The 72,089-nt window shown below is 40.9% G+C and overlaps 3 protein-coding genes and 3 pseudogenes across 3 annotated transcripts; all 6 read left to right on the forward strand.

Annotated features, from left to right (window-relative positions):
* OR9S8P (olfactory receptor family 9 subfamily S member 8, pseudogene) lies at window positions 4,235-5,163 on the forward strand (annotated as a pseudogene).
* OR9S26 (olfactory receptor family 9 subfamily S member 26) lies at window positions 16,450-17,400 on the forward strand. Its single transcript, NM_001389172.1, is given in 1 exon segment — window positions 16,450-17,400. A coding segment is annotated over 1 exon segment (951 nt).
* An 8,504-nt stretch (window positions 17,401-25,904) lies between these two features.
* On the forward strand, window positions 25,905-26,849 carry LOC100687247 (annotated as a pseudogene).
* A 10,779-nt stretch (window positions 26,850-37,628) lies between these two features.
* On the forward strand, window positions 37,629-38,579 carry OR9S11 (olfactory receptor family 9 subfamily S member 11). Its single transcript, NM_001389080.1, has one exon. The coding sequence runs from the start codon at window positions 37,629-37,631 to the stop codon at window positions 38,577-38,579; it is 951 nt and encodes a 316-aa protein (NP_001376009.1).
* OR9S28P (olfactory receptor family 9 subfamily S member 28, pseudogene) lies at window positions 45,972-46,886 on the forward strand (annotated as a pseudogene).
* Window positions 63,012-63,962, forward strand: OR9S20 (olfactory receptor family 9 subfamily S member 20). Its single transcript, NM_001389085.1, is given in 1 exon segment — window positions 63,012-63,962. A coding segment is annotated over 1 exon segment (951 nt).
* Window positions 63,963-72,089: the final 8,127 nt, after the last annotated feature.

The raw sequence follows: 72,089 nt of genomic DNA on the forward strand, positions 1-72,089 counted from the left end.
GATAATTGCTGTGGGCTTCTCATACGTGGCTTTTAAGATTTGAGGCATGTTCCCTCTATCCCTACACTCTGAAGAGTTTTGTTCAGGAATGGATGCTGTATTTTGTCAAATACTTTCTCTGCATCTAATGAGAGGATCATATGGTTCTTGTTTCTTCTTTTGCTGATATGATGAATCACATTGATTGTTGAGGTAATGCTCTTGATGCATTCTTTTTCATGTGGATATTCAGTTTTCCCATCAACATTTGAAAAAGGACTCTTTCTTTACCATTGGATGGGGCCTTTGGGCCCCCTTGTGAAAATCGCAAGTGTGTGAGTTTATTTCTGTTTTCTTGATTCCATTCCTTTGGTCTATGTCTATCCTTGTGCATGCACAACAGTGCTCTGATTCAAAGACTGTTTTGAAACCAGGAAGTGTTAGCCCTCTTACTTTGTTCTTTCAAATGTTGTTTTGGCCATTATATGGTCTCATTCATTTGAGAATTTAAAAAATAGTGAAAGGAAATAAAGGGGAAAGGAGAGAAAATGAGTGGGAAATATCAGTGAGGGAGATGAACATGAGACTCCTAACCCCGGGAAATGAACAAAGGGTAGTGGAAGGGGAGGTGGGTGGGGGCAGTTGGGGTGACTGGGTGACGGGCATTGAGGGAGCACTTGAGAGGATTAGCACTGGGTGTTATGGTATATGTTGGCAAGTCGGACTCCAATAAAAAATATACAAAAAATTAAATATTGTTTTGGCTATTTAGGGTTGATTTCTGCAAAAAAAAAAAAAAGTAACTATAATTTCCATAGGATTACATTGAATCTGTATGTAAATGTAGAGATTACTACATCTTGACATTAGTAGGTCTTCCAGTCCTTGATCATGGGATATCTTTACATTTAGCAGGTCTTCTTTAATTTCTTTCAACATTTTTTTTATATCTAAGGAGAATATTTTTGGTTTATTTTCCCCTAACTTCCATTTGTATGGTATACTAAATTGAATGATTTTACTATATTTTTAAAATTTAATTTATTTATTTATTTATTTATTTATTTATTTATTTATTTATTTATGAGAGACACACAGAGAGAGAGAGAGAGAGGCAGACCACGGGCAGAGGGAGAAGCAGGATCCATGCAGGGAGCCCGACATGGGACTCGATCCTGGGACTCCAGGACCACGCCCTAGGCAGAATGCAGACACTAAACTGCTGAGCCACACAGGGATTCCTGATTTTTCTATATTGATTCAGTATTGCTACCCTGGGATACTCTCACTTGTTTATACTGTATAATCCCCGTGAAGTTCTGCTGGATTTGGCTTGCTTCAATTTTGATAAGGATTTTTGTATCTATATTCATAAGACATATTGATCTTTAGCTTAATTTTCTTGCAATATCTTTGACCCCATTTAGTGTGAAATGTACGCCATATGAAGGCCTTATGAAATGTATTAGGAAGTGGTTTCTCCTATCTACATTTTAGACTCTGAGTTCTGCGTGTGTTAATTCTTGTATTCACTGGTAAAAGTCACCACTGAAACCCTCTGGTCCTGGACTTCTCTTTGTTAGAAAAGCGTTTTGACTATTGACTCCATCTGTTTGTTGTATGTCTGCTCAGATTTCCTATTTCTCCTTGAGTCAGTTCTGTTACACCGTTTCCAGGAATTGGTTCATTTCGTCTAGGTTAGCTCACTTGTTGGAATACGATTGTTCCAATATATTCTTATGATAATTTTTATTTCCGAAGATCAAAAGTCATGTGTCTGCTTTCATTTCTGATTTTAGAAATTTAAGTTTTATGACTTTCTTGGTCAATGTAGCCAAAGTTTGTCTAGTTGGTCAAACTTTTCAGAGAACTAGCTTTTAGTGTCTTTGATTGTAGTGTCTTATTCTACTCTCCTCTAATTCATTGATCTCTTCTCTAATCTTCATTATTCCATTCATTCTATTTCTTTGAACATAGTTTTTTATTCCTTTCTACTCTCTTTCCTAAGATAGAAAGTTAATTATGGAATACAAATCTTTTTAAAATATTGGTGTTTATAGCTATAAATTTCTGAGTCCTTCTTTCATTGCATCTCCTAAGTCTTGGGGTATAGTGTTCCCATTTTCATTAATCTCATAATACTTTGTAATTTCCATTGTGATTTCTTCTTTGACCCACTGGTGATTTAAAAATGTGTTGTTGAGCTTCCACGTGTCTGTAAGTTTTCCAAATGGCCTTATGCTGTTGCTTTGTGATTTCATTCCATTTTGTTTGGTGAGCATACTTCTTATACTTTCAATCTTCTAACATTTATTAGGACTTGCTTTGTGAAATAGCATACGGTCGATCCTGAATAATGTTCCATGTGCACTGGAGGCTAATGTATTCTGCTATTGATGAACACAGTGTGTTCCACATATGCCTGTTAAGTATTTGGTTTATAATGCTGTTCACATCTGTTATTTCCTTACTGATACTTAGTTTTGTTGTACAATTCATTATTGAAAGTGGAGCATTGAAGTCTTAAACTATGATTTCTGCATTTCTTTTGCATTCTGAAGGATACCTATTGGTAGAATTCTAGTTGGTAATTATTTTTTTACTTGGCTTCCATTATTTTTAGTCTGATAAGCCAATTGTCAATCTTACTTCTAAAGTTGATACTTTGAAGTAAATATGTCTTCTTTTTAAGATTGATTTATTTATTTTAGGGGAGGAAGGGCAGTGGCAGAGGGACAGTGTTTCAAGCAGACTGTGCGCTGAATGTGGGCCTAAAATGGAGCCCAATCTCACAACTCTGAGATCACAACCTGAGTCAAAACCAGGAGTCAGAGGCCTATCCGACTGTGCCACTTATCCATCCTTGAAGTGACTATATGTTCTATGTCAGGCTGTTTTTATATTTGTCTTTTTCTCTTGGTTCTAAATATTTTTTCTATCATATGTTCAAGTGTGGTGTTCTTTGTATAAATCCTGCTTTGATTTGGTAGGGTTAATGAATCTTTAGAATAATTTCATTCATTGGCTTGAGATAATAAGTATCCATTCTCTCTTCAAGCACTGATTCAGCCTTTTTCTCTCTTTAAACCTTCTTTAGGAACTCATAGAAGGGATGTCCCTACATCTTTCGTCCCTAACCCTCATTTCTTGTTTTTCTATCCTTTTGCTTCTCAAAACTTGATTCTGAATATTTTCTACTGCTCTGTATTCCAGTTCACAAACTTTCTTTCTAGCTATATCTAATCTGTAAACTACTTTCATTGAGTTCCAAATCTAGCCACTATACTTGTAAAAAGTTAGATATTATTCTCTTGATTGCTTTACATATCTGCAAAGTTTCTTACTCTCATCTTTATCCTCCATACATAATAATTTCCATTTAAAACTTATTTGTGGAGGCAGCCCTGGTGGTCAGTGGTTTGGTGCCACCTTCAGCCCAGTGCATGATCCTGGAGACCTTGGATGGAGTCCCACGGCAGGCTCCCTGCATGGAGCCTGCATCTCCCTCTGCCGATGTCTCTGCCTCTCTCTTTGTGTCTCTCATGAAGAAATAAATAAATAAAATCTTTTTAAAAATAATTAAAAAGTTAATTATATAAAAAAGTAAAGTTGATGTGTGTTAACTCCAAAAACTGAAAGCTCTTTTGTGTTTTCTATTGTTTATGATATTTTAATTTGTTTTGTAGGAACTCCTCAATCTCAAAATTCTGTCTGACATTATTTACACAGAACTTTTATACATAGCAACTTCAGTCCAGCATAATGTGTCTGCCTCTTGAGATATATGTATTTTTGCAAGATGTGAGAGGCACTGGCACTCAGATCACATCGTAATACACTTTCTTGATTGAAATGGCTAGAAGCTTGGCTGCATAGCTACTCCTGATTTATCTCACTCCTATGATGTATCATGATTGGATGCTATGACCAAACAGAGTCAGCATTAGCTCTGCAAGACAGGCAAAACCTCACTGGTTAGCCACCTAGCCTCTAAGATTCCTCTTCAAAATTGGCTTACATCTCAAGGGAAAAGGAAGTTCCCATAATGAAATCCTTATGCCTATTTTTATATCTAATTTTCTTTAATAAATCTTCTGCAATCCAGTAACTCTCTTATACCTTCAATCAGATTTTTTTTCAGAATTTATCTTTTCAAAATAGTCTTCAGCAGGAAGTTTAGCTTGACCCACTTAAACTGCCTATACTGGAGTAGTAATTCCATGGTGAGGGCTGAGGCTCATGCCATCCCACAGTAATGAAACCTCTCCATGGCCACTTTCAAGATTTTGTACTAGAGGGATTTAGGGGTGGTCTGGAGACCCAAGCCATGCTCTTCACTGTGTTCTTGGCCTTGTACATGGTGACTATACTGGGCAACTTCCTCATGATCATCTCTAGCACCCTGGATGCCTGCCTACACTTCCCAATGTATGTCTTCCTCAAGAACCCCTCCTTCGTGGACTTGTGCTACTCATCTGTCATTGCCCCCAATGCACCGGCCAACTACTTCTCCTCATCCAAGGACATCACCTTTACAGAATGTGCCACCCACTTTTTCTTTTTATCCCTGGTGGCTACCACTGAATGCTTCCTCCTGGGTGTTATATCCTACGACCACTTCATGACCATTTGTAGACCCTTGAGCTACCCTAGCACCATGTGCCAGTCTGGCTGCACTCGCCTGGTGCTGTGCACCTACTGTGGAGGCTGCTTCAACTCTGGTGCAGAGAAGCTTCACATTCAACCTCTCATTCTGCAGCTCCAACTGCATCAACCACGTCCTCTGTGATGTGCCCCCTCTGTTCCATATCGCCTGTGGCAAGACGGCCATCAATGAACTTCTCTTGTTTGGCATCTGTGGGCTCATGATTGTGGGTGTGACATATATGGTCCTCATCTCCTATGGTTACATAATAGTGACCATCCTGAGGATGGGCTCAGGAGCGGTAGATGCAAGATCTTCTCCACCTGTGGCTCCCACATGACTGCAATGACCCTCTTTTTGGGACCGTCTTTGTAATATATACCCAGCCAGGAGCAACTGAGTCCATGGAGCAGGGCAAGGTGGTCTCTGTCTTCTACACGCTGGTCATCCCAGAGCTCAATCCCCTCATCTACAGTCTGCAAAACAAGGATGTGAAGGAGGCTGTGTGGAGGCTGGGCCAGAAACACATGGCCACGTGAAGGATGTGGTGAAGGGAGTCTGAGAGTTCTGGAGGCTAGATGTAGGGGATGGTGTTTGCCAGGACTCAGGTGTTTAAATTTTTAAATAACAGGAAGCAATTTCATTCATGCCAGAGAAATAAGCTTTAGAGGGATGCTGTACCTAAAATCAACAATAATATATTGTTTCTTATAAATTTATTAAAATTGTACATCCTAGGATAAGTGACCTTTTCAGAGTACAATTTTAAAAGTGAGTCTATCGAAAGATGAATGGATAAAGAAGATGTGGTCTATGTATACAATGGAATATTACTCAGCCATTAGAAATGACAAATACCCACCATTTGCTTCAACGTGGATGGAACTGGAGGGTATTATGCTGAGTGAAGTAAGTCAATCAGAGAAGGACAAACATGATATCTTCTCATTCATTTGGGGAATATAAATAACAGTGAAAGGGAGTAGAAGGGAAGGGAGAAGAATTGGGTAGGAGATTACAGAAAGGGAGACAGAACATGAAGACTCCTAAATCTGGGAAAAGAACTAGGGGTGGTGGAAGGGGAGGAGGGTGGAGGGTGGGGGTGAATGGGTGACGGGCACTGAGGGGGGCACTTGATGGGATGAGCTCTGGGTGTTATTCTGTATGTTGGCAAATTGATCACATATAGAAAATAAATTTATTATTAAAAAACTAATAAAAATAAAAGTGAGTCTTCAGTTCAGAAACGACCTCAGGGTTACTGGACAGAAGGTCGTTGGGGCATGGGATAACTGGGAGATGGTCATTAAAATATGCGTGTGATGTGATGAGCAGGGGTGGTTATATGCAACTGATGAATTTCTGAACACCACATTTTAAACAAGATATAGTAATAGTAGGCTAATGAATCATGTTTTAAAAAATGTGCATTCCTAAATAGGCATTCACATAGTGAAATGAGGATGTCCTAATCCCCTTCACAACAGAACACTGAAGACACGGAATGAGAATGTCACTACTTACAAATGTGACAATTGCAGAGTATACGGTAAAAAGATTAAAAATGCCAACACGATGTTGGGTGTGATCATATTGATCTAAAAGACAAAAACAAATTGGGACACCTTGGTGGCTCAGTGGTTGAGCATAATGCTCTATCCCTGGTGTCCAGGGATGAAGCTCATGTGGGGGCCCCTGGAGGAGCCTGCTTCTCCATCTGCCTCTATCTCTGCCTCTATCTCTGTATCTCTCATGGATAATAAATACAATTTTAATTTTTTTAAAATTTATTTATGATAGTCACACACACAGAGAGAGAGGCAGAGACACAGGAAGAGGGATAAGCAGGCTCCATGCACCGGGAGCCCGACGTGGGATTCAATCCCGGGTCTCCAGGATCGCGCCCTAAGGCCAAAGCTAAACCACTGCGCCACCCAGGGATCCTCTAAATACAATTTTAAAAAAAGAAAAAACAATTAAGTAAAAGACACATGTGCCCCCAGGCCAACATCTCCCCAACAAGTGACGTGTGGAAACCCCAGAACTCCCACAGGGCTGGGACAGTGATTGACGTAAACAGAGGGGCATCCTCACTGCATGCCAACACATTCTAAGTGCTTGAATTTCTCAAACTTATTTTGGTTCCATGATTTAGAAAAGCAACCTCTTCCTGATCCCTCTGCAGGAACAGAAATGTATTCAGGGTGGTCTTCTTCCACTTCTGAGTCAGACTCTGCTGAGGAGCTGCAGGGAGACCAACGGAGATGATCCCAGAGAGGACTGTTTTTTCCTGACAGATCATTTCAGCTCGTAGATAATGATAGAAGGTGATGGGGAAAGGGGTGATGAAATGGCTTTGGGCTCAGGAGTTCACACCTGCCTCCACTGGGAGGACAGTCAACTCAGGGCCACAGCGAGGCTATTAGAGTTTATGATCTTCTTCTGCTCACCCCCTGGGGAGCACAGAAACGTCTGGATTTTGGTGCCTGGACAGGTAGAGGAGGGCAGGTCAGACAAAGCTTGGTGACAGGAGAAACCAGGAGAACCAGGAGTCCCAGAGCACTCCAGAGACCAGAACACAAAAAGCTCCCCTAATTGGCCATTCAAGGCTCCAAATCCCAGCCTTGCAGGAGGAGAGACCTTCCCAGCACAGTGACCCCAATGTGCAGGTCCTTGCTCTGCTGCCTGGATGATGCAACAAGACGTGGAAACTGAGGTGAGCTGAGACCCTTCCCTCCCACGAGTCAACCAAGATCAAGGAGTCTACTGAAGACTGAACCTCAGGTATCCACCAGACTACCTGAGTCCCTGAGGGTCCTCCCCTGCCACCTCCCCACTCTCTCTTCATTGCATGGGAGACATTAATGAAGGAAGAAGGGTGAGAGTTCTCCTGCTGACGTCGTCATCATCAACACGGATGTTGGCCAGGAGCTTGGGAGACTGTGGGAGAGCAGGTGCTGGCTGTGTGATGTTGAACAGTCATGACCCTCACCTGGAAGAAGTAAGGGTCAAGGCAGCCATCCCTCAGGGCTGCCAGGTATGAAGGACACCATGTGTGTAAGGGAGGCTTTAGAGCTAAGGTAGACAGTGAGCACTCAGGGCTTGCCTCAGCAGCTGAAGGGGTGACCCCACTCCTGCCCTGGCCAGCACTGTCTTGGACTTCAGGGTCATACCAGCTAAAGAGCCCGGTTTTCATTGTAAACAGAGATCACAGCACCAGGCTCCCTCGTGACCTGAAGTGCATTTCTCAGGCTCAAATCAGTAGGTCACCAGAGTACTGAGCACACCCTTCGAAGGGACATGGCCACAGGGTGAGGGATGCAGAAATACTATAGACCAGGGCCAGCCCTGGGAGCTCATGGCTCTGTAAAAAGGCCGACTTTACAACAAACAGTTCAAATTTGATGGGACACAGGCAGTGAGGGGGGCGTGACCAGGCTGCTGATGGCACAAACAGGAAACTGTCACATCAGAGAGTGACAGAGAGCCCATTGGGAGATGAGAGCTGGTCACACACTAAAGTTGGATGGAGATAGACAGACATCATGACAGATGGCGAGAATCAGAGAATCTCCGAGTATGATGTCCCTGTCTGGAGCTGAGGGTTCCAGTCCCTTTTGGGTTCCTCTCCAGGATCCCTCAGCTGGTGGGGAGGCTGTCACTCATTTGCATTAGGGAGCAATATGACATGAGGGAGGATTTGGTGACTCTGCACAAGGAGCTCTGTTTGGGATACAAAGTAGGGAATGGGCAGGCTAGAGCTCATTATGAAACCATTGCGTACATTCACATGAGACATGAGAAGGGTCTTGAGTTGACAGGTGTGGTGGAGGCAGGGGGTCAATGCAGATTGTCAGGACACAACCCAGGATGATCAGGGGAGAGGGAGACGGGTGTGGTGTGGCTCCTGGTGGTGACCTCCTCCACCTGGACCTGAGCAAGCAGTTTTGAACAGGATGACTTGGGTCCTTGAGGACCAACTGCCTTTGGATATCCAGGCTTTGAGAGTGAGTGACCTGAGCCTGACCTGTGATGAGCAGCTGTTCTCAGGCTGCGGTCCATGGTCAGCATCATGCTGCTTCCTGTTTACGGTTGTCTAGTTCTCCACCAGGCAACATACCACAACTCACTAGTGCAGCTATGGTCCTAACGCTGCCGAGAACAGCCTCCCTGCGGTCTCCCTGTGCACCTGTGCGCACTTCCAGAGGGAAAGTGAAGACACAGGTGAGGAACAGGGATCCTCCACATCAGTAGAAAATGACAAATGTGTCCTGATTTACACTCCCTTCCAGTGGCTCCCGTCCGCAACACCGCTGGTTACTGCCCCTCTGCTTAGTTTGAGACATTTGGGCGGGTGGGCAGGAGGACGTTTTTAACATGGGAACTTGCTTTCTCCTGATGATTAGCAGGATTATGCACATTTTCAAACGTGTACAGCACATCTGGCTCCTCTCCTCTGTGTGTCACTTCCTTGACTCTCTTTATTATGGATGTTCTCAAACACTCAGACATGGAACTAGAGCAATAATGGATTACCTATTTGCACCAACCAACTTCAATAATTAGTCTACAGTTAATCATATCTAATCCCTCTCAACAGTGACTTTAAACACAACTTCAATTTAACTATTCTCCACAAAGAAATTAATATTATCCTTAATATTATAAAAGTTCCATTTAGTGCTTTAATTGTCCAGATTGGCTCATGTTTCCTTTATACTTTGTTTTGGAACAGGATTCAATAACATCCATCCACTGTTCTCTGATGCCTCTAAAGTCTCTCATTCACTGGCTGCCTGTCCCTCTATTTTCTTTTTTTTTAAATAATAAATTTATTTTTTATTGGTGTTCAATTTACCAACATACAGAATAACATCCAGTGCTTATCCCGTCAAGTGCCCCCCCTCAGTGTCCATCACCCATTCACACACCCCCCCCGCCCTCCTCCCCTGCCACCACCCCTAGTTCATTTCCCAGTGTTAGGAGTCTTTATGTTCTGTCTCCCTTTCCGATATTTACTACCCATTTCTTCTCCCTTCCTTTCTATTCCCTTTCACTATTATTTATATTCCCCAAATGAAATAGAAGATATAATGTTTGTCCTTCTCCGATTGACTTATTTCACTTTTAATATTATTACATCAACTTTTTTATTGAGAAAACTGGTTTTTTATCCTGCAATGCTTTTCACATACATCACAGGTGTTGCTGATGCTGTCCCTGTAGTGTTGATTAGCATATTGTGTTGCTTCTTACATTCTGGGAAACTGGTAGGTCCTAGAGGCTCAATCTGACTTACAATTGATTTTTGGTAAGAATATTTCATAACTATTGTGTGTACTTCCCCTCTGAGGTCCACCTGGCTGCATCTCTTGATTAATATTAACAGTGGTCATTAATCTTACCTAAACTGGATGTTTCATTAGGGGTTTATAAGATGAGAATACTCATATTCCGTATTTCAATCTTCATTTATTAGTTGCAATATTCTAAGGGAAAAATCCTTAAACAACTCTTTCCAGGCAGCCTGGGTGGCTCAGGAATTTAGCACCACCTTCAGCTCGGGGTGTGATCCTAGAGACCCGTGATCGAGTCCCACGTCGGGGTCTCTGCACGGAGCCTGCTTCTCCTTCTGTCTGTGTCTCTGCCTCTCTCTGTCTATCATGAATAAATAAATAAAATCTTTACAAATAAGAATTGAGAAATGGGTGGGAAATATCAGAAATGGAGACAGAACATGAGAGACACCTAACTCTGAGAAACAAACTAGGGGTGGTGGAAGGGGAGGAGGGCAGGGGGAGGGTGTGACTGGGTGGCGGGCACTGAGGGGGGCACTTGATGGGATGAGCACTGGATGTTATTCTGTATGCTGGCAAATTGAACACCAATAAAAAATATTTTTATTATTAAAAAAATAAGAATTAAAAAAATAAACAATTATTTCCCCACTGTGAGGGTCATTGTGTGGATTTCCTCAGCATCATCCTCCAAAGGAAGACAATGAAGGGGTTTTCTTCTTCAATATTATGAACTCATGTATTTTTAGAATGGTTGATGTGCTTCAATTAAATTCTCTCAGTTTAAAATGCTGGTGAATATTCTAGAGTCTTGTCCATTATGCATTATTTTTAATATTTTTTAATAATAAAATATTATTCGGCCCCTGGTTGAGTATCGCTGATGTGTGAGTTCATTTCTGTATTGTGATTCCATTCCTTTGGTCTATGTCTATCCTTGCACAAGCACAACACTGTTCTGCTTCAAAGTCAGTTTTTAAGTCAGGAAGTGCTAGCCCTCCTACTTTGTCCTTTTCAAATATTGTTTCAGCTATTTAGGGTCAATTCTGAAAACAAAACAAAACAAAACAAAACAGCCCCCCCTGCATAAAAAAACAGGGAATTGGAATTTCCATAGGATTACATTGAATCCGTACATAAATATGGGGAGTACTACATCTTGACATTAGTAAGCCTTCCAGTCCATGATCATGGGATATCTTTACATTTATGTAGGTCTTCTTTCATTTCTTCTAGCAATGTCTTGTACTCTTCCTGTATCTACTAAGATGATCATGTAGTTTTTTCCCCTTAATTCCATTTGTATGGTGTATTACATTGAGTGACTTTTGTGTATTGACCTGTCTTTGCACTCCTGGGATAACTCTCACTTGGTTATGCTGTAGAATCCCTGTGAAGTTCTGCTGCATTTAGTTTACTTGGACTTGGATAAGGATTCTTATATCCATAGTCATTACATTTTGATACGTAGCTTCATTTCCTTGCAACAACTTTGACTCCATTTAGTGTGAAAACAAAACAGGCATTATGGAATGAATTAAGAAGTGTTTTCTCCATTGAAAGATGAATGAAAAAAGTCGATGGTATTTTGATAGGGATTGCATTAAACGTGTAAATTGCTCTGGGTAACATTGACATTTTCACAGTATTAATTCTGCCAATCCATGAGCATGGAATATTTTTCCATCTCTTTGTGTCTTCCTCAATTTCTTTCAGAAGTGTTCTATAGTTTTTAGGGTATAAATCCTTTACCTCTTTGGTGAGGTTTATTCCTAGGTATCTTATGCTTTTGGGTGCAATTGTAAACGGGATTGACTCCTTAATTTCTCTTTCTTCAGTCACATTGTTAGTGTATAGAAATGCCACTGACTTCTGGGCATTGATTTTGTATCCTTCCAAGCTGCCAAATTGCTGTATGAGTTCTAGCAATCTTGGCATGGAGTCTTTTGGGTTTTCTATGTACAGTATCATGTCATCTGCGAAGAGGGAGAGTTTGACTCCTTCTTTGCCAATTTGAATGCCTTTAATGTCTTTTTGTTGTCTGACTGCTGAGGCTAGGACTTCCAGTACTATGTTGAATAGCAGTGGTGAGAGTGGACATCCCTGTCTTGTTCCTGATCTTAGGGGAAAGGCTCCCAGTGCTTCCCCATTGAGAATGATATTTGCTGTGGGCTTTTCGTAGATGGCTTTTAAGATGTTGAGGAATGTTCCCTCTATCCCTACACTCTGAAGATTTTTGATCAGGAATGGATGCTGTATTTTGTCAAATGCTTTCTTTGCATCTATTGAGAGGATCACATGGTTCTTGGTTTTTCTTTTGCTGATATGATGAATCACATTGATTGTTCTACGAGTGTTGAAGCAGCCTTGTGTCCCAGGGATAAATCCTACTTGGTCATGGTGAATAATTTTCTTAATGTATTGTTGGAGCCTATTGGCTAGTATCTTGTTGAGAATTTTTGCATCCATGTTCATCAAGGATATTGGTCTCCAATTCTCCTTTTTGGTGGGGTCTTTGTCTAGTTTTGGAATTAAGGTGTTGCTGGCCTCATAGAACGAATTTGGAAGTACTGAATCTCTTTCTATATTTCCAAACAGCTTTACTAGAATAGGTATGGTTTCTTCTTTATTTATTTATTTATTTATTTATTTATTTTTGGTTTCTTCTTTATTTTTTTTTAGAAGTATGCTATCTTCAGTTCTAGAGCATGAGCTTTTTATTTTATTTTATTTTTTTAAGATCTTTATTTATTTATGATAGTCAGAGAGAGAGAGAGAGAGAGAGAGAGAGAGATTGAGAGACAGACATAGGCAGAGGGAGAAGTAGGCTCCATGCACCGGGAGCCCAACGTGGGATTCGATCCCGGGTCTCTAGGATCGCGCCCTGGGCCAAAGGCAGGCGCCAAACCGCTGCGCCACCCAGGGATCCCTTGATTTCTTCTTTAAACGTTTGATAGAATTTCCCAGGGAAGCCATCTGGCCCTGGACTTTTGTGTCTTGGGAGGTTTTTGATAACTGCTTCAATTTCCTCCCTGGTTATTGGTCTGTTCAGGTTTTCTATTTCTTCCTGTTCCAGTTTTGGTAGTTTGTGGCTTTCCAGGAATGCGTCCATTTCTTCTAGATTGCCTAATTTATTGGCGTATAGCTGTTCATAATATGTGGGAAATATCAGAAAGGGAGACAGAACGTAAAGACTGCTAACTCTGGGAACGAACTAGGGGTGGTAGAAGGGGAGGAGGGCGGGGGGTGGGAGTGAATGGGTGACGGGCACTAGGTGTTATTCTGTATGTTAGTAAATTGAACACCAATAAAAAAAAAAAGAAAAAAAAATAAAATAAAATCATTTGTATTTCCTTGGTGTTGGTAGTGATCTCTCCTTTCTCATTCATGATTTTATTAATTTGAGTCTTCTCTCTCTTCTTTTTAATAAGGCTGGCTAATGGTTTATCTATCTGATTAATTCTTTCAAAGAACCAACTCCTGGTTCGGTTGATCTGTTCCACAGTTCTTCTGGTCTCGATTTAGTTGAGTTCTGCTTGAATCTTTATTAACTCTCTTCTTCTGCTGGGTGTAGGATCTATTTGCTGTTTTTTCTCTAGCTCCTTTATGTGTAAGGTTAGCTTTTGTATTTGAGTTCTTTCCAGTTTTTGAATGGATGCTTGTAGGACTGCTTTTGCTGCATCCCAAAGATTTTGAATGGTTGTATCTTCATTCTCATTAGTTTCCACGAATCTTTTTAATTCTTCCTTAATTTCCTGATTGACCCTTTCACCTTTTAGCAGGATGGTCCTTAACCTCCACGTGTTTGAGGTCTTTCCAAACTTCTTGTTGTGATTTAGTTCTAATTTCAAGGCATTATGGTCTGAGAATATGCAGGGGACGATCCCAATCTTTTGGTATCGGTTCAGGCCTGATTTGTTACCCAGTATGTGGTCTATTCTGGAGAAAGTTCCATGTGCACTTGAGAAGAATGTGTATTCAGTTGAGTTTGGATGTAAAGTTCTGTAGATATCTGTGAAATCCATCTGGTCCAGTGTATCATTTAAAGCTCTCGTTTCTTTGAAGATGTTGTGCTTAGAAGACCTATCGAGTATAGAAAGAGCTAGATTGAAGTCACCAAGTATAAGTGTATTATTATCTAAGTATTTCTTCACTTTGGTTATTAATTGATTGATATATTTGGCAGCTCCCACATTCGGGGCATATATATTGAGGATTGTTACGTCCTCTTGTTGGATAGATCCTTTAAGTATGATATAGTGTCCCTCTTCATCTCTCACTACAGTCTTCGGGGTAAATTTTAGTTTATCTGATATAACGATGGCTACCCCTGCTTTCTTTAGAGGACCATTTAAATGGTAAATGGTTCTCCAACCTTTTATTTTCAGGCTGTAGGTGTCCTTCTGTCTAAAATGAGTCTCTTGTAGACAGCAAATAGATGGTTTCTGCTTTTCTATCCAGTCTGAAACCCTGCGCCTTTTGATGGGGTCATTAAGCCCGTTCACATTCAGAGTTACTATTGAAAGGTATGAGTTTAGTGAAAAAAAAAAGAAAGATGAATGGATAAAGAAGCTGTGGTCTATGTATACAATGGAATATTCCTCAGCCATTAGAAATGACAAAACCCACTATTTGCTTCGACATGGATGGAACTGGAGGGTATTATGTTGAGTGAAATAAGTCAATCAGAGAAGGACAAACATTATATGGTTTCTTTCATTCAGGGAATATAAAAATAGTAAAAGGGTGAAAGGGAATAAAGGCGAAAGGAAAGAAAATGAGTGAAAATATCAGTGAGGGTGACAAAACTTGAGAGACTCCTCACTGGGAAACAAACAAGGGGTATTGGAAAGGAGGTGGGCAGGGGGTTGGGGTGACTGGGTGATGAGCACTGAGGGGGGCATTTGGTGGGATGAGGACTGGGTGTTATGCTATATGTTGGCAAATTGAACTTCAATAAAAAAATAAAAAGGAAAAGAAAAAAGAAAAAAAAGAAGTGTTTCCTCCTATCTACTTTTTAGACTTTGAGCATCCTTGTGTTAATTCTGTATTCGCTGATAAAAGTCACCGCTGAAACCATCTAGTCCTGATCTTTTTTTTGTTAGAAATGTTTTTTGACTTGTGATTCATTCTGTTATATGTCTGCTCAGATTATATAGTTCTCCAGTCAGTTATGTTTTATTTTACAAAAGAAAATTTTCTTATAAATTTATTTTTTATGGATATGGATGTCCCTATATATTTTAACTCAAACCCTCATTCCTGAATTTTCTATACTTTTGTCTCTCAATATCTCACTCTAAATACTTTCTACTGATCTGTATTCTAGTTCACAAATTTTCTCCTTAGCTATTTCTACTCTGCGAAGTACATTCATTGAGTTCCTAATTTTAGCCACTGTACTTCCAAAAAGTTACATATTAGTCTCATCATTGTTTGTTCATTTGGCTATAATTCTTAGTCTGAACGTTTCCTTTACACATAATAACTTTAGAGTTGGTGTGTCAACTCCATAATCAAGAACCTCTTTGAGTTTTTCTATTGTTTCAGAATTTTTAATCCATATTGCAGGAACTCTTCAATTTTAAAATTATGTCTGGCAGTATTGACACAAAACATTTATAGATATACAATGGAATATTACTCAGTCATTAGAAATGACAAATACCCACCATTTGCTTCAACGTGGATGGAACTAGAGGGTATTATGCTGAGTGAAGTAAGTCAATCAGAGAAGGACAAACATGATATATTCTCATTCATTTGGGGAATATAAATAATAGTGAAAGGGAATATAAGGGAAGGGAGAAGAAGTGTGTGGGAAATATCAGAAAGGGAGATAGAACATAAAGACTCCTAACTCGGGAAAACAAACTAGGGGTGGTGGAAGGGGAAGAGGGAGGGGCGTGGGAGTGAATGGGTGATAGGTACGGAGGGGGGCACTTGAGGAGATGAGCACTGGGTGTTATTCTGTATGTTGGCAAATTGAACACCAATAAAAAATAAATTTATCATAAAAAACTTTTATAGATAACACCTGTGGTCTAGGATGATGTGTCTTCCTCTTGAGATATGCTTATTTTTGCAAAGTGTCAGAGGTGCTAGCACTCAGTTCACATATTAATACAGTTTCAGGGATTGAAATGGTCAGGAGCTGAGCTGCATACCTACTCCTGATTTATCTCACTCCTATGGTGCATCTAGCATCGTCCCTGCTAACCAACCACTGTAGCAGGAGTTCCACACAACAGTCAAACCCTCACTGATAACCACCTGCCCTCACAGATTCTTCTGCAAAATGGGCTTATGTAACAAGGAGAAATAAGCTCTCAGTAATGAAATCTGAGGGCCTATGTGTTTATCTTGAAATTTTTAAAATAATTCTTCACTAACCCATTAACTCTCTTTTACCTTCGATCAGATTTTGGTTTTGTTATCTTTTCTAAATTATCTTCAGCAGAAGTTTAGCTTGACCTACTTAATCTGCTAATACTGGAGGTGTAATTCCCGTGGTGAGGACTGAGGTTCATGCCATCCCACAGTAATGGAAACCTCTCCATGGCCTACTTTCAAGATTTTGTGCTGGAAGGATTTGGAGGTGGCCTTGAGACCCAGGCCCTGCTCTTTGCTGTGTTCCTGGCCCTGTATATGGTGACTGTACTGGGCAACATTCTCATGATCATTGTTATCACCCTGGATGCCCGCCTGCACTCCCCAATGTACTTCTTCCTCAAGAACCTCTCCTTTGTGGACTTGTGCTACTCATCTGTGATCGCCCCAAATGCACTGGCCAACTTCTTCTCCTCGTCCAAGGTCATCACCTTTGCAGGATGTGCCACCCAGTTTTTCTTTTTATGTCTGCTGGCCACAACAGAAGGCTTCCTCCTGGGTGTTATGGCCTACGACCGCTTCATGGCCATCTGTAGACCCTTGCGCTACCCCAGCACCATGTGCCAGTCTGCCTGCACTCGCCTGGTGCTGGGCGCCTACTGTGGAGGCTGCTTCAACTCTGTTGTGCAGACCAGCTTCACATTCCACCTCTCATTCTGCAGCTCCAACCGCATCAACCACTTCTTCTGTGATGTGCCCCCTCTGCTCCAGATCGCCTGTGGCAATACGGCCATCAATGAACTTCTCTTGTTTGGCATTTGTGGGTTCATGATTGTGGGTTTGGCAATTGTGATCCTCATCTCCTATGGCTACATCATAGCGACCATCCTGAGGATGCGGTCAGGAGCTGGGAGACGCAAGATCTTCTCCACCTGTGGCTCCCACATGACTGTAGTAACTCTCTTTTTTGGGACTCTCTTTGTCATGTATGCCCAGCCAGGAGCAATTGAGTCCATGGAGCAGGGCAAGGTGGTCTCTGTCTTCTACACGCTGGTCATCCCAATGCTCAATCCCCTCATCTACAGTCTGCGAAACAAGGATGTGAAGGAGGCTGTGCAGAGGCTGGGCCAGAAACACATGACCATGTGATGAAGTGTGTCCCGAATACTTGATGGAGTATATGGAGGTTTCCCCAGTGGGGTGGAGGAGTTATTATTTAGCAGACATAAACTTCTGTCAATAAGAGGAAACACTTTAGCAATGTGCTGTACATGTACCTACAATCAATAATGATATACTGTGCCCTTAAAAATATTAAGCAGTAGATCTCAGGTTTAGTGCCCTTTTCAAAATAAAGTTTTAAAATGACTCTTCTATATAGGAAACAAACTGATTCTGGAGGGGAAGGTGTGGGTAACTGGATAATGGGCAACAAGGTGTGCTTATGACATGATGAGCACCTAGTGTCACACGCAACTGATGATTTATTGAAAACTACATCTGAAATTAATGCTATAGTGTATGTTAGCTTTCAAATTAATTTTACAAATGTACAATCCTAAACAGCCATTCACAGATTGAAATGAGAAAGTCTTGGTCCCGCACACAATGGAACACTGAGACACTGAAAGAGAACGTCACTGTTGTAGAACGTGAGGATTGCACAGTATTTGATAAAAGATTAAAAATTCAGAATTGATGTGGGTGTGGTCATATATCTATAAAGGAAACACAAGTTAAATGAAAGATACATGCACCCTCAGGCCTCCTTATCCCCAAAGATGCAGAAGTAGAAACCCCAAATATCCAGAGTTGGGACAGTGATTGGTGTAAACAGAGGGGCATCCTCACTGCAGGCCACACACTTTCTATGTGCTTGAATTTTTCAGGCACATTTCAGTTTCATACTTTTTAAAAACAACCTCCAACTAATCCTCCCTCAGGAACAGAAATGTATTCAGAGTTGTCTTCTCCCCACATGGATTAGCGTCGGCTGCACAGAGACCAGCAGCAAGCAGAGAAGAACCCAGAGAGGATTGTCTTTCCAGACAGATCTTTTGAGCTCACAGAAGAATGGTATACCTAATGACGGAGGGAAGCGTTGATGAAATGGCTTTGGGCTCAGGAGTTCGAAACCTGCTGCCCCAGGGACAATAGTCCACTCAAGGTCACAGCATCTGCTCTTAGTCTATGCTCTTCTCCTGATACCTGGGGCCCCAAGAGACTTCTGGGCTTTGGAGCCTGGCCATGTAGGGGAGGGGGTGTCAGACAAAGCTTGCTGACAGGGGAACCCAGGAGAACTGTCCCAGTTGGAACAGGATTCAATAACATCCTTACACTGTGTTCTCTTGATGACTCTTGAATCTCTAACTCATTGGCTGCCTGTCCCTCTATTTTCATGTCAAAATTATTACTGCACTTTATTTATTGTACAAACAGGTTCTTTATCCTGCAAACCACCTTATGTCCTTTTGCTCCTTATATTTCCAGTACTTGGTAGGTCCTAAAGTCTCACTCTAATTCATGATTGATATTTGGCAAGAATATTTCATAAGAGTTGTTTCTATTACCACTGAGAAGTCCACCTGGCTGCATCTCTTCCTTTTTTAATATTAGTGGATATCAGTAATCTTACCTAAACTCATTATTTCATTAGGGGTTTATAAGATGATAATATTCAAATTCTGTTTTTTAATCTTCATTTATTAGTAGCAATATTCTGTAAAGCAAATTTGCTCGAGACAAATATTTCCTCCCTGTGAGGGTCACTGCTTGAATTCCCTCAGCATCAGCTTCCAAAGGTAACCAATGAGGGGGTTTTTATTTTTGGTATTATGAACTCAGGGGATTTTTTTAGCATAATCGATGTGCTTCAAGTAAATTCTATCAGTGAAAATGCTAGTGAATGTTCTTATTTCACCATTATTATTTTTTAGTTTTAACATTTTAAACTGAGGAACAATTCTCATTGACACAAAAGTGACAATTTTACCACTTCAAAGTGTTAATCAAGTGTGATGTTTCATTTCTAATTATATCCACAGTGAGCAACTCTCTGGTTCCAGAATAGTTTCATCGCACACAAAAAAACCCTATTCCGGTCAGCACGCTCCCTTCCCTCTCCCCCAACCATATTTTGGTAAATACAAACACACTGCTGTCCCTATTCTGCACATTTTATATAAATGGACTTACAGGATATTTAGCCTTTGGTGTCAAGCTTCATTTACTCAGCATAATGTTTTCAAGTCTCATCCATGTTCTGTCTTGTAGTAGATCATTATTGCCTTTGGGGCTCCAGGTGGATCACCTAGCTCAGCATCCGACTCTTGCTTTGGGCTCAGGTCATGATCTCAGGGTTGTGAGCAAGCCCCATATGGGCCTCCATTCTGGGCATGGATCCTACTTAAGATTCCCCCTCTCCCCTTCTCTCCTTCTGCCCCTCCCCCTGCTCACTTGTGTGCTCTCTCCCTACCCCCCACCCAAAAGAACCTTACTTCTTAAATGGCTGAATATTGATTTTTCCACTGTATGAATATTTCACATTTTTTAATCTCTTCACCATTTGATGCACATTTGGGTTGCATTAGCTTTTTACCTTATGAATATTGCTATTATGCACATTTGTGAACAGGCTTTTATGTGAACATATATTGTCATTTCTCCTGGGCACATCCCTACATGTGGATTAGGGTGGGTCGTAGGGAAGCTCTACATCTAACTTTCTGAGGGATGGCAGGACTACTTTCTACAGAGGCTGTACCACCATTATGAGGTTATGATTTTTTCCATATTCTCACCAACATTTGTTCTTCTCTATCATAAAAAAATTGTAGGCATTCTAATAAATGAACGAAATCTCATAGTAGTTTGTTCCACATTTCCGTAATGACTAATGACATTCAGCATCTTCTCTTATTGGCCAGGTATACATTTTTTTTTTGGAGAAATGCCCATGCAAGCCCTTTGCCCATTTAAATTTGTGTTTTTGTGACTGAGTTGGAAGGGTTCTCTATATTCCATGGATACTAGATCCTTATTAGATATATGTAATTTGTCAAAAGTAACTCCCTTAATATAGGTTTTGTCTTCATCTTCTTGAAAGTGTTCTTTGATGCACAATATTTTAATTTTGAGGAGGTTCAATTTGTCTGTTTTATCTTATTTATTTATTTATTTATCTATTTATTTATTTTTGTTTGTACTCTGATGTCATGTTTAAGAATTTGCTGACTAATCCCATGTCAGAATAATTGCCACTGATGTCTCTTTCACCTCTAATAATTTTATAATTTCAGCACGTCCACTTCTGGATTCTCTAATCTGTTCCATTGATCTATGTGTCTGTTTTTGTGCCAGTACCACACTGCCTTGATGACCACACCTTTGTAGTACAACCTGAAATCCGGCATTGTCATGCCCCCAGATATGGTTTTTTTTTAATATTCCCCTGGCTCTTCAGGGTTTTTCTGATTCCACACAAATCTTAAGATAACTTGTTCCAACTCTCTGAAGAAAGTCCATGGTATTTTGATAGGGATTGCATTAAACGTGTAAATTGCCCTGGGAAACATTGACATTTTCACAATACTAATTCTTCCAATCCATGAGCATGGAATATTTTTCCATCTCTTTCTGTCTTCCTCAATTTCTTTCAGAAGTGTTCTATAGTTTTTAGGGTATAGATCCTTTACCTCTTTGGTTAGGTTTATTCCTAGGTATCTTATGCTTTTGGGTGCACTGGTAAATGAAATTGACTCCTTAATTTCTCTTTCTTGGTGGGTATTTGTCATTTCTAATGGCTGAGTAATATTCCATTGTATATATAAACATTATATGGTCTCATTTATTTGGGGAATATGGGAAATGGTGAAAGAGAATAAGGGGGAGAGGAGAAAAATGAGTGGGAAATATCAGAAAGGGAGACTGAACATGAGAGACTCCTAACTCTGGGAAACAAACTAGGAGTGGTGGAAGGGGAGGTGGGTGCAGAGTGGGGGTGAATGGATAATGGGCACTGAGGGGTGCACTTGATGGGATGAGCTCTGGGTGTTATTCTGTATGTTGGCAAATTGAAAACCAATAAAAAATAAGTTTATAAAAATATTTATCTTTCTTCAGTCTCATTGTTAGTGTATAGAAATGCCACTAATTTCTGGGCATTGATTTTGTATCCTGCCACGCTGCCAAATGCTGTATGAATTCTAGCAATCTTGGGGTGGAGGCTTTTGGGTTTTTTATGTAGAGTATCAAGTCATCTGCGAAGAGGGAGAGTTTGACTTCTTCTTTGCCAATTCGAATGCCTTTAATGTCTTTTTGTTGTCTGATTGCTGAGGCTAGGACTTCTAGTACTATGTTGAATAGCAGTGGTGAGAGTGGACATCCCTGTCTTGTTCCTGATCTTAGGGGAAGGGCTCCCAGTGCTTCCCCATTGAGAAGGATAATTGCTGTGGGCTTCTCATACGTGGCTTTTAAGATTTGAGGCATGTTCCCTCTATCCCTACACTCTGAAGAGTTTTGTTCAGGAATGGATGCTGTATTTTGTCAAATACTTTCTCTGCATCTAATGAGAGGATCATATGGTTCTTGTTTCTTCTTTTGCTGATATGATGAATCACATTGATTGTTGAGGTAATGCTCTTGATGCATTCTTTTTCATGTGGATATTCAGTTTTCCCATCAACATTTGAAAAAGGACTCTTTCTTTACCATTGGATGGGGCCTTTGGGCCCCCTTGTGAAAATCGCAAGTGTGTGAGTTTATTTCTGTTTTCTTGATTCCATTCCTTTGGTCTATGTCTATCCTTGTGCATGCACAACAGTGCTCTGATTCAAAGACTGTTTTGAAACCAGGAAGTGTTAGCCCTCTTACTTTGTTCTTTCAAATGTTGTTTTGGCCATTATATGGTCTCATTCATTTGAGAATTTAAAAAATAGTGAAAGGAAATAAAGGGGAAAGGAGAGAAAATGAGTGGGAAATATCAGTGAGGGAGATGAACATGAGACTCCTAACCCCGGGAAATGAACAAAGGGTAGTGGAAGGGGAGGTGGGTGGGGGCAGTTGGGGTGACTGGGTGACGGGCATTGAGGGAGCACTTGAGAGGATTAGCACTGGGTGTTATGGTATATGTTGGCAAGTCGGACTCCAATAAAAAATATACAAAAAATTAAATATTGTTTTGGCTATTTAGGGTTGATTTCTGCAAAAAAAAAAAAAAGTAACTATAATTTCCATAGGATTACATTGAATCTGTATGTAAATGTAGAGATTACTACATCTTGACATTAGTAGGTCTTCCAGTCCTTGATCATGGGATATCTTTACATTTAGCAGGTCTTCTTTAATTTCTTTCAACATTTTTTTTATATCTAAGGAGAATATTTTTGGTTTATTTTCCCCTAACTTCCATTTGTATGGTATACTAAATTGAATGATTTTACTATATTTTTAAAATTTAATTTATTTATTTATTTATTTATTTATTTATTTATTTATTTATGAGAGACACACAGAGAGAGGGAGAGAGAGGCAGACCACGGGCAGAGGGAGAAGCAGGATCCATGCAGGGAGCCCGACATGGGACTCGATCCTGGGACTCCAGGACCACGCCCTAGGCAGAATGCAGACACTAAACTGCTGAGCCACACAGGGATTCCTGATTTTTCTATATTGATTCAGTATTGCTACCCTGGGATACTCTCACTTGTTTATACTGTATAATCCCCGTGAAGTTCTGCTGGATTTGGCTTGCTTCAATTTTGATAAGGATTTTTGTATCTATATTCATAAGACATATTGATCTTTAGCTTAATTTTCTTGCAATATCTTTGACCCCATTTAGTGTGAAATGTACGCCATATGAAGGCCTTATGAAATGTATTAGGAAGTGGTTTCTCCTATCTACATTTTAGACTCTGAGTTCTGCGTGTGTTAATTCTTGTATTCACTGGTAAAAGTCACCACTGAAACCCTCTGGTCCTGGACTTCTCTTTGTTAGAAAAGCGTTTTGACTATTGACTCCATCTGTTTGTTGTATGTCTGCTCAGATTTCCTATTTCTCCTTGAGTCAGTTCTGTTACACCGTTTCCAGGAATTGGTTCATTTCGTCTAGGTTAGCTCACTTGTTGGAATACGATTGTTCCAATATATTCTTATGATAATTTTTATTTCCGAAGATCAAAAGTCATGTGTCTGCTTTCATTTCTGATTTTAGAAATTTAAGTTTTATGACTTTCTTGGTCAATGTAGCCAAAGTTTGTCTAGTTGGTCAAACTTTTCAGAGAACTAGCTTTTAGTGTCTTTGATTGTAGTGTCTTATTCTACTCTCCTCTAATTCATTGATCTCTTCTCTAATCTTCATTATTCCATTCATTCTATTTCTTTGAGCATAGTTTTTTATTCCTTTCTACTCTCTTTCCTAAGATAGAAAGTTAATTATGGAATACAAATCTTTTTAAAATATTGGTGTTTATAGCTATAAATTTCTGAGTCCTTCTTTCATTGCATCTCCTAAGTCTTGGGGTATAGTGTTCCCATTTTCATTAATCTCATAATACTTTGTAATTTCCATTGTGATTTCTTCTTTGACCCACTGGTGATTTAAAAATGTGTTGTTGAGCTTCCACGTGTCTGTAAGTTTTCCAAATGGCCTTATGCTGTTGCTTTGTGATTTCATTCCATTTTGTTTGGAGAGCATACTTCTTATACTTTCAATCTTCTAACATTTATTAGGACTTGCTTTGTGAAATAGCATACGGTCGATCCTGAATAATGTTCCATGTGCACTGGAGGCTAATGTATTCTGCTATTGATGAACACAGTGTGTTCCACATATGCCTGTTAAGTATTTGGTTTATAATGCTGTTCACATCTGTTATTTCCTTACTGATACTTAGTTTTGTTGTACAATTCATTATTGAAAGTGGAGCATTGAAGTCTTAAACTATGATTTCTGCATTTCTTTTGCATTCTGAAGGATACCTATTGGTAGAATTCTAGTTGGTAATTATTTTTTTACTTGGCTTCCATTATTTTTAGTCTGATAAGCCAATTGTCAATCTTACTTCTAAAGTTGATACTTTGAAGTAAATATGTCTTCTTTTTAAGATTGATTTATTTATTTTAGGGGAGGAAGGGCAGTGGCAGAGGGACAGTGTTTCAAGCAGACTGTGCGCTGAATGTGGGCCTAAAATGGAGCCCAATCTCACAACTCTGAGATCACAACCTGAGTCAAAACCAGGAGTCAGAGGCCTATCCGACTGTGCCACTTATCCATCCTTGAAGTGACTATATGTTCTATGTCAGGCTGTTTTTATATTTGTCTTTTTCTCTTGGTTCTAAATATTTTTTCTATCATATGTTCAAGTGTGGTGTTCTTTGTATAAATCCTGCTTTGATTTGGTAGGGTTAATGAATCTTTAGAATAATTTCATTCATTGGCTTGAGATAATAAGTATCCATTCTCTCTTCAAGCACTGATTCAGCCTTTTTCTCTCTTTAAACCTTCTTTAGGAACTCATAGAAGGGATGTCCCTACATCTTTCGTCCCTAACCCTCATTTCTTGTTTTTCTATCCTTTTGCTTCTCAAAACTTGATTCTGAATATTTTCTACTGCTCTGTATTCCAGTTCACAAACTTTCTTTCTAGCTATATCTAATCTGTAAACTACTTTCATTGAGTTCCAAATCTAGCCACTATATTTGTAAAAAGTTAGATATTATTCTCTTGATTGCTTTACATATCTGCAAAGTTTCTTACTCTCATCTTTATCCTCCATACATAATAATTTCCATTTAAAACTTATTTGTGGAGGCAGCCCTGGTGGTCAGTGGTTTGGTGCCACCTTCAGCCCAGTGCATGATCCTGGAGACCTTGGATGGAGTCCCACGGCAGGCTCCCTGCATGGAGCCTGCATCTCCCTCTGCCGATGTCTCTGCCTCTCTCTTTGTGTCTCTCATGAAGAAATAAATAAATAAAATCTTTTTAAAAATAATTAAAAAGTTAATTATATAAAAAAGTAAAGTTGATGTGTGTTAACTCCAAAAACTGAAAGCTCTTTTGTGTTTTCTATTGTTTATGATATTTTAATTTGTTTTGTAGGAACTCCTCAATCTCAAAATTCTGTCTGACATTATTTACACAGAACTTTTATACATAGCAACTTCAGTCCAGCATAATGTGTCTGCCTCTTGAGATATATGTATTTTTGCAAGATGTGAGAGGCACTGGCACTCAGATCATATCGTAATACACTTTCTTGATTGAAATGGCTAGAAGCTTGGCTGCATAGCTACTCCTGATTTATCTCACTCCTATGATGTATCATGATTGGATGCTATGACCAAACAGAGTCAGCATTAGCTCTGCAAGACAGGCAAAACCTCACTGGTTAGCCACCTAGCCTCTAAGATTCATCTTCAAAATTGGCTTACATCTCAATGGAAAAGGAAGTTCCCATAATGAAATCCTTATGCCTATTTTTATATCTAATTTTCTTTAATAAATCTTCTGCAATCCAGTAACTCTCTTATACCTTCAATCAGATTTTTTTTCAGAATTTATCTTTTCAAAATAGTCTTCAGCAGGAAGTTTAGCTTGACCCACTTAAACTGCCTATACTGGAGTAGTAATTCCATGGTGAGGGCTGAGGCTCATGCCATCCCACAGTAATGAAACCTCTCCATGGCCACTTTCAAGATTTTGTACTAGAGGGATTTAGGGGTGGTCTGGAGACCCAAGCCATGCTCTTCACTGTGTTCTTGGCCTTGTACATGGTGACTATACTGGGCAACTTCCTCATGATCATCTCTAGCACCCTGGATGCCTGCCTACACTTCCCAATGTATGTCTTCCTCAAGAACCCCTCCTTCGTGGACTTGTGCTACTCATCTGTCATTGCCCCCAATGCACCGGCCAACTACTTCTCCTCATCCAAGGTCATCACCTTTACAGAATGTGCCACCCACTTTTTCTTTTTATCCCTGGTGGCTACCACTGAATGTTTCCTCCTGGGTGTTATATCCTACGACCACTTCATGACCATTTGTAGACCCTTGAGCTACCCTAGCACCATGTGCCAGTCTGGCTGCACTCGCCTGGTGCTGTGCACCTACTGTGGAGGCTGCTTCAACTCTGGTGCAGAGAAGCTTCACATTCAACCTCTCATTCTGCAGCTCCAACTGCATCAACCACGTCCTCTGTGATGTGCCCTCTGTTCCAGATCGCCTGTGGCAACACGGCCATCAATGAACTTCTCTTGTTTGGCATCTGTGGGCTCATGATTGTGGGTGTGACATATATGGTCCTCATCTCCTATGGTTACATAATAGTGTCCATCCTGAGGATGGGCTCAGGAGCTGGGAGATGCAAGGTCTTCTCCACCTGTGGCTCCCACATGACTGCAATGACCCTCTTTTTTGGGACCGTCTTTGTAATATATACCCAGCCAGGAGCAACTGAGTCCATGGAGCAGGGCAAGGTGGTCTCTGTCTTCTACACGCTGGTCATCCCAGAGCTCAATCCCCTCATCTACAGTCTGCAAAACAAGGATGTGAAGGAGGCTGTGTGGAGGCTGGGCCAGAAACACATGGCCACGTGAAGGATGTGGTGAAGGGAGTCTGAGAGTTCTGGAGGCTAGATGTAGGGGATGGTGTTTGCCAGGACTCAGGTGTTTAAATTTTTAAATAACAGGAAGCAATTTCATTCATGCCAGAGAAATAAGCTTTAGAGGGATGCTGTACCTAAAATCAACAATAATATATTGTTTCTTATAAATTTATTAAAATTGTACATCCTAGGATAAGTGACCTTTTCAGAGTACAATTTTAAAAGTGAGTCTATCGAAAGATGAATGGATAAAGAAGATGTGGTCTATGTATACAATGGAATATTACTCAGCCATTAGAAATGACAAATACCCACCATTTGCTTCAACGTGGATGGAACTGGAGGGTATTATGCTGAGTGAAGTAAGTCAATCAGAGAAGGACAAACATGATATCTTCTCATTTATTTGGGGAATATAAATAACAGTGAAAGGGAGTAGAAGGGAAGGGAGAAGAATTGGGTAGGAGATTACAGAAAGGGAGACAGAACATGAAGACTCCTAAATCTGGGAAAAGAACTAGGGGTGGTGGAAGGGGAGGAGGGTGGAGGGTGGGGGTGAATGGGTGACGGGAACTGAGGGGGGCACTTGATGGGATGAGCTCTGGGTGTTATTCTGTATGTTGGCAAATTGATCACATATAGAAAATAAATTTATTATTAAAAAACTAATAAAAATAAAAGTGAGTCTTCAGTTCAGAAACGACCTGAGGGTTACTGGACAGAAGGTCGTTGGGGCATGGGATAACTGGGAGATGGTCATTAAAATATGCGTGTGATGTGATGAGCAGGGGTGGTTATATGCAACTGATGAATTTCTGAACACCACATTTTAAACAAGATATAGTAATAGTAGGCTAATGAATCATGTTTTAAAAAATGTGCATTCCTAAATAGGCATTCACATAGTGAAATGAGGATGTCCTAATCCCCTTCACAACAGAACACTGAAGACACGGAATGAGAATGTCACTACTTACAAATGTGACAATTGCAGAGTATACGGTAAAAAGATTAAAAATGCCAACACGATGTTGGGTGTGATCATATTGATCTAAAAGACAAAAACAAATTGGGACACCTTGGTGGCTCCGTGGTTGAGCATAATGCTCTATCCCTGGTGTCCAGGGATGAAGCTCATGTGGGGGCCCCTGGAGGAGCCTGCTTCTCCATCTGCCTCTATCTCTGCCTCTATCTCTGTATCTCTCATGGATAATAAATACAATTTTAATTTTTTTAAAATTTATTTATGATAGTCACACACACAGAGAGAGAGGCAGAGACACAGGAAGAGGGATAAGCAGGCTCCATGCACCGGGAGCCCGACGTGGGATTCAATCCCGGGTCTCCAGGATCGCGCCCTAAGGCCAAAGCTAAACCACTGTGCCACCCAGGGATCCTCTAAATACAATTTTAAAAAAAGAAAAAACAATTAAGTAAAAGACACATGTGCCCCCAGGCCAACATCTCCCCAACAAGTGACGTGTGGAAACCCCAGAACTCCCACAGGGCTGGGACAGTGATTGACGTAAACAGAGGGGCATCCTCACTGCATGCCAACACATTCTAAGTGCTTGAATTTCTCAAACTTATTTTGGTTCCATGATTTAGAAAAGCAACCTCTTCCTGATCCCTCTGCAGGAACAGAAATGTATTCAGGGTGGTCTTCTTCCACTTCTGAGTCAGACTCTGCTGAGGAGCTGCAGGGAGACCAACGGAGATGATCCCAGAGAGGACTGTTTTTTCCTGACAGATCATTTCAGCTCGTAGATAATGATACAAGGTGATGGGGAAAGGGGTGATGAAATGGCTTTGGGCTCAGGAGTTCACACCTGCCTCCACTGGGAGGACAGTCAACTCAGGGCCACAGCGAGGCTATTAGAGTTTATGATCTTCTTCTGCTCACCCCCTGGGGAGCACAGAAACGTCTGGATTTTGGTGCCTGGACAGGTAGAGGAGGGCAGGTCAGACAAAGCTTGGTGACAGGAGAACCCAGGAGAACCAGGAGTCCCAGAGCACTCCAGAGACCAGAACACAAAAAGCTCCCCTAATTGGCCATTCAAGGCTCCAAATCCCAGCCTTGCAGGAGGAGAGACCTTCCCAGCACAGTGACCCCAATGTGCAGGTCCTTGCTCTGCTGCCTGGATGATGCAACAAGACGTGGAAACTGAGGTGAGCTGAGACCCTTCCCTCCCACGAGGTAACCAAGATCAAGGAGTCTACTGAAGACTGAACCTCAGGTATCCACCAGACTACCTGAGTCCCTGAGGGTCCTCCCCTGCCACCTCCCCACTCTCTCTTCATTGCATGGGAGACATTAATGAAGGAAGAAGGGTGAGAGTTCTCCTGCTGACGTCGTCATCATCAGCACGGATGTGGGCCAGGAGCTTGGGAGACCCTGGGAGAGCAGGTGCTGGCTGTGTGATCTTGAACAGTCATGACCCTCACCTGGAAGAAGTAAGGGTCAAGGCAGCCATCCCTCAGGGCTGCCAGGTATGAAGGACACCATGTGTGTAAGGGAGGCTTTAGAGCTAAGGTAGACAGTAAGCACTCAGGGCTTGCCTCAGCAGCTGAAGGGGTGACCCCACTCCTGCCCTGGCCAGCACTGTCTTGGACTTCAGGGTCATTCCAGCTAAAGAGCCCGGTTTTCATTGTAAACAGAGATCACAGCACCAGGCTCCCTCGTGACCTGAAGTGCATTTCTCAGGCTCAAATCAGTAGGTCACCAGAGTACTGAGCACAGCCTTCGAAGGGACATGGCCACAGGGATGCAGAAATACTGTAGACCAGGGCCAGCCCTGGGAGCTCATGGCTCTGTAAAAAGGCCGACTTTACAACAAACAGTTCAAATTTGATGGGACACAGGCAGTGAGGGGGGCGTGACCAGGCTGCTAATGGCACAAACAGGAAACTGTCACATCAGAGAGTGACAGAGAGCCCATTGGGAGATGAGAGCTGGTCACACACTAAAGTTGGATGGAGGTAGACAGACATCATGACAGATGGCGAGAATCAGAGAATCTCCGAGTATGATGTCCCTGTCTGGAGCTGAGGGTTCCAGTCCCTTTTGGGTTCCTCTCCAGGATCCCTCAGCTGGTGGGGAGGCTGTCACTCATTTGCATTAGGGAGCAATATGACATGAGGGAGGATTTGGTGACTCTGCACAAGGAGCTCTGTTTGGGATACAAAGTAGGGAATGGGCAGGCTAGAGCTCATTATGAAACCATTGCGTACATTCACATGAGACATGAGAAGGGTCTTGAGTTGACAGGTGTGGTGGAGGCAGGGGGTCAATGCAGATTGTCAGGACACAACCCAGGATGATCAGGGGAGAGGGAGACGGGTGTGGTGTGGCTCCTGGTGGTGACCTCCTCCACCTGGACCTGAGCAAGCAGTTTTGAACAGGATGACTTGGGTCCTTGAGGACCAACTGCCTTTGGATATCCAGGCTTTGAGAGTGAGTGACCTGAGCCTGACCTGTGATGAGCAGCTGTTCTCAGGCTGCGGTCCATGGTCAGCATCATGCTGCTTCCTGTTTACGGTTGTCTAGTTCTCCGCCAGGCAACATACCACAACTCACTAGTGCAGCTATGGTCCTAACGCTGCCGAGAACAGCCTCCCTGTGGTCTCCCTGTGCACCTGTGCGCACTTCCAGAGGGAAAGTGAAGACACAGGTAAGGAACAGGGATCCTCCACATCAGTAGAAAATGACAAATGTGTCCTGATTTACACTCCCTTCCAGTGGCTCCCGTCCGCAACACCGCTGGTTACTGCCCCTCTGCTTAGTTTGAGACATTTGGGCGGGTGGGCAGGAGGACGTTTTTAACATGGGAACTTGCTTTCTCCTGATGATTAGCAGGATTATGCACATTTTCAAACGTGTACAGCACATCTGGCTCCTCTCCTCTGTGTGTCACTTCCTTGACTCTCTTTATTATGGATGTTCTCAAACACTCAGACATGGAACTAGAGCAATAATGGATTACCTATTTGCACCAACCAACTTCAATAATTATCAGTCTACAGTTAATCATATCTAATCCCTCTCAACAGTGACTTTAAACACAACTTCAATTTAACTATTCTCCACAAAGAAATTAATATTATCCTTAATATTATAAAAGTTCCATTTAGTGCTTTAATTGTCCAGATTGGCTCATGTTTCCTTTATACTTTGTTTTGCAACAGGATTCAATAACATCCATCCACTGTTCTCTGATGCCTCTAAAGTCTCTCATTCACTGGCTGCCTGTCCCTCTATTTTCTTTTTTTTTTAAATAAATTTATTCTCTTATTGGTGTTCAATTTACCAACATACAGAATAACATCCAGTGCTTATCCCGTCACGTGCCCCCACTCAGTGTCCATCACCCATTCCCCCCCCCGCCCTCCTCCCCTGCCACCACCCGTAGTCCATTTCCCAGTTTTAGGAGTCTTTATGTTCTGTCTCCCTTTCTGATATTTACTACCCATTTCTTCTCCCTTCCCTTCTATTCCCTTTCACTCTTATTTATATTCCCCAAATGAAATAGAAGATATAATGTTTGTCCTTCTCCGATTGACTTATTTCACTTTCAATATTATTACTTCAACCTTTTTATTGAAGAAAACCGGTTTTTTATCCTGCAATGCTTTTCACACGCATCACAGGTGTTGCTGATGCTGTCCCTGTAGTGTTGATTAGCATATTGTGTTGCTTCTTACATTCTGGGAAACTGGTAGGTCCAAAGGCTCAATCTGACTTACAATTGATTTTTGGTAAGAATATTTCATAACTATTGTGTGTATTTCCCCTCTGAGGTCCACCTGGCTGCATCTCTTGATTAATATTAACAGTGGTCATTAATCTTACCTAAACTGGATGTTTCATTAGGGGTTTATAAGATGAGAATACTCATATTCCGTATTTCAATCTTCATTTATTAGTTGCAATATTCTAAGGGAAAAATCCTTAAACAACTCTTCCCAGGCAGCCTGGGTGGCTCAGCAATTTAGCACCACCTTCAGCTCAGGGTGTGATCCTAGAGACCCGTGATCGAGTCCCACGTCGGGGGCTCTGCACGGAGCCTGCTTCTCCTTCTGTCTGTGTCTCTGCCTCTCTCTGTCTATCATGAATAAATAAATAAAATGTTTACAAATAAGAATTGAGAAATGGGTGGGAAATATCAGAAATGGAGACAGAACATGAGAGACACCTAACTCTGAGAAACGAACTAGGGGTGGTGGAAGGGGAGGAGGGCAGGGGGAGGGTGTGACTGGGTGGCGGGCACTGAGGGGGGCACTTGACGGGATGAGCACTGGGTGTTATTCTGTATGCTGGCAAATTGAACACCAATAAAAAATATTTTTATTATTAAAAAAATAAGAATTAAAAAATAAACAATTATTTCCACACTGTGAGGGTCATTGTGTGGATTCCCTCAGCATCATCCTCCAAAGGAAGACAATGAAGGGGTTTTCTTCTTCAATATTATGAACTCATGTATTTTTAGAATGGTTGATGTGCTTCAATTAAATTCTCTCAGTTTAAAATGCTGGTGAATATTCTAGAGTCTTGTCCATTATGCATTATTTTTAATATTTTTTAATAATAAAATATTATTCGGCCCCTGGTTGAGTATCGCTGATGTGTGAGTTCATTTCTGTATTGTGATTCCATTCCTTTGGTCTATGTCTATCCTTGCGCAAGCACAACACTGTTCTGCTTCATAGTCAGTTTTTAAGTCAGGAAGTGCTAGCCCTCCTACTTTGTCCTTTTCAAATATTGTTTCAGCTATTTAGGGTCAATTCTGAAAACAAAACAAAACAAAACAAAACAAACCCCCCTGCATAAAAAAACAGGGAATTGGAATTTCCATAGGATTACATTGAATCCGTACATAAATATGGGGAGTACTACATCTTGACATTAGTAACCCTTCCAGTCCATGATCATGGGATATCTTTACATTTATGTAGGTCTTCTTTCATTTCTTCTAGCAATGTCTTGTACTCTTCCTGTATCTACTAAGATGATCATGTAGTTTTTTCCCCTTAATTCCATTTGTATGGTGTATTACATTGAGTGACTTTTGTGTATTGACCTGTCTTTGCACTCCTGGGATAACTCTCACTTGGTTATGCTGTAGAATCCCTGTGAAGTTCTGCTGGATTTAGTTTACTTGGACTTGGATAAGGATTCTTATATCCATAGTCATTACATTTTGATACGTAGCTTCATTTCCTTGCAACAACTTTGACTCCGTTTAGTGTGAAAACAATACAGGCATTATGGAATGAATTAAGAAGTGTTTTCTCCATTGAAAGATGAATGAAGAAAGTCCATGGTATTTTTATAGGGATTGCATTAAACGTGTAAATTGCTCTGGGTAACATTGACATTTTCACAGTATTAATTCTGCCAATCCATGAGCATGGAATATTTTTCCATCTCTTTGTGTCTTCCTCAATTTCTTTCAGAAGTGTTCTATAGTTTTTAGGGTATAAATCCTTTACCTCTTTGGTGAGGTTTATTCCTAGGTATCTTATGCTTTTGGGTGCAATTGTAAACGGGATTGACTCCTTAATTTCTCTTTCTTCAGTCTCATTGTTAGTGTATAGAAATGCCACTGACTTCTGGGCACTGATTTTGTATCCTGCCACGCTGCCAAATTGCTGTATAAGTTCTAGCAATCTTGGCGTGGAGTCTTTTGGGTTTTCTATGTACAGTATCATGTCATCTGCGAAGAGGGAGAGTTTGACTCCTTCTTTGCCAATTTGAATGCCTTTAATGTCTTTTTGTTGTCTGACTGCTGAGGCTAGGACTTCCAGTACTATGTTGAACAGCAGTGGTGAGAGTGGACATCCCTGTCTTGTTCCTGATCTTAGGGGAAAGGCTCCCAGTGCTTCCCCATTGAGAATGATATTTGCTGTGGGCTTTTCATAGATGGCTTTTAAGATGTCGAGGAATGTTCCCTCTATCCCTACACTCTGAAGAGTTTTGATCAGGAATGGATGCTGTATTTTCTCAAATGCTTTCTCTGCATCTATTGAGAGGATCATATGGTTCTTGGTTTTTCTTTTGCTGATATGATGAATCACATTGATTGTTCTACGAGTGTTGAAGCAGCCTTGTGTCCAGGGATAAATCCTACTTGGTCATGGTGAATAATTTTCTTAATATACCGTTGGATCCTATTGGCTAGTATCTTGTTGAGAATTTTTGCATCCATGTTCATCAGGATATTGGTCTACAATTCGACTTTTTGGTGGGGTCTTTGTCTGATTTTGGAATTAAGGTGATGCTGGCCTCATAGAATGAATTTGGAAGTACTCAATCTCTTTCTATATTTCCAAACAGCTTTAGTAGAATAGGTATGGTTTCTTCTTTAAACGTTTGATAGAATTCTCCTGGGAAGCCGTCTGGCCCTGGACATTTGTGTCTTGGGAGGTTTTTGATAACTGCTTCAATTTCCTCCCTGGTTATTGGCCTGTTCAGGTTTTCTATTTCTTCCTGTTCCAGTTTTGGTAGTTTGTGGCTTTCCAGGAATGCGTCCATTTCTTCTAGATTGCCTAATTTATTGGCGTATAGCTGTTCATAATATGTTTTTAAAACCGTTTGTATTTCCTTGGTGTTGGTAGTGATCTCTCCTTTCTCATTCATGATTTTATTAATTTGAGTCTTCTCTCTCTTCTTTTTAATAAGGCTGGTTTATCTATCTGATTAATTCTTTCAAAGAACCAACTCCTGGTTCGGTTGATCTGTTCCACAGTTCTTCTGGTCTCGATTTAGTTGAGTTCTGCTTGAATCTTTATTAACTCTCTTCTTCTGCTGGGTGTAGGATCTATTTGCTGTTTTTTCTCTAGCTCCTTTATGTGTAAGGTTAGCTTTTGTATTTGAGTTCTTTCCAGTTTTTGAATGGATGCTTGTAGGACTGCTTTTGCTGCATCCCAAAGATTTTGAATGGTTGTATCTTCATTCTCATTAGTTTCCACGAATCTTTTTAATTCTTCCTTAATTTCCTGATTGACCCTTTCACCTTTTAGCAGGATGGTCCTTAACCTCTACGTGTTTGAGGTCTTTCCAAACTTCTTGTTGTGATTTAGTTCTAAGTTCAAGGCATTATGGTCTGAGAATATGCAGGGGACGATCCCAATCTTTTGGTATCGGTTCAGGCCTGATTTGTTACCCAGTATGTGGTCTATTCTGGAGAAAGTTCCATGTGCACTTGAGAAGAATGTGTATTCAGTTGAGTTTGGATGTAAAGTTCTGTAGATATCTGTGAAATCCATCTGGTCCAGTGTATCATTTAAAGCTCTCGTTTCTTTGAAGATGTTGTGCTTAGAAGACCTATCGAGTATAGAAAGAGCTAGATTGAAGTCACCAAGTATAAGTGTATTATTATCTAAGTATTTCTTCACTTTGGTTATTAATTGATTGATATATTTGGCAGCTCCCACATTCGGGGCATATATATTGAGGATTGTTACGTCCTCTTGTTGGATAGATCCTTTAAGTATGATATAGTGTCCCTCTTCATCTCTCACTACAGTCTTCGGGGTAAATTTTAGTTTATCTGATATAACGATGGCTACCCCTGCTTTCTTTAGAGGACAATTTAAATGGTAAATGGTTCTCCAACCTTTTATTTTCAGGCTGTAGGTGTCCTTCTGTCTAAAATGAGTCTCTTGTAGACAGCAAATAGATGGTTTCTGCTTTTTTATCCAGTCTGAAACCCTGCGCCTTTTGACGGGGTCATTAAGCCCGTTCACGTTCAGAGTTACTATTGAAAGGTATGAGTTTAGTGAAAAAAAAAAGAAAGATGAATGGATAAAGAAGCTGTGGTCTATGTATACAATGGAATATTCCTCAGCCATTAGAAATGACAAATACCCACTATTTGCTTCGACATGGATGGAACTGGAGGGTATTATGCTGAGTGAAATAAGTCAATCAGAGTAGGACAAACATTATATGGTCTCATTCATTCAGGGAATATAAAAAATAGTAAAAGGGTGAAAGGGAATAAAGGTGAAAGGAAAGAAAATGAGTGAAAATATCAGTGAGGGTGACAAAACTTGAGAGACTCCTCACTGGGAACAAACAAGGGGTAGTGGAAAGGATGGTGGGAAGGGGGTTGGGGTGACTGGGTGATGAGCACTGAGGGGGGCATTTGGTGGGATGAGGACTGGGTGTTATGCTATATGTTGGCAAATTGAACTTCAATAAAAAAATAAAAAGGAAAAGAAAAAAGAAAAAAAAGAAGTGTTTCCTCCTATCTACTTTTTAGACTTTGAGCATACTTGTGTTAATTCTGTATTCGCTGATAAAAGTCACCACTGAAACCATCTAGTCCTGTCTTTTTTTGTTAGAAATGTTTTTTGACTTGTGATTCATTCTGTTATATGTCTGCTCAGATTATATATTTCTCCAGTCAGTTATGTTTTATTTTACAAAAGAAAATTTTCTTATAAATTTATTTTTTATGGATATGGATGTCCCTATATATTTTAACTCAAACCCTCATTCCTTACTTTTCTATCCTTTTGTCTCTCAATATCTCACTCTAAATACTTTCTACTGATCTGTATTCTAGTTCACAAATTTTCTCCTTAGCTATTTCTACTCTGTGAAGTTCATTCATTGAGTTCCTAATTTTAGCCACTGTACTTCCAAAAAGTTACATATTAGTCTCTTCATTGTTTGTTCATTTGGCTATAATTCTTAGTCTGAACATTTCCTTTACACATAATAACTTTAGAGTTGGTGTGTCAACTCCAAAATCAAGAACCTCTTTGACTTTTTCTATTGTTTCTGATTTTTTAATCCATATTGCAGGAACTCTTCAATTTTAAAATTCTGTCTGGCAGTATTGACACAAAACATTTATAGATATACAATGGAATAACACAGTCATTAGAAATGACAAATACCCACCATTTGCTTCAACGTGGATGGAACTGGAGGGTATTATGCTGAGTGAAGTAAGTCAATCAGAGAAGGACAAACATTATATATTCTCATTCATTTGGGGAATATAAATAATAGTGAAAGGGAATATAAGGGAAGGGAGAAGAAGTGTGTGGGAAATATCAGAAAGGGAGATAGAACATAAAGACTCCTAACTCGGGAAAACAAACTAAGGGTGGTGGAAGGGGAGGAGGGAGGGGCGTGGGAGTGAATGGGTGATGGGTACAGAGGAGGGCACTTGACGGGATGAGCACTGGGTGTTATTCTGTATGTTGGCAAATTGAACACCAATAAAAAATAAATTTATCATAAAAAAACCATTTATAGATAACACCTGTGGTCTAGGATGATGTGTCTTCCTCTTGAGATATGCTTATTTTTGCAAAGTGTCAGAGGCGCTAGTACTCAGTTCACAACTTAATACAGTTTCAGAGATCTAATTGGTCAGGAGCTGAGCTGCATACCTACTCCTGATTTATTTCACTCCTATGGTGCATCTAGCATTGTCCCTGGTAACCAACCACTGTAGCAGGAGTTCCACACAACAGTCAAATCCTCACTGATAATCACCTGCCCTCACAGATTCTTCTGCAAAATGGGCTTATGTAACAAGGAAATATAAGCTCTCAGTAATGAAATCCTAGGGCCTATGTGTTTAACTTGAATTTTGTTTAAAAATTCTTCACTAACCCATTAACTCCCTTTTACCTTCAATCAGATTTTGGTTTTGTTATCTTTTCTAAATTATCTTCAGCAGAAGTTTAACTTGACCTACTTAATCTGCTAATACTGGAGGTGTTATTCCCGTGGAGAGGACTGAGGTTCATGCCACCTCACAGTAATGGAAACCTCTCCATGGCCTACTTTCAAGATTTTGTGCTGGAAGGATTTGGAGTTGGCCTTGAGACCCAGGCCCTGCTCTTTGCTGTGTTCCTGGCCCTGTATATGGTGACTGTACTGGGCAACATCCTCATGATCATTGTTATCACCCTGGATGCCCGCCTGCACTCCCCAATGTACTTCTTCCTCAAGAACCTCTCCTTTGTGGACTTGTGCTACTCATCTGTCATTGCCCCCAATGCACTGGCCAACTTCTTCTCCTCGTCCAAGGTCATCACCTTTGCAGGATGTGCCATGCAGTTTTCCTTTTTGTCCTTGCTGGGCACAACTGAAGCTTTCCTCCTGGGTGTCATGGCCTATGACCGCTTCATGGCCATCTGTAACCCCTTGCGTTACCCCATCACCATGTGCCAGTCTGCCTGCACTCGCCTGGTGCTGGGCGCCTACTGTGGAGGCTGCTTCAACTCTGTTGTGCAGACCAGCTTCACATTCCACCTCTCATTCTGCAGCTCCAACCGCATCAACCACTTCTTCTGTGATGTGCCCCCTCTGCTCCAGATAGCCTGTGGCAACACAGCCATCAATAAACTTCTCATGTTTGGCATCTGTGGGTTCATGATTGTGGGTTTGGCATTTGTGATCCTCATCTCCTATGGCTACATCATAGCGACCATCCTGAGGATGCAGTCAGGAGCTGGGAGACGCAAGATCTTCTCCACCTGTGGCTCCCACATGACTGTAGTAACTCTCTTTTTTGGGACTCTCTTTGTCATGTATGCCCAGCCAGGAGCAATTGAGTCCATGGAGCAGGGCAAGGTGGTCTCTGTCTTCTACACGCTGGTCATCCCAATGCTCAATCCTCTCATCTACAGTCTGCGAAACAAGGATGTGAAGGAGGCTGTGCAGAGGCTGGGCCAGAAACACATGACCATGTAATGATGTGCTGTAGGGAGTCATTGTGTCCTGCATACTTGATGGAGTATATAGAGGTGCCCCAGGTGGGGTGGAGGAGTTATTATTTAGCAGACATAAACTTCTGTCAACAAGAGCGAACACTTTAGTAATGAGCTGTACATGTACCTACAATCAATAATGATATACTGTGCCCTTAAAAATATTAAGCAGTAGATCTCAGATTAAGTGCCCTCTTCAGAATAAAATTTTTAAAAATGACTCTTCTATATAGGAAACAAACTGAGGGTTTCTGGAGGGGAGGGTGTGGGTAACTGGATAATGGGCAACAAGGTGGACTTATGACGCGATGAGCACCTAGTGTTACACTCAACTGATGATTTATTGAAAACTACATCTGAAATTACTGCTATAGTGTATGTTAGCTTACCAAATTAATTTTACAAATGTACAATCTTAAACAGCCATTCACAGATTGAAATGAGAAAGTCTTGGTCCCGCACACAATGGAACACTGAGACCCTGAAAGAGAATGTCACTGTTGTAGAACGTGAGGATTACACAGTATTTGATAAAAGATTAAAAATTCAGACCTGATGTGGGTGTGTCATATATCTGTAATGGAAAAACAAGTTAAATGAAATACAATGCACCCTCAGGCCTCCTTCTCCCCAAAGATGCAGAAGTAGAAACCCCAAATCTCCAGAGTTGGGACAGTGATTGGTGTAAACAGAGGGGCATCCTCACTGCAGGCCACACACTTTCTATGTGCTTGAATTTTTCAGGCACATTTCAGTTTCATACTTTTTAAAAACAACCTCCAACTAATCCTCCCTCATGAACAGAAATGTATTCAGAGTTGTCTTCTCCCAACATGGATTAGCGTCTGCTGCACAGAGACTAGCAGCAAGCAGAGAAGAACCCAAAGAGGTCTGTCTTTCCAGACAGATCTTTTGAGCTCACAGAAGAATGGTATGCCTAAGGTGATGGAGGGAAGGGTTGATGAAATGGCTTTGGGCTCAGGAGTTCACACCTGCTGCCCCAGGGAAAATAGTCCACTCAAGGTCACAGCGTCTGCTCTTAGTCTATGCTTCTCTTTTCCTGATACCTGGGGCCCCAAGAGACTTCTGGGCTTTGGAGCCTGGCCATGTAGGGGAGGGGTTGTCAGACAAAGCTTGCTGACAGGGGAACCCAGGAGAACTGGGAATCCCAGTGCTCTGTAGAGGCCAGAACACAAACAAGCTCACCTATTTCACCATTCAAGTGAATGGCATCCAAGTCCTAGCCATGCAGGTGGAGAGACCTTCCCAGCACAGTGACCCAAAGGTGCAGGTCTTTGCTCTGCTGCCTGGATGATACAACAACATGTAGAAGCTAAGGGGATCTGAACATTCTGTCCCCTGCAATCACCATGATGATCTAGGAGCTTCCTGAAGCTCAAATGTGGGCACCCAGTCTGAATCTCCCAGGGGCCTTGAGGGCCCCCTTTACTCTCTCCTCACAATCTCTTTATTGCATATGTATCCAGAGCTGAAGGAGGAGGGGTGAGAGTACTTGGGCCAACCTCAGAAGCACGGATGTGGATCAGGAGTTCAGGAGATCCTGGGAGAGCAAGTGCTGGCTGTGTGATATTGAGCAGTCATGACCCTCACCTGGAAGAGTTAAGGGTCAAGGCAGCCATCCCTCGGGGTCTCAGGGTATGAAGGACACCATGTGTGTACGGGAGGCATCAGCGCTATGGTAGACAGTAAGCACTCAGGGCTTGCCTCAGGGGCTGAAGGGGTAACCCCACCTCTGCCCTGACTAGCCATAAGAACCCATGAAGTCTTGCCATTTACAACCACAGGGATGAATATGGAGGGTATTATGCTAAATAAAGTCAGAGAGGGATCCCTGGGTGGCGCAGTGGTTTGGCGCCTGCCTTTGGCCCAGGGCGTGATCCTGGAGACCTGGGATCGAATCCCGTGTCGGGCTCCTGGTGCATGGAGCCTGCTTCTCCCTTTGCCTGTGTCTCTGCCTGTCTCTCTCTCTCTCTGTGAGTGACGATCATAAATAAATAAATAAATAAATAAATAAATAAATAAATAAATAAATAAAGTCAGAGAACGACAATTATCATATGATCTCATTCACGTGTGGAATTTCAGAAACAAAACAAATGAACATAGGGGAAGAAAGGAGCGAGGCAAACCAGAAAACAGACCTGAACTACCAAGAGCACACTGAGGGTAAGAGAGGGGAGGTGGGGGTGGCACGGGGGAACGAGGTGATGGGGATGAAGGAGCGCACCTGTTGTGATGAGCACCAGGTGTTGTTACGGAAGTGCTGAATCACTATATTTACACCTGAAACTGATATTATACTCTATTAACTATACTGGACTTTAATTAAAAACTTATTAAAAACGGAAAACAAAGATATACATCCTGCTGTTGGATGCCTTGCTCCATTAGGTTATGGTCACTATGTTACAGCCTAAACGTTCCGTATCCAGTTTGGAATCTTGTGGGATTGTCCTATCAGTTCCAAGGGAGGGGGTTAAGATCTCTCACATAGTTGTGGATTTGTACTTTTCTCCTGAAAGTGCCCAGTTTTGCTTTGTACATCCTGAGGCTCTTCTGGCAGGTGCTCACACATTTAGCACGGTTGCCCATCTCAGGGGAACCAAATGTTTCTGGTCACTGTGAAGTGTCCTCTTCTCAGCTGGTGCTTCCATCGTGAAGTCGGCTTTGGGGTTAGTATAGCAACTGTGGTGTCGTGTGGTTGTTTGGTGGAATGTTAGTTTGCTGCGTATGTTTCCATCACTTTGTTTTCAACACTTTGTTTGCTTTTTTATCTCTTATATAGCGTATGGTTAAGTTTTGTTTCTTCAACCTGCCTACTGGCACATCTTTTCATGGAAACTTACTCCATTTATATTGTTCAAAACAATTTAGTCTTTCACCTAATACAGACGTATTTAGGCCTCATGTCAGTTTCTTGCTACCTAACGATCACGTCTGCTTTTCTCCTGTGTGAGGACAAATTCTCTCCACTTAGTTTTATTTTATTTATTTTTTGATGCATGCCTCTCTTTATTATGGCTGTTCTCAAACACACCGACATGAAACGAGAGCAGTAATGGATTACCTATGGCACCCACCAACTTCAATATTATCATCCTAGAGCCGATCATATCTAATCCTTCTAAACGGTGAGGACTTTAAAGAAAGACAACTCTTATGTTACTATTTTCATAAAACAATAAATAATTACTTCTTAATATGATTAAATTTCCTTTTACTTTTTTCATTTTTCTGATGGAGTCATTTTTCTTTTATCATTTGTTTTGGAACAGGATTCAATAATATCCTTACACTGTGTTCTCTTGATGACTCTTTAATCTCTAACTCATTGGCTGCCTGTCCCTCTATTTTCATGTCAAAATTATTACCGCACTTAATTTATTGTACAAACAGGTTCTTTATCCTGCAAACCACCTTATATCCTTTTGCTCCTTATATTTCCAGTACTTGGTAGGTCCTAAAGTCTCACTCTAATTCATGATTGATATTTGGCAAGAATATTTCATAAGAGTTGTTTCTATTTCCACTGAGAGGTCCTCCTGGCTGCATCTCTTCTTTTTTTTAATATTAGTGGATATCAGTAATCTTACCTAAACTCATTATTTCATTAGGGGTTTATAAGATGATAATATTCAAATTCTGTATTTCAGTCTTCATTTATTAGTAGCAATATTCTGTAAAGCAAATTTGCTCGAGACAAATATTTCCTCACTGTGAGGGTCACTGCTTGAATTCCCTCAGCATCAGCTCCAAAGGTAACCAATGAGGGGGTTTTTATTTTTGGTATTATGAACTCAGGGGATTTTTTTAGCATAATCGATGTGCTTCAAGTAAATTCTATCAGTGAAAATGCTAGTGAATGTTCTTATTTCACCATTATTATTTTTTAGTTTTAACATTTTAAACTGATGAACATTTCTCATGACACAAAAGTGACAATTTTACCACTTCAAAGTGTTAATCAAGAGGGAGAGTTTGACTTCTTCTTTGCCAATTTGAAAGCCTTTTATTTCTCTTTGTTGTCTGATTGCTGAGGCTAGGACTTCTAGTACTATGTTGAATAGCAGTGGTGAGAGTGGACATCTTGTCTTGTTCCTGTTCTTAGAGGAAAGGCTCCCACTGCTTCCCCATTGAGAATGATATTTGCTGTGGGCTTCTCGTAGGTGGCTTTTAAGATGTTGAGGAATGTTCTCTCTATCCCTACACTCTGAAGAGTTTTGATCAGGAATGGATGCTGTATTTTGTCAAATGCTTTCTCGGCATCTATTGAAAGGATCATATGGTTATTGTTTTTTCTCTTGCTGATATGATGAATCACATTGATTGTTTATATTGATTCAGTATTGCTACCCTGGGATACTCTCACTTGTTTATACTGTATAATCCCTGTGAAGTTCTGCTGGATTTAGCTTGCTTCAATTTTGATAAGGATTTTTGTATCTATACTCATAAGACATATTGATCTTTAGCTTAATTTTCTTGCAATATCTTTGACCCCATTTAGTGTGAAATGTAGGCCTTATGAAGGCCTTATGAAATGTATTAGGAAGTGGTTTCTCCTATCTACATTTTAGACTTTGAGTTGTGCGTGTGTTAATTCTTGTATTCACTGGTAAAAGTCACCACTGAAACCCTCTGGTCCTGGACTTCTCTTTGTTAGAAAAGCGTTTTGACTACTGACTCCAACTGTTTGTTGTATGTCTGCTCAGATTTCCTATTTCTCCTTGAGTCAGTTCTGTTACACCGTTTCCAGGAATTGGTTCATTTCATCTAGGTTAGCTCACTTGTTGGAATATGATTGTTCCAATATATTCTTATGATAATTTTTATTTCTGAGGATCAAAAGTCATGTGTCTGCTTTCATTTCTGATTTTAGAAATTTAAGTTTTATGACTTTCTCCGCCACCTAGCCAAAGTTTGTCTAGTTGGTCAAACTTTTCAGAGAACTAGCTTTTAGTGTCTTTGATTGTAGTGTCTTATTCTACTCTCCTCTAAATCATTGATCTCTTCTCTAATCTTCATTATTCCATTCATTCTATTTCCTTTGAGCGTAGTTTTTTATTCCTTTCTACTCTCTTTCCTAAGATAGAAAGTTAATTATGGAATACAAATCTTTTTAAAATATTGGTGTTTATAGCTATAAATTTCTGAGTCCTTCTTTCATTGCATCTCCTAAATCTTGGGGTATAGTGTTCCCATTTTCATTAATCTCATAATACTTTGTAATTTCCATTGTGATTTCTTCTTTGACCCACTGGTGATTTAAAAATGTGTTGTTGAGCTTCCACGTGTCTGTAAGTTTTCCAAATGGCCTTATGCTGTTGCTTTGTGATTTCATTCCATTTTGTTTGGAGAGCATACTTCTTATACTTTCAATCTTCTAACATTTATTGAGACTTGCTTTGTGAAATAGCATACGGTCGATCCTGAATAATGTTCCATGTGCACTGGAGACTAATGTATTCTGCTATTGATGAACACAGTGTGTTTCCACATATGCCTGTTAACTATTTGGTTTATAATGCTGTTCACATCTGTTATTTCCTTACTGATACTTAGTTTTGTTGTACAATTCATTATTGAAAGTGGAGCATTGAAGTCTTAAACTATTATTTCTACATTCCTTTTCCATTCTGAAAGATACCTTTTGGAAGAATTCTAGTTAGTAATTATTTTCTTTGAAGAAAGGAAAATATATTTCCTTTTAATCTGGCTTCCATTATTTTTAGTCTGATAAGCCAATTGTCAATCTTACTTCTAAAGTTGATGCTTTGAAGTGAGTATGTCTTCTTTTTAAGATTGATTTATTTATTTTAGGGGAGGAAGGGCAGTGGCAGAGGGACAGTGTTTCAAGCAGACTGTGCGCTGAATGTGGGCCTAAAATGGAGCCCAATCTCACAACTCTGAGATCACAACCTGAGTCAAAACCAGGAGTCAGAGGCCTACCCGACTGTGCCACTTATCCATCCTTGAAGTGACTACATGTTCTCTGTCAGGCTCTTTTTATATTTGTCTTTTTCTCTTGGTTCTAAATATTTTTACTATCATATGTTCAAGTGTGGTGTTCTTTGTATAAATCCTGCTTTGATTTGGTAGGGTTATTGAATCTTTAGAATAATTTCATTCATTGGCTTGAGATAATAAGTATCCATTCTCTCTTCAAGCACTGATTCAGCCTTTTTCTCTCTTTAAACCTTCTTTAGGAACTCATAGCAGGGATGTCCCTACATCTTTTGTCCCTAACCCTCATTTCTTATTTTTCTATCCTTTTGCTTCTCAAAACTTGATTCTGAATATTTCTACTGCTCTGTATTCCAGTTCACAAACTTTCTTTCTAGCTATATCTAATCTGTAAACTTCTTTCATTGAGTTCCTAATCTAGCCAGTATACTTGTAAAAAGTTAGATATTATTCTCTTGATTGCTTTACATTTCTGCTAAGTTTCTTACTCTCATCTTTATCCTCTATACATAATAACTTCCATTTAAAGTTTATTTGTGGAGGAAGCCCTGGTGGCTCTGTGGTTTGGTGCCACCTTCGGCCCAGTGTGAGATCTGGAGACCTTGGATGGAGTCCTATGGCAGGTTCCCTGCATGGAGTCTGCTTCTCCCTCTGCCTATGTCTCTGCCTCTCTCTTTGTGTCTCTCATGAATAAAAAAATTAAATATTTTAAAAAATATTTTAAAAGATAATAAAATTTTAAAATAAAGTTTATGTGTGTTAACTCCAAAAACTGAAAGCTATTTGTGTTTTCTATTGTTTATGATATTTTAATTCGTTTTGCAGGAACTCCTCAATCATAAAATTCTGTCTGGCATTATTTACACAGAACTTTTATAGATAACAACTGCAGTCCAGGATATATGCCTTCCTATTGAGATATATTTAGTTTTGCAAGGTGTGAGGGGCACTGGCACTCAGATCAAATCATAATACGCTTGCTTGATTGAAAAGGTTAGAAGCTTGGCTGCATACCTACTCCTGATTTATCTCACTCCTATGAAATATGACCAAACAGAGTCAGCATTAGCTCTGCAAGACAGGCAAAACCTCACTGGTTAGCCACCTAGCCTCTAAGATTCGTCTTCAAAATTGGCTAACATCTCAAGGGAAAAAGAAATTCCAATAATGAAAACCTTATGCCTGTTTTTTATATCTAATTTTGTTTAGTAAATCTTCTGCAATCCAGTAACTCTCTTATACCTTCAATCAGATTTTTTTCAGTATTTATCTTTTCAAAATAGTCTTCAGCAGGAAGTTTAGCTTGACCCACTTAAACTGCCTATACTGGAGTAGTAATTCCCTGGTGAGGACTGAGGCTCAAGCCATCTCACAGTATAGAAACAGCTCCATGATCCACTTTCAAGATTTTGTACTAGAGGGATTTAGGGGTGGTCTGGAGACTCAAGCCATGCTCTTCACTGTGCTCTTGGCCCTGTATATGGTGCCTATACTGGGAAACTTCCTCAATATCATCTTTAGCATCCTGGATGCCTGCCTACACTTCCCAATGTACTACTTCCTCAAGAACCTCTCCTTTGTGGACTTGTGCTACTCATCTGTCATTGCCCCAATGCACTGGCCAACTACTTCTCCTCATCCAAGGTCATCACCTTTGCAGGATGTGCCACCCAGTTTTTCTTTTTATCCCTTTGGCCACCACTGAATGCTTCCTCCTGGGTGTTATGTTCTACGACCGCTTCATAGCCATCTGTAGCCCCTTGCGCTACCCCAGCACCATGTGCCAGTCTGCCTGCACTCGCCTGGTGCTGGGCGCCTACTGTGGAGGCTGCTCCAACTCTGTTGTGCAGACCAGCTTCACATTCCACCTCCCATTCTGCAGCTCCAACCGCATCAACCACTTCTTCTGTGATGTGCCCCTCTACTCCAGATCGCCTGTGGCAACACGGCCATCAATGAACTTCTCTTATTTGGCATCTGTGGGCTCATGATTGTGGGTGTGACATTTGTTGTCCTCATCTCCTATGGTTACATAATAGTGACCATCCTGAGCATGGGCTCAGGAGCTGGGAGACGCAAGATCTTCTCCACCTGTGGCTCCCATATGACTGCAGTGTCTCTTTTTGGGGACTGTCTTTGTCATGTATGCCCAGACAGGAGCAATTGAGTCCATGGAGCAGGGCTAGGTGGTCTCCGTCTTCTACACATTGGTCATCCCAATGCTCAATCCCTCACCTACAGACTGCAAAACAAGGATGTGAAGGAGGCTGTGTGGAGGCTAGGCCAGGAACACTTGGCCACGTGAAGGATGTGGTGAAGGAAGTCTGAGAGTTCTGCAGGCTAGATGGAGGGGATGGTGTTTGCCAGGACTCGGGTGTTTAAATTATTAATTAACAGGAAGGAATTTCATTCATGCAAGAGAAATAAGCTTTAGAGGGATGCTGTACCTACAATCAACAATAATATATTGTGCCTTATGAATTTATTAAAATTGTACATCTTAGGATAAGTGACCTTTTTAGAGTACAATTTTAAAAGTGAGTTTTCAGTTAGGAAACGACCTGAGGGTTACTGGATAGAAGGTCATTGGGGTATGGGATAACTGGGAGATGGTCATTAAAATATGCATGTGCTGTGATGAGCAGGGCTGGTTATATGCAACAGATGAATTACTGAACACCTCATCTGAAACAAGATATAGTAATAGTTGGCTAATGAATCATGTTTAAAAAAATGTGCATTCCTAAATAGGCATTCACATAGTGAAATGAGGAAGTCCTAATCCCCTTCACAACAGAACACTGAATACATGGAATGAGAATGTCACTACTTACAGATGTGACAATTGCACAGTATATGGTAAAAAGATTAAAAATGCCAACACGATGTTGGGTGTGATCATATTTATGTAATAGACAAAAGCAAATTGGGACACCTGGGTGGCTCAGTGGTTGAGCATCAAGCTCTATCCCTGGTGTCCAGGGAGAGAAGCCCATGTGGGGGCCCCTGGAGGAGCCTGCTTCTCCCTCTGTCTCTATCTCTGCCTTTAACTCTGTGTCTCTCATGAATAATAAATACACTTTAAGAAAAGAAAAAACAATTAAGTAAAAGACACAAGTGCCCCCAGGCCAACATCTCCCCAACAAGTGACGTATGGAAACCCCAGAACTCCCACAGGGCTGGGACAGAGATTGAGGTAAACAGAGGGGCATCCTCACTGCATGCCAACACATTCTAAGTGCTTGAATTTCTCAAACTTATTTTGGTTCTATAATTTAGAAAAGCAACCTCTTCCTGACCCCTCTGCAGGAACATAAATGTATTCAGGGTGGTCTTCTTCCACTTCTCAGTCAGGGTCTGCTGAGGAGCTGCAGGGAGACCAACAGAGATGATCCCAGAGAGGATTGCTTTTCCTGACAGATCATTTCAGCTTGCAGATAACGGTACAAGGAAGGTGATGGGGAAAGGGGTGATGAAATGGCTTTAGGCTCAGGAGTTCACACCTGCCACCCCTGGGAGGACAGTCAACTCAGGGCCACAGCGAGGCTATTAGAGTTTATGCTCCTCTCCTGCTCACCCCCTGTGGCCCAGAGAGACTTTCGGATTTTGGTGCCTGGACGTGTAGGGGAGGGCAGGTCAGACAAAGCTTGGTGACAGGAGAACCCAGGAGAACCAGGAGTCCCAGAGCACTCCAGAGGCCAGAACATAAACAAGTTCACCTAATTGGCCATTTAAGGCTCCAAATCCAAGCCTTGCAGGAGGAGAGACATTCCCAGAGCAGTGACCACAATGTGCAGGTCCTTGCTCTGCTGCCTGGCTGATGCAACCAGATGTGGAAACTGAGGTGAGCTGAGACCCTTCCCTCCCATGAGTCTATCAAGATCTAGGAGCCTCCTGAAGCCTGAACTTCGGGTACCCTCCAGACTCTCCCTGGATCCCTGAGTGTCCTCCCCTGCCACCTCCCCACTCTTATTCATTGCATGGGAGACCTTAATGAAGGATGAAGGGTGAGAGTCCTCCTGCTAACCTCATCATCATCAGCACGGATGTGGGCCAGGAGCTTGGGAGACCCTGAGAGAGCAGGTGCTGGCTGTGTGATCTTGAACAGTCATGACCCTCCCTTGGAAGAGGTAAGAGTCAAGACAGCCATCTCTCAGGGTCCCAAGGTATGAAGGATACCGTGTGTGTAAGGGAGGCATCAGAGCTATGGTAGGCAATAAGCACTCAGGGCTTGCCTCAGCAGCTGAAGGGGTGACCCCACTCCTGCCCTGGCCAGCACTGTCTTGGGCTGAAGGGTCATTCCATCTAAAGGGACAGGTTTTTATTGTAATCAGAGGATCACAACACCAGGCTCCCTCGTGACCTGAAGTGCATTTCTCAGGCTCAAATCAGTAGCTCACCAGAGTACTGAGCACACCCTTCTAAGGGACATGGCCACGGGGTGGGGAATGCAGAAATAGTGCAGACTAAGGCCAGCCCTGGGAGCTCATGGCTCTGCAGGAAGGCAGTCATGACAACAAACACCTGCAATTTGATGGGACACGGGCAGTGAGATGGGTTGCTGATGGCACAAAGAGGAAACAGTCACATCAGAGAGGTGATGGAGAGCCCATGGGGAGACAGGAGAGCTGGCCACGCCCACAAGGTGAATGGAGGTAGACAGACATTGAAGCAGAAGGAGAGAATCAGAGAATCCCCAAACATGATGTCCCCTCATGGAGCCACGGTTGCCCACCAAGAGAATTTTGGGGCTCCTCTCCAGGATCCCTTAGCTGGTAGGGAAGCTGTCACTCATTTCCATTAGGGAGCAACATGACCTGAGAGAGGGATTGATGACTCCACACAGGGAGCTCTGTGTGGGACACAAGGCAGGGAATGGACAGGCTGGAGCTCATTATGAAACCATGGCGACCATTCACTTGAGATAAGAGTCTGGAGTTAACAGATGTGGTAGAGGCAGGGAGTGTCAATGCAGATTGTCAGGTCACAGCCCAGGATGGTCAGGGGAGGGGGGTATTGGTCTGGGGTGGCTCCTGGTGGTAACCTTCTCCACCTGGACCTGAGCAAGCAGTTTTGAACAGGTTGACTTGGGTCTTTGGGGACGAACTCCCCTTGGAAATCCAGGCTCTGAGAGTGAGTGACCTGAGTCTGACCTATGATGAGCAGCTGTTCTCAGGCTGTGGTCCATGGTCAGCATCATGCTGCTTCCTGTTTACTGTTGTCTAGTTCTCCACCAGACAACACACCACAACTCACTAGTGCAGCTATGGTACTAACGCTGCCGAGAACAGCCTCCCTGCGGTCTCCCTGTGCACCTGTGCGCACTTCCAGAGGGAAAGTGAAGTGTGTGTAAGGGATGCACAGGTGAGGACGGGGATCGTCCACATCAGTAGAAAATGACAAACATGTCCTGATTTACACTCCCTTCCAGTGTCTCCCGTCCTGACACCACTGGTTACTGCCCCTCTGCTTAATTTGAGACTTTGGGGCGGGTGTGCAGGAGGACGTCCTAATGCGGGAACTTGCTTCTCCTGATGATTAGCAGGATTGTGCATATTTTCAAACACATACAGCACATTTGGCTCCTCTTCTCTGTGCGTCACTTCTATGAGTCTCTTGCCTGTATTTCTACAGGGTTGTCTCTTTCTTGCATGTCAAGGATTTTTTATATATTGTGCAGACAAGTCGGTTTCCCTTCTTGTGTTGCAGTGTGCCTTCCCAAGCTGTGCTCTGCCTTTACACACTCTGCAGACTGTCTCGATTTTCATGTAGTTCTATCCACAAGGTATTTCCTTTGTGCTTTAGTCCTTTTTGCTCCCTGCACAGGACATTTCAGAGGTGCTTTCCTGTTCGAGGACCTGGAGGGTCTTCTCCATTGTCTTCACTACTACACTTTCAAAGTACATCTGCATTCATCCTGGACTGTTTTGTGTGTGTAGTATGAGGAAAGAGCCAAATCTCAGTGTTTAGACTGTGACTATCAACTGTCCCAGGTGTTCTGACTTTTCCATAGACTACCCACCTGTTTGGTAAATGGGGTGTCTAGACTAGCACAGGTTGACGTCCAGGCTCTCTGTTCTGCTCCCTCCACAGATGGTCAAACCTCTGCCACCATCATTGTTTTATTACACCTACTATGAGTCCATGTCTGGTGGTGCAATCTCCCTCATTGTGTCTCTTTTCCAGATTGTCTTGGAAACACTTGTTTTTGCCAATTTCAGCGTGCATTTTAGGGGCACTGATGGGGGCACTTGACAGGATGAGCACTGGGTGTTATTCTGTATGTTGGCAAATTGAACAGCAATAAAAAATAAATTTATTATTAAAAAAGAATGATCAGATTTTCAGATTCCACAATAAAAAAATCACTTGGGACACACCTCAGTTCAGTGTGGCGAGAACTGGCATTTATGCAATAGTGAGTGTGCTGTTTTGGGAACCTGGGATCTCATCTTGTTACCTAGATCTATTTTGGTTTCTCTCAAGAATTTTATGCATTCCTGGAATACAGACAACTTGGTGTTGGACATAGTATAATTTTTATATGTTAATTAGATTTTGGGGATCCCTGGGTGGCGCAGTGGTTTGGCGCCTGCCTTTGGCCCAGGGCGCGATCCTGGAGACCCGGGATTGAATCCCACGTCGGGCTGCCGGTGCATGGAGCCTGCTTCTCCCTCTGCCTATGTCTCTGCCTCTCTCTCTCTCTCTCTCTCTGTGACTATCATAAATAAATAAAAATTAAAAAAAATTAGATTTTGTTTGGCAAATTTACTTATATACTTGTGATTGAGACAGTGTAATTTTTAATATTTTTATAATGTCCTTTTCAGATTTTGGTATTAAGATTACATGGGTCTCATGTAATAACATGGAAAGTTGTCCCTCTTCTACTGTTTTGGCGATTTTGTTTAAGAATTTTGGTAGATTAGTTCATATTTAGTAGTATTTACTTTCTACTGTAAAACCAACTATTCCTGGAACCTTTTGCATGGAAAGATTTTAAAGTACATATTACATTTCTCAATAACTGTGGACTGTATCTTGTGTTTTGTTGTTGGTCAGTTGATTCGGGCACTAACTTTTTAGTAGTTTGCCATGTTTATCAACATTTCAAATTTATGAAAACATTTTGTCATGATCCACTCAAGTTCTACGATCCCAGTGATATCCTCCTTTCATTCCCGACATCAGGAGTTTTTGTCTTTTGTCCTTCAGCCTCCGGAATTTCTGTTATTTGATCAGTCTTCTCATACCTTTTGGTATAATGTATTCTGAGGTATATGTTTTCTTTTTTTTTCCTATGGGTCACTGAGGCCTTTTTATTCTGCACATAAAACCATTGGGGATCCTGCCTGTGGACACCTTGAGATTATTACATAGACCAGACGCTTGGTGGAAGTGAGGTGAGAAAGCAATGATTTGGACCAGTCACATGTTTACAGAGCTAGGGTTCCCAGCAGGGTTCCAGATGGTCAAGTCTGGCTTCTGTAGCAATTCTAAGGAAGCTTTGAGAACATCACAGGGAGGGGAGAGGGCAGCTAACTAGCACAGGGCCCTGCCACTTTGGCCTGGGGGCCTCGAGCTGCCCGGGGGAACAGAGGTCTAACGAGCCGACTCAGGACCACAGGGTGCACCACCTGGACCTTACTTGGCGAGGGGGTTTCTGAAGCTTCTGCCGGCGAACTTGGCCTTGCTACCCAGTTCCTCTCAATTCTGAGGATCTGGCTGTACTTGGCCAAGCACTCAGATCTGCATGGTGCACCCGTCTTGATCTGCCCAGTTCAGAGTCCCACCACCAGGTCAGCGATGACAAATTTTCTTCTTTACTCTCGCCCCTCCTGTTTCCTTGGGATACCATTCACTAATGTTTTATAATATTTTTATTATTTTATTTTTTTAGTTTTAGTTTTTTTTCTTCTTGACTTTTATTCTATACGTTTCTTGAAAATAGTCTATCATACAGATTTTTTGTGTACAACTAAGTGGAATAACAAATACTTTGAAAGTATCTCCAGATAATAGCATAGTGCCAAGCACATAGTACATATGAATGAAATATTTGTTAAAACGAGTAAATTTTTAGTTTTTCATTGGAGTTCAATTTGCCAACATATAACATAATACCCAGTGCTCATCCTGTCAAGTGCCCCTCTCAGTGCCCGTCACCCAGTCATCCCCACACTCCCTCCCACCTCCCCTTCCACCACCCCTTGTTCATTTCTGACTTAGGAGTCTCTCATGTTCTGTCTCCCTCTCTGATATTTCCCACTCATTTTTTTACTTTCCCCTTTATTACCTTTCACTATTTTTTATATTCCCCAAATGAATGAGACCATATAATGTTTGTCCTTCTCCAATTGACTTATTTTACTCAGCATAATACCCTCCAGTTCCATCCATGTCGAAGCAAATGGTGGGTATTTGTCATTTGTAATGGCTGAGTAATATTCCATAGCATACATAAACCACATCATCTTTATCCATTCATCTTTCGATGGACACCGAGGCTCCTTCCACAGTTTGGCTCTTGTGGACATTGCTGCTAGAAACATCGGGGTGCAGGTGTCCCGGCGTTTTACTGCATCTGTATCTTTGGGGTAAATCCACAGCAGTGAAATTGCTGGGTCGTAGGGCAGGTCTATTTTTAACTCTTTGAGGAACCTCCACACAGTTTTCCAGAGTGGCTGCACCAGTTCACATTCCCACCAACAATGCAGGAGGGTTCCCCTTTCTCCACATCCTCTCCAACATTTGTAGTTTCCTACTTTGTTAATTTTCCCCATTCTCACTGGTGTGAGGTGGGATCTCATGGTGGTTTTGATTTGTATTTGCCTGATGGCAAGTGATGCGGAGCATTTTCTCATGTGTGTGTTGGCCATATCTAAGTCTTCCTTTGTGAGATTTCTGTTCATGTCCTTTGCCCATTTCATGATCAGATTGTTTGTTTTTTTGCTGTTGAGTTTAATAAGTTCTTTATAGATCTTGGAAACTAGCCCTTTATCTGATACGTCATTTGCAAATCTCTTCTCCCATTCTGTAGGTTGTCTTCTAGTTTTGTTGACTGTTTCTTTTGCTGTGCAAAAGCTTCTTATCTTGAAGTCCCAATAGTTCATTTTTGCTTTTGTTTCTCTTGCCTTCATGGATGTATCTTGCAAGAAGTTACTGTGGCCAAGTTCAAAAAGGGTGTTTCCTGTGTTCTCCTCTAGGATTTTGATGGAATCTTGTCTCACATTTAGATCTTTCATCCATTTTGAGTTTATCTTTGTGTCTGGTGCAAGAGAGTGGTCCAGTTTCATTCTTCTGCATGTGGATATCCAATGTTCCCAGTACCATTTATTGAAGAGACTCTCTTTTTTCCAGTGGATAGTCTTTCCTCCTTTGTTGAATATTAGTTGACCATAAAGTTGAGGGTCCACTTCTAGATTCTCTATTCTGTTCCATTGATCTATGTTTTTGTGCCAGTACCACACTGTCTTGATGACCACAGCTTTGTAGTACAACCTAAAATCTGACATTGTGATACCCCCAGCTATGAATACTGATTTCCTGTTTTTCTTCTTTCCTAACATATGGATATAAGTCTATTAATTTCCCTATAAGGGATCCCTGGGTGGCGCAGTGGTTTGGCGCCTGCCTTTGGCCCAGGGCGCGATCCTGGAGACTCGGGATCGAATCCCACGTCGGGCTCCCGGTGCATGGAGCCTGCTTCTCCCTCTGCCTGTGTCTCTGCCTCTCTCTCTCTATCTGTATGTGACTATCATAAATAAAAAAAAAATTTATAAAAAAAAAAAAAAAAAAAAAAAAAATTTCCCTATAAACACAGACTTAAATGCATCGCAGGCACCATTTTTTTTTACTCATTACCCAATTTTAAATATCAAAATTTAAATTTGATATTATTTGGATCTGTGCCTTATTTAAGTAATTTTAATTTAAAAAATACATGAGAATTTGAACACGTTCTATTTCTGATTTACTCTTGGTTTAATTTAAGTTGTGCACAAATATATACACCATCAATCCTTTGAAATGTGTTGAAAGCTGCTCATTCATTTGGGGAATATAAATAATAGTGAAAGGGAATATAAGGGAAGGGAGAAGAAATGTGTGGGAAATATCAGAAAGGGAGACAGAACATAAAGACTCCTAACTCTGGGAAACGAACTAGGGGTGGTGGAAGGGGAGGGGGGCGGGGGGTGGGGGTGAGTGGGTGACGGGCATTGAGGGGGACACTTGACGGGATGAGCACTGGGTGTTATTCTGTATGTTGGTAAATTGAACACCAATAAAAAATTAATTTATTAAAAAAAAAGAAAGCTGCTCTGTGTTCAGAATATAACCGCTGTGTAAATCTGTTCTTTATAAGATTGAAAATCAGGTAATCCTCTGATTGATGGATAAAGAGGAAGTAGTATATACATATAATGGAATGTTACTCAGGCATAAAAAAGCATGAAGTCTTGCCATTTACAACAACATGGATGGATATAGAGGGTATTATACTAAGTGAAAGAAGTCAGAGAAAGACAATTATCATATGATCTCACTCATGTGTGGAATTTCAGAAACAAAACAAAGGAACATAGGGGAAGAAAGGAGAGAGGCAAACCAGAAAAAAGACTCTGAACTACAGAGAACACACTGAGGGTAAGAGAGGGGAGGTGGGTGGAGGGGACGGGGGAACGAGGTGATGGGGATGAAGGATCACACCTGTCGTGATGAGCACCAGGTGCTGTCATGGAAGTGCTAAATCACTATACTGTACACCTGAAACCAATAGTATACTCTGTTAACTATACTGGACTTTAAACAAAACCTTTTTTAAAAAAGAAACAAAGAATATACATCCTGCCGTTGGGTCCCGTGCTCCATTAGGTTATGGTCTCTACGTTACTGCCTAAACGTTCCGAATCCAGGTTGGCACCTTGTGTGATTGTTCTATCAGTTCCAAGGGAGGGGGTTAAAATTTCTCACATAGTTGTGGATTTGTACTTTTCTCCCGTAAGTGCCCAGTTTTGCTTTGTATATCCTGAGGCTCTTCTGGCAGGTGCTCACACGTTTAACACGGTTGCCCGTCTCGGGGGAACTAGATGTTTCTGGTCACTATGAAGTGTCCTCTTCTCAGTTGTGCTTCCATCGTGAAGTCGGCTTTGGGGTTAGTATAGCAACAGTGGCGGCATGTGGTTGTCTGGTGGAATGTTAGTTTGTTGTGTATGTTTCCATCACTTTTATTTTCAACATTTTATGTTTGCTTTTTTATCTCTTATATAGCATATGGTTAAGTTTTGTTTCTTCAACCTGCCTACTGGCACAGCTTTTCATTGGAAACTTTATTCCAATTACACTGTACAAGACACTTGAGTCCTTCACGTAATACGGACATATTTAGGCTTTATGCCTACCGAGTTTTGGTGATGTTTATATTTCTCTCCATTCCATTTCTCACATTTATTTAAAAAGTTATTATTCCACCCCTTCTTTATATTAGCTTGGAAGTTTTACATTTTTTAACTCTTTTTTTTGGTGGTGGCAAACAAATTACAACTTGCGATATGACTTAACACAACCAACATTAGTATTTTTTTGACTCTCTGCGCAATCAGGAAACCCTTTCAACTCTACATATTTTCTCCCAATTACCTGTCTTTGGTGTGGTGTACTTTACTTTCTGCATTTTCAACCTGCTGTGCCCTGCATAAATCAGTATTTATTTAGGTATATCCATATTGGGCCCTTTTTAATTATCTTCATTCTTTCTGCCATCACTGAGCTCCCCTCACTCGCCCCCAGGGTCACTTTCCTGTTAACTGAAGGTGAAGCTCTGCTTTTCCTCCTGTGTGTGGACAAATTCTCCACTTAGTTTTATTTCACTTATTTTTAGATGCATGCCTCTCTTCATTATGGATGTTCTCAAACACATGGACATGAAACTAGGCAGTAATGGATTACCTATTCGTACCAACCAACTTCAATAATTATCAATCTAGAGCTGATCATATCTAATCCCTCTAAACAGTAAGGACTTTAAAGAAAGATAACTCCAATGTTACTATAATCCATAAAACAATTAATAATGACTTATTAATATTATAAAATCTCCATTTAGTGTTTTAATTGTCCTGATTGACTCATTTTTCCTTTATCGTTTGTTTTGGAACAGGATTCAATAACATCCATACACTGCTCTCTGATGCCTCTAAAGTTTCTCAGTCACTGGCTGCCTGTCCCTCTATTTTCATTTCAATATTATTACTTCACCTTATTTATTGAAGAAAACAGTTTGTTTAACCTGCAAAGCTACTCACACACATCACAGGTTTTGCTGATCATGTCCCTGTAGGGTTGATATTGGCCCCTTATATTTCCAGTAAGCTGGTAGGTTCTAGAGGCTCAGTCTGACTCACAATTAATTTTTTTTTATTTATTTATGATAGTCATACAGAGAGAGAGAGAGAGAGGCAGAGACACAGGCAGAGGGAGAAGCAGGTTCCATGCACCGGGAGCCTGACGTGGGATTCGATCCCGGGTCTCCAGGATCGCGCTCTGGGCCAAAGGCAGGCGCCAAACCGCTGCGCCACCCAGGGATCCTCACAATTGATTTTGGTAGGAATATTTCATAAGTGTTGTGTGTACTTCCACTGAGAGGTCTACCTGGCTTCATCTCTTGTTTTGTATTAACAGTGGTCATTAATCTTACCTAAACTCATTGTTTCATTAGGGGTTTATAAGATGATAATATTAAAATTCTGTATTTCAATCTTCACTTATTAGTTGCAATATTCTATAAAAGGAAAACCCCTCTAACCAATTATTTCCTCACTTTGAGCATCACTGTGTGGATTCCCTCAGCATCATCCTCCAAAGGCAGACAATGAAGGGTTTTTTTCTTCAATATTATGAACTCATGTAGTTTTATTCTTTTATTTTTTATTTTTTTATAAATTTATTTTTTATTGGTGTTCAGTTTGCCAACATATAGAATAACACCCAGTGCTCAACCCATCCAGTGCTCCCCTCAGTGCCCGCCACCATGTAGTTTTAGAATAGTTGATGTGCCTCAATTAAATTCTCTGTTTAAAATGCTGGTCAATATTCTAATTTCATGTTCATTATTCATTATTTTTATTATTTTAAATTGAGGAACAATGCTTACATGACATAAAAGTCACAATTTTACCAGTTTAAAGTGTACAAACAAGTGTGGTCTTTCATTTTTTATTATATCCACGGTGTTAAATTCACTGGTTCCAGAAGTTTCTTTTTTAAAAAGATTTTATTTATTTATTCATAAGAGAGACAGAGAGAGGGAGGCAGAGACATAAGCTAAGGGAGAAGCAGGCTCCCTGCAAGGAGCCCAACATGGGACTTGATCCCAGGTCCCAGGATCACACCCTGAGCTGAAGGCAGACGCTCAACCGCTGAGCCACCCAGGCATCCCCAGAAAAGTTTCATCACCCAAAGAAACCCTATCCCACCAGCACTTCCCTTCCCTCTCCCGCAACCGTATTTTGGCAAATGCAAATGAACTTCTGTCCCTATTCTGCATATTTTATAAAATGAATTTACAGAATATTCAGGCTTCATGTATTTAGAATATGTCAAGCTTCATGTACTTACCATAATGTTTCAAGGCTCATCCATGCTCTGTCTTGTACTAGAACTTTATTTCTTTCAGGGATCCTGGGTGGTTTAGTCAGTTCAGCATCCGACTCTTGATTTGGGCTCAGCTCATGATCTCAGGGTTATGAGATCAAGTCCCATAATTGACTCCATACTGGGCATGGATCCTAGTTAAGATTCTCCCTCTCCCCTTCTCTCCCGCTGACTCTCTCTCTGCTCACTGTACACTCCCTCCCAGCTGCCCCCCAAAGAACTTTATTTAATGGCTGAATATTGTTCCACTGTATGAATATTTCACATTTTGTTTATCTCTTCACCATTTTATGGACATTTGGCTTGCATTAGCTTTTTAGCTATTAGAGATATTGCTATTATGAACATTTGTGAACAAGCTTTTATGTGAACATATATTGTCATTTCTCTTGGGCACATCCCTACATGTGGATTAGGGTGGGTCATAAGGAAACTCTGAATCTAACTTTCTGAGGGATGGCAAGATTATTTTCTACAGAGGCTGTGCCACTCTTATATTTGTATCTGCAGTATATGAGGGTTATGATTTTTCCAAAATCTCACCATTTGTTCTACTCTATTATCAAAAAATTGTGCCATTCTAATGAACAAAGTGGAATCTCATCATAGTTTTGACTCACATTTCCCTAATGACTAATGATGTTGAACACCTTTTCTTATACTCACTGGCCAGTTGCATATTTTCTAGGGAGAAATGTCCATGCAAGGCCTTGGCCCATTTTAAAACTTGACTGTGTTTTTGCTGTTGAGTTGGAAGAGTTCTCTATCTTCCAAGAATACTAGATCCTTACTAGATATATAAATTTCAAAATTATCCCCCATAATATACATTTTGTCTTCATCTTCTTGATAGTGTCTTTTGATGCACAAGATTTTAATTTTGATGAAGTTCGATTTGTGTAATTTATTGAATTTTAGTTTTAATTCTCCTATTTTGTAGTCTGTGCTTTGATGTCATATATAAGAAACTGCTGATTAATCCCAAGTCACAATAATTGACACTGAAGTCTCATTCACATCTAATAGTTTTATAGTTTTAGCACGTACATTTAGGTATTTGTCCATTTTGAGTTATTTTTGTATGTGGTATGAGGTAAAGTTCTTAAATCATTCTTTTACATGTGGATATTCAGTGTTTCCATCAAATTTGTGGAAAAGACTATTGTTTTCATAGTTGGATGGTGCCCTTCAGCCCGTTGTTGAATATCGCTGATGTGTGAGTTTATTTCTATATTTTGATTCCATTCCTTCAGTCTATGTCTCTCCTTGCACAAGCGCAACACTGTTCTGCTTCAAAGTCAGTTTTTAAATCAGGAAGTATTAGCCCTCCGACTTTGTCCTTTTCAAATATTGTTTCAGCTATTTAAAGTCTATTCTGAAAAAAAAAACCAGGGAATTGGAATTTCCATAGGATTACATTGAATCCGTACATAAATATGGGGAGTACTACATCTTGACATTAGTAAGCCTTCCAGTCCATGATCATGGGATATCTTTACATTTATGTAGGTCTTCTTTCATTTCTTCTAGCAATGTCTTGTACTCTTCCTGTATCTACTAAGATGATCATGTAGTTTTTCCCCCTTAATTCCATTTGCATGGTGTATTACATTGAGTGACTTTTGTGTATTGACCTGTCTTTGCACTGCTGGGGTAACTCTCACTTGGTTATGCTGTATAATCCCTGTGAAGTTCTGCTGGATTTAGCTTACTCATATTTGGATAAGGATTCTTATATCTATATCCATTACATATGGATATGCAGCTTCATTTCCTTGACTCCAGTTAGTGTAAAAACAATACAGGCCTTATGGAATGTATCAGGAAGTGTTTTATCCTAACTACTTTTTAGACTTTGAGTGTACTAGTGTTAATTCTGTATTCACTGGTAAAAGTTACCACTGACACCATCTGGTTATGAACTTTTCTCTGTTAGAAATGTTTTTTGACTACTGATTCATTCTGTTATATGTCTGCTCAGATCATGTTTTTCTCCTTGAGTCAGTTATGTTAGTTTCTGTGTTTCCAGGAATTTGTTCTCCTGTGTTGGCATACGATTGTTCCAATACATTCTTAAAATACTTTTTATTTCTGTAAGATCAGAAGTCATGTGTCTGCTTTCATTTCTGATTTATAAATTTAAGGCTTCTGACTTTTTTTGGTCAATGTAGTTGAAGGTTTGTGAAGTTGGTTAAACGTTTCAAAGAACTAAATTTTAGTGCCCTTGATTTTCTTTCTTATTTTACTCTCCTCTAATTCATTTATATCTTCTCTAACCTTTACTATGTCATGCTTTCTATTTGCTTTGAGCTTAGTTTTGTATTTGTTTACTACTTTCTTTCCCTAGATGTTAAGTTTAATTGCTGATTTTAAGACTTCTTTTAAAATCTTGGGGTTTATAGCTATTACTTTCTAATTCCGTCTTTCATTGCATCTCCTAAATTTTCGTGTTTGTGTTCCCATTTTCATTAACCTCACAATGCTTTGTAATTTCCATTGTGTTTTCTTCTTTGACCCACTGGAGTTAAAAAAAATGTATTTACCTTTCACATGTTTGTAAGTTTTCCAAAGGCCTTATGCTGTTGTTTTGTGATATCATTCCATTTTGTTTTCAGAACATACTTAGTGTACTTTAAATCTTCTAACATTTATTGAGACTTGCTTCGTGAACTAACATATAGTCTATCCTTAATAATGTTCCACGTGCACTGGAACGAATGTATTCTGCTATTGATGAACGCAGTGTGTTCTAAATCTGCCTAAGTATTTGGTTTATAATTCTGATCACATCTGTTATTTCCTTACTGATACTTAGTTTTGTTGCACTATTCATTATTGAAAGTGGCATATTGAAGTCTTAAACTATTATTTCTACATTCTTTTTGTGTTCTGAAGGATAACTTTGGGTAGAATTCTAGTTGGTAATTATTTTCTTTGAAGAAAGGAAAATATATTTCCTTTTAATTTAACTTCCATTATTTTTAAACTGGTAAGTCAATTGTGAGTCTTTCTTCTAACATTGATAATTCATAGCGACTTCTTTTTTAAAGATTTATTTATTGTAGGGGGGGCAGTGGCAGAGAGAGAGAGGGTCTCAAGCAGATTCTGTGCTGAATGGGCGCCTACCATGAGGCCTGAAATCTCAACCCTGTGATCACAACCTGAGCAAAAGCCAGAAGTCAGAGGACGAACAGACTGTGCCACTTAGGTGCCTTTGAAGTGATTGTGTCTTCTTTTTCAGGAGGCTTTTAATACATCTCACTTTATTTTAATTCTAATTATTATTATTACTTGATATGTCCAAGTGTGGTGTTCTTTGTATAAATGCTGTTTTGATTTTGTAGTGTTAATGAACCTGTAGAATAATATCCTTCATTAGTTTAAATTATACATGACCATTCTCTCTTCAATCCGTGATTCAGCCTGTTTATCTTTAACCCTCCTTTGGGAGCTAATAAGATGGATGTCCCTATATCTTTTGCCTCTAACCCTCATTTCTGATTTTTCTATCTTTTACTCTCTAAATGTTTCACTCTGAATATTTTCTACTGATCTATATTCTAGTTCACAAATTTTCTCCTTAGCTATTTCTACTCTATAAAGTACATTCATTGAGTTCCTAATTTTAGCCACTGTACTTCTAAAAAGTTACATATTATTCTTTTCATTGCTTCTTTTTTTAATACTAAATTTATTTTTTATTGGTGTTCAATTTGCCAACATACAGATAACACCCAGTGCTCATACCGTCAAGTGCCCCCTTCAGTGCCCGTCACCCATTCACCCCCACCCCGCCTCCCCTTCCACCACCCCTAGTTCATTTCCCAGAGTTAGGAGTCTTTATGTTCTGTCTCCCTTTCTGATATTTCCTACCCATTTCTTCTCCCTTCCATTCTATTCCCTTTCACTATTATTTATATTCCCCAAATGAATGAGAACATATAATGGTTGTCCTTCTCCGACTGAGTTATTTCACTCAGCATAGTACCCTCCAGTTCCATCCACATTGAAGCAAATGGTGGGTATTTGTCATTTCTTTTTTTTTTTTTTTTGGTATTTGTCATTTCTAATGGCTGAGTAATCATTGCTTCTTCATTTGGCTACAATTCTTAGACTCAACTTTTCCCTTTAAATATAATTAATTTAAAGATGGTGTGTTAACTCCAAAATCTAGAACCTCTTTGAGTTTTTCTATTGTTTCTGAATTTTTAATTCATATTGCAGGAAGTCCTCAATTTTTAAATTCTGTCTGGCAGTATTGACACAAAACATTTATAGATAACACCTGTGGTCTAGGATGATGTGTCTTCCTCTTGAGATATGTTTATTTTTGCAAAGTGTCAGAGGCACTGGCATGCAGTTCACATCTTAATACAGTTTCAGGGATTGAAATGGTCAGGAGCTGAGCTGTATACCTACTTCTGATTTATCTCACTCCTGTGGTGCATCTAGCATCGTCCCTGGTAACCAACCACTGTAGCAGGAGTTCCACACAACAGTTAAACCCTCACCGCATAACCACCTGCCCTCACAGATTCTTTTGCAAAATGGGCTTATGTAACAAGGAAAAAAAGGTCCTCAGTATTGAAATATCTGGTACAATGTGTTTGTCTTGAATTTTGTTTAGTAATTCTTCATTAACCCATTAACTCCCTTATACCTTCATTTTGATTTTGTTTTTGTTTTTGTCTTCCAAACACTCTTCAGCAGAATTTTAGCTTGACATACTTAATCTGCCCAAGCTGGAGGTATAATTCCCCTGGAGAAGCTGAGGCTCATGCCATCCCACAGTTATGGAAACCTCTCCAAGGTCTACTTTCAAGATTTTGTGCTGGAGGGATTTTCAGGTGGTCTGGAAACCCAGGCGCTGCTCTTTGCTGTGTTCCTGGCCCTGTACATGGTGACTGTGCTGGGCAACCTCCTCATGATCATTGTTATCACCCTGGATGCCCGCCTGCACTCCCCAATGTACTTCTTCCTCAAGAACCTCTCCTTCGTGGACTTGTGGTACTCATCTTTCATTGCCCCCAATGCACTGGCCAACTTCTTCTCCTCGTCCAAGGTCATCACCTTCACAGGATGTGCCATGCAGTTTTTCTTTTTGTCCATTCTGGCCACCACTGAATGCTTCCTCCTGGGTGTCATGGCCTATGACCGCTTCATGGCCATCTGTAACCCCTTGCGCTACCCCATCACCATGTGCCAGTCTGCCTGCACTCGCCTGGTGCTGGGCGCCTACTGTGGAGGCTGCTTCAACTCTATTGTGCAGACCAGCTTCACATTCCACCTCCCATTCTGCAGCTCCAACCGCATCAACCACTTCTTCTGTGATGTGCCCCCTCTACTCCAGATCGCCTGTGGCAACATAGCCATCAATAAACTTCTCTTGTTTGGCATCTGTGGGCTCATCATTGTGGGTGTGATGTTTGTGATCCTCATCTCCTATGGCTACATCATAGCGACCATCCTGAGGATGTGGTCAGGAGCTGGGAGACGCAAGATCTTCTCCACCTGTGGCTCCCACATGACTGCAGTGACTCTCTTTTTTGGGACTCTCTTTGTCATGTATGCCCAGCCAGGAGCAATTGAGTCCATGGAGCAGGGCAAGGTGGTCTCTGTCTTCTACACGCTGGTCATCCCAATGCTCAATCCCCTCATCTACAGTCTGCGAAACAAGGATGTGAAGGAGGCTGTGCAGAGGCTGGGCCAGAAACACATGACCATGTGATGATGTGCTGTAGGGAGTCAGTGTGTCCTGCAGGCTTGATGGAGGATATGGAGGTTGCCACAGGTGGGGTGGAGGAGTTATTATTTAGCAGACATAAACATCTGTCAACAAGAGTAATACACTTTAGAGATATGTACTGTACACTGTACCTACATCAACAATGATATACTGTGCCCTCAAAAATATTAAGCAGTAGATCTTAGGTTAAGTGCCCTTTTTAAAGTTTTTAAAAATGACTCTTCTATATAGGAAATTGAGGGTTGCTGGAGGGGAAGGCGTGGGAAATGGGGTAACTGGATGATGGGTATTAAGGTGGGCATATGATGTGATAAGCACTGGGTGTTTTATGCAACTGATGATTTATTGAAAAGTACATCTGAAACTACTGGTAGACTATATGTTGGCAAACTGAATAAATTTTACAAAAAGTACAATCCTAAATAGCCATTCACAGAGTGAAATAAGGAAGTCCTGGTCCTACACACAATGGAACACTGAGACACTGAAAGAGCATGTCACTGTCATGAAGGTGAGGATTACACAATATTTGGTGAAAGATTAAAATTTTTGACCCGGTGTGGGTATGCTCATAATCTATAAGTGAAAAAACTAAGGGAAAGACACATGAACCTCAGGCCTCCTACTCCCCAAAGGTGTGGAAGTAGACCCCAAATCTCCAAGGAGTTGGGACAGTGATTGGTGTAAACAGAAGGGCATCCTCACAGCAGGCCACACACTTTCTATGTGCTTGAATTTTTCAGGCACATTTCAGTTTCACACTTTTTAAAAACAACCTCCAACTAATCCTCCCTCAGGAACAGAAATGTATTCAGAGTGGTCTTCTCCCAACATGGATTAGCGTCTGCTGCACAGAGACCAGCAGCAAGCAGAGAAGAACCCAGAGAGGATTGTCTTTCCAGACAGATCATTTGAGTTCACATAAGAATGGACACCTAAGGTGATGGAGCGAAGGACTGATAAAATGGCTTTGGGCTCAGGAGTTCACACCTGCCATCCCTGAAAGGACAGTACACTCTGGACCACAGTGTCTGCTCTTAGTCTATGCTCCTCTTCTCCTGATACCTGGGGCCCCAAGAGACTTCTGGGCTTTGGATCCTGGCCATGTAGGGGAGGGGGTGTCAGGCAAAGCTTACTGATAGGGAAACCCAGGAGAACCAGGAGTCCCAGGGCTCTGTAGAGGCCAGAACACAAACAAGATCACCTAATTGGCCATAAAGTCTCCAAGTCCCAGCCTTGCAGGTAGAGAGACCTTCCCAGCACAGTCACCCTAAGGTGCAGGCCTTTGCTGTGCTGCTTGGATGAAGCAACAAGACATGGAAGCTGAGGTTATCTGAGAACATTCTGTCCCCTGCAATCACCATGATCTAGGAGCTTCCTGAAGCCCAAATGTACCACCCGGTCTGAATTTCCCAGGTACCTAGAGGGCCCTCCCTTACTCCCTCTTCACAATATCTTTATTGCATGTGTACCCAGAGCTGAAGGAGGAGGGGTGAGAGTTTTTGGGCCAAACATCATCATCTGCACAGATGTGGACCAGGAGCTCAGGAACACAGGGAGGGCAGGTGATGGCTGTGTGATATTGAGCAGCCACGACCCTCACCTGGAAGAGGTAAGGGTCAAGGCAACCATCCCTAGGGGTCCCAGGGTATGAAGGACACCGTGTGTGTAAAGGAGGCATCAGAGCTATGGTAGACAGGAAGCACTCAGGGCTTGCCTCAGCGGCTGAAGGGGTGACCCCACTCCTGCCCTGGCCAGCACTGTATTGGGCTCAGGGCCATTTCAACTAAAGGGACAGGTTTTCATTATAATCAGAGGATCACAGCACCAGGCTCCCTCATGACCTGAAGTGCATTTCTCAGGCTCAAATCAGCAGCTCCCCAGAGTACTGAGCACACACACTTCTAAGGGACATGGCCACGGGGTGGGGGATGCAGAAATAGGGTAGACCAGAGCCATTCCTGAGAGATCATGGCTCTGCAGGAAGGCAGACATGACAACAAAGACCGCAAGATATTGGGACATGGGCAGTGAGGGGGTGTGACCAGGCTGCTGATGGCACAAAGAGGAAACGGTCATGTCAGAAAGGTAATGGAGAGGTAAAGATGAGAGACAGGAGAGCTGGTCACAGTGAAACAGTGCATGGGGGTGACAGACATTAGCGGCATAACCAGAGAATAGATAAATCCCAGCATGATGTCCCCTGTTGGATCCGGGATCACCTGACATGGCCCCTCCTGGGTTCCTCTCCAGGATCCCTCAGCTGGTGGGGAAGCTGTCACTCATTTGTATTAGGGAGCAATATGACATGAGGGAGGGTGTGACTATTCCACACTGGGAGCTAGCCACCTGTTTGTTAAATGGGATTATTAGAGAAGAACGGGGTTGACTTCCAGGCTCTCTGTTCTGTTCCATCAGCAGATGGTCAATCTGCTAATGCCGTCATCGTTTCATTACCGCTACTTATGACTGTCTGTCGTGCAAATCCCCCCACACTGTTTGTCTCCTCAAGAATGTCTTAGACACACTCAATTTTACGCATTTCAGCACGCAGTTTAGGATCAGCTTTTCCAATTCCGCAATAAAAAAATCACTGGGATCACACTGACTCAGTTCCGTGTGGGGAGAACTGGCATCATTGCAATACTCAAGCGTGCTGGTTGGGAACCTGCAACATCCCGCCATGTCACTTAATCTACTTTGGTTTCTCTCAAACCTGAGATTTGAGAGAAATCCTGGATTATAGACATTCCTGGATTATAGACAACTTGTTTCCGACATACGATAATTTTTATATGTTACTTAATTAGATTTTGCTTGGTAAATTTGCGTATATACTTGTGATTGAGATGGCGTATTTAAAAAAAATAGATCATATGTAATCCCTCTAAACAGTGAGGACTTTAAAGAAAGACAACTCTAATGTTACTCTTATCTTTAAACAATTAATAATGTCTTCTTAATATTATAAAATTGCCATTTAGTGTTTTAATTGTCCTGATTGACTCATTTTTCCTTTCTGGTCTGTTTTGGAACAGGATTCATAACATCCTTACACTGTGTTCTCATGATGCCTCAAAAGTCTCTCATTCACTGGCTTCCTGTCCCTCTATTTTCATTTCAATATTATTACTCACCTTATTTATTGAACAAACAGGTTGTTTATTGTGCATAGCTTCTCACACATAGCACAGATTTTGCTGACCTTGTCCCTGTAGGGTTCGTTAGCATATTCTGTTGCTCCTTATATTTCCTGTAAACTGGTAGGTCTGAAGGCTCAGTCTAACTCACGATTGATTTTCTGACAAGAATATTTCACAAATGTTGTGTGTACCTCCACTGAGAGGTCCACCTGGCTGCATCTCTTGTCCTGTAGTAACAGTAGCCATAAGTAATCTAGCCTAACTCGTTGTTTCATTATGGGTTTATCAGATGATAATATCGAAATTCTGTAATTCAATATTCATTTATTTTTTTAATAATAAATTTATTATTGGTGTTCAATTTGCCAACATACAGAATAACACCCAGTGCTCACCCTGTCAAGTGCCCCCCTCAGTGCCCATCACCCAGTCATCCCCACCCCCTGCCCTCCTCCCCTTCCACCATCCCTAGTTCATTTCCCAGAGTTAGGAGTCTTCCATGTTCTGTCTCCCTTTCTGATAGTTCCTACCCATTTCTTCTCCCTTCCCCTCTATTCCCTTTCACTATTATTTATATTCCCCAAATGAATGAGACCATATAATGTTTGTCCTTCTCCGATTGACTTATTTCACTCAGCATCATACCCTCCAGTTCCATCCACATCGAAGCAAATGGTGGGTATTTGTCATTTCTAATGGCTGAGTAATATTCCATAGTATACATAAACCACATCTTCTTTATCCATTATTCTTTTGATGGACACCAAGGCTCCTTCCACAGTTTGGCTATTGTGGACATTTATTAGTTGCAATATTGTATAAAGGAAAAATCACTCTAGACATTGATTTCCTCACTGTGAGGGTCACTGTGTGTATTCCCTCAGCATCATTTTCCAAAGATAGCCATGGAAGGGATTTTTTTTCTTCAATATTATGAACTCTTTGAATTTTTATACTATTTTTGTGCTTCAATTAAATTCTCTCAGTTTACAACCACTGGTGAGTGTTCTTATTTCACCTTCATTATTTATTATTTTCAAAACTTAAAATGAGGAATGATTTTCTCATGGCATGAAAGTCGCAATTTTACCAGTTCAAATTGTACAAACAAGTGTGGTCTTTCATTTTTTAATTATATCCACTGTGTTCAATTCTCTGGTTCCAGAAGAGTTTCATAACACAAAGAAACCAGTACTCTCCCTTCCCTCTCTCCCAACCATATCTTGGCAAACAAATTCACTTCTGTCCCTCTTCTGCACATTTTATATAAATGGACTTATAGAATATTCAGGCTTTTGTGTCAAGCTTCATTTACTCAGCATAATGTTTTCTAAGGCTCATCAGTGTTCTGTCTTGTAGTAGATCATTATTCCTTTTGGGGCTCCAGGTGGATCACCTAGCTCAGCATCGGGCTGTTGATTTTGGCTCAGGTCATGATATGAGTTGGGAGTCAAGCCCCATATTGTACTCCATGCTGGGCATGGATCCTACTTAAGATTCCCCCTCTCCCCTTATCTCCCTCTGTCCCTCCACTGGCTCACCTGTACGCTCCCTCCCAGACACCCCCCCACACACACATGAGACCTTTATTTTTTTATGGATGAATATTGTTCCACTGTATGAATATTTCACATCTGTTTATCTCTTCACCATTTCATGGGCATTTGGCTTGCATTTACTTTTAGCTCTTATGAATATTGCTATTATGAACATTTGTGTACAGGCTTTTATGTGAACACGTATTGTCATTTCTTTTGGTCACATACCTACATGTGGATTAGGGTGCACATAGGGAAACCCTATGTTTATCTGAGGGATGGCAAGACTACTTTCTACTGAGGCTGTGCCACTCTTATATTTGTACCGGCAGTGAGGTTCTAATTTCCAAATTCTCACCAACACTTGTTCTTCTCTATCTTTAAAAATAATTGTAGCCATTCTAATGAAAAAAGTGGAATCTCATAGTGGTTTTGACCCACAGTTCCCTAACGACTAATGACATGGAGTATCTTCTCTTATACTTACTGGCAAGTTGTATATTTTCTTTGGAGAAATGTCCACACAAGTCTTTGCCATTTTAAAATTTGTCTCTGTTTTTGTTGCATAGTTGGAAAAGTTCTGTGTATTCCATCGATACTAGGTTCTTATGAGATATGTAATTTGTCAAAATTTTCTTCCATAGCATGGGTTTTGTTTCATGTTCTTGATTATGTCCTTTGATGTGCAAGTTCAATTTGTTTATTTCATTTTATTTTTCATTTTTATTTTATTCTTAAATTTTTATTTATTTATTTTGAGAGAAGGAGAGACCATGTGAGAGCAGTGGGAGAGACAGATGGGAGACAGAGAATCCCAGGCAGACTCCTTGCTGAGTGTGGAGCCGGACTTGGGGCTCGATCTCATGAGCCTGAGATCATGACCTGAGCCAAAATCAAGAGTCTGAGCCACCCTGACACCCCCATACTGAAACTTCATTTTGCATTTCCCAGACAATTAATGATGTTGAGCGTTGCTTTTCTTTTTAAACTTTATTTAATTAAATACATAAAGTAAAATTCAATTTCTTAGTTCATGTACTTATGGCAAATCCACAGGGTTAAATAACCACTACCACAATCAAGGTACAGTATAGTTCTATCTCCCCCCAAAATTTCTCTGATGCTGTACCTTTGTAACCAGCACCTCTCCTACATTTATACTTAATGTAATTATCAAATATGATTAGTTTATATATACCAATATGCCATGGATTTCAATTTTTCTTTCTACTCTTTGTTATTTTTCTTCCTTTCACCTTATTATGGAATAATCTAGCATGTTCCAAAATTCATTTAGCATTTTAGCTATATGTTCTTGTGTTTACCCAGCAGTTGCACTAGCGTTTATAATATGCATCTTTAATCTAGTAGTCTATTTTCAACTAATCCATAACCATTTATGTATAAAGTAATAACATTCTCAGAGCATACTTCTATTTCTCCCCTCCCATTCTTTAACCCATTCTTTCATATATGTTATTTCTATATATTATGAAATCCTACAATGCAAGGGTGTCGGAGTGGCTCAATTGGTTAAGCTCCGACTCTTGATTATGGCCCAGGTGGATCTAAAAGTCATGAGATTGAGTCCTACATTGGGCTGCCCACTGAACGAGAGGCCTGCCTGGGACTCTCCCTCTTCCTCTGCTGCTTCCCTGTGCACAAGAACTCTAGCTCTCTGACTGTAAACAAACAAACAAACAAAACCTACAATAAATATAGTTTTTAAAACAACTGTCTTTAAATTTTTTAACAGGTTTGTTGAGCTCTGACTCATAGAGATTTCAATCTGAAAGGATAACAATAGAAACTATCTAAAATTAAGCTCATTAAAAAAGATTTTTATATAAATTTATTTTTTATTGGTGTTCAATTTGCCAACATATAGAATAACCCAGTGCTCATCCCATCAAGTACCCCCCTCAGTGCCCGTCACCCAGTCACCCCACCCCCACCCCCACCCCCACCCCCACCCCCACCTACCTCCCCTTCCCCCACCCTCCCCAGTTCATTTCCCAGAATTACGAGTCTCTCATGTTCTGTCTCCCTTTATGATATTTCCCACTCATTTTTTCTCCTTGGAAATATAAATCAAAACCACAATGAGTTACCACCTCACACCAGTGAGAATGGGGAAAATTAACAAGGCAGGAAACCACAAATGTTGGAGAGGATGTGGAGAAAGGGGAACACTCTTGCACTGTTGGTGGGAATGTGAACTGGTGCAGCCACTCTGGAAAACTGTGTGGAGGTTCCTCAAAGAGTTAAAAATAGATCTGCCCTACAACCCAGCAATTGCACTGCTGGGGATTTACCCCAAAGATGCAGATGCAATGAAATGCCGGGACACCTGCACCCCGATGTTTATAGCAGAAAAAAAAAGATTTTAAAATAATGAAAAAGGGGGCACCTTGGTGGCTCTGTTGGTTAAACATCTGCCTCCAGTTTAAGTCACGATTGTAGGGTCTTGGGATGGAGCCTCAGTCATCTTCCCTGCTCAGAGGGATATCTGCTTCTCCCTCTGCCTCTGCGCCTCCCCCCATGTGTCCATGTGCACTCTCTCTCTTTCTCAAATAAACAAGATCTTTAAAAAAAATAATGAAAACCCTCAGTGACCTTCAGGGCCTTATCAGGTGACCTAACACATTTAAATGAAGTCCCAGGAGACCTGGCCCTGAGAGAGGAACGGAAATGGTAATTGAGGAAATAATAGTTGAAAAGTTTTTTAACTGTAGGAAAACTGTAATTTACAGAATCAAGAAACTCCATGAAACCCAAACACAGTATGAACAACGAAAAAAATAACTGCAAATCTAGAAGTCAGTATCCAGCAAAAATTTCCACCAGAAATGTGAAGACAAAATGAAGACTTTTCCATACCAACAAAAGATGAGAGAATGTGCTAATAATAGATGTGTACATGAAAGGAAGTTCTTCAAAAACAAGGAAAATGAGAGCCAATGGAGATGAGGTCTGGGTAAATATAAAAGTTTTTCTTATGTATATCCTCATGTTTCATTTTATTTTTGTTTTAGTTATTCTATTTTGTTGTTTGTACTTTGATGTCATATGTGAGAAACTAGCAAGTAATTCCAAGTCACAATAATTGATACTGATGTCCCTTTGACTTGAAATAGTTTTGTAGTTTCAGCACATTTTTTTTGTCCACTTTGAGTTTATTTTTGTTTATGGTGTCAAGTAAAACTAATTAATTCATTTTTTGGATATGGATATTCAGTTTTTTCATCACCATTTGTTGAAAAGACTCTTTTTCAGTGTTGGGTGGTGCCTTTAACCCCTTGTTGAAAATCAAAGATGTGTGAGTTTATTTCTGTATTTTGAGTGCATTCATTTGGCCTATGTCTATCTTCATGCAAACACAACACTGTTCTGCTTCAAAGTCAGTTTTGAAATCAGGAAGTGTTAGT

This window comes from Canis lupus, chromosome 25 (genome assembly GCF_011100685.1).
Source record: "Canis lupus familiaris isolate Mischka breed German Shepherd chromosome 25, alternate assembly UU_Cfam_GSD_1.0, whole genome shotgun sequence".
Taxonomy (NCBI): domain Eukaryota; kingdom Metazoa; phylum Chordata; class Mammalia; order Carnivora; family Canidae; genus Canis; species Canis lupus.

Excerpts from the sequence above, each read along its gene's own strand:
- OR9S11 (NM_001389080.1), top strand. The coding sequence starts at position 37,629 with ATGCCACCTCACAGTAATGGAAACCTCTCCATGGCCTACTTTCAAGAT.